Source organism: Oxyura jamaicensis, chromosome 4 (assembly GCF_011077185.1).
Source record: "Oxyura jamaicensis isolate SHBP4307 breed ruddy duck chromosome 4, BPBGC_Ojam_1.0, whole genome shotgun sequence".
NCBI classification, from domain to species: Eukaryota; Metazoa; Chordata; class Aves; order Anseriformes; family Anatidae; genus Oxyura; species Oxyura jamaicensis.
The window spans coordinates 28,509,924-28,562,025 of record NC_048896.1 but is presented as its reverse complement, the minus strand read 5'-3'; the positions used below and the strand labels follow the sequence as shown (position 1 = coordinate 28,562,025).

Here is a 52,102-nt window from a genome sequence, read left to right as displayed (position 1 = left end):
AAAAAAAAAAAAAAAAAAAAAAAAAAAAAAAAAAAAAAAAGAGTAAAGCCCTCTCACATTATTATTCATTATGTCTTTCAAACACGGGCCTTACACAAAATCAAATGGACACAGTTCGTGCTTCTTCCTTTGCTATAGTATCCAGTAGGTATCCAATTAAGATCTCAGGGAGTCGATTAAAAAAATGAAGAACCCATTCTCAGAAAAAAATATCTGAAATAAATACATTTTTTTTCTCCCTCAATTTTTTTTAAAAAAGTGTATGTTTATTAAAGTTATATTTATTATATATATAGGTTTTATGCCAACTGCTTAAAAATATAAAAGCTCAAGATTTTTGGCTTAAAAATACGGAAAAGTTTCTAAAAACAACTTTGACATGAGAATCTAAGAATTTTAAGAAAATAATTTTCAAATGTAAACTTTGAAATATCTCTGTTTATAAATTTGCTTTTTTATGGCCGAGTGTTTTAGGTTACAGTTTTTGTCTATTAGTGTGCTTACAGTTAGATTATTTACTCTTTCTGTCTTCATTTTCTGAGATAATGATGTAGCATCATGAGTTTTCAGATCTACTTAAGATGTTGTATAACTGACCATAATGGGGGATTCTTAAGTTTCTTCAAGTGTAAGGGCACAGGAAGTCTGAATAGGATCTTTATACTGATACAAAAGTGTACTTACCTAAGTGAAGAACATATCTGGGCTCCTATATACCAGTCTTTCACTTTAAAGTTGGAACCCTGTAAAATTAAAGCACTCAGAAGTGGTGACCAGCTAAGATAACTTCTGCTTGCAAGCCTACATGACTAAAACCAGCATTGTCATTATTCTTAATACCAGTAACTTTCAACTGAAATATTCTAAAAATTAATACCCACTTGTGTTCCCTCAGCACTCAAATTGTGTTGAATAACAAGACGTTTAGATTTTTGACCTTAGTATTATGAGTTCATGTTTGTTCTTTTTTTCTGTATTGTAAATATGAATATTTAAAACCAGAAAACATTTCTAATAGTAATTACACTGTCATTATTATGTAGGGAAAATATAAAGGACTGGTGGTATTTTGTAGTTTACTGAGGTAATTTTTACTTTTAAATGTAAATAAAAATGACCAATGTATGGCCAAATCTTTTCTGAAACCATTTTCTATCATGAAGTGGCAATTAATCTTTTTTTTTAATTTCAAAATTAATTAGACCCTTTGTCCAACACCAAGTCGGTCCTTTGGTATTTATAAATGGTTGCCATGCTGTCATATGCACCTCACTTGAGCTCTCTTTTTACTATTGACAGCGTAAAAAAGCCCAGCAATGATTTAGACTGGCTTAGCATCCAGCCCTTGCCAATAATGATGAATAGATGATCCAGTAAAGCTGCAGACAGCTTTCATCATCGTGGCTTCCTGTGTTTTCTTGCTGTTGAAAATATGAATCCTGAAAACTCTTTCTGTCCTAGACAAACTCTGGGCTCCAATGCAGATGATACACAGAAAGCAGTCTGTGGATAAAAATGCTTTTTCCACTGTTTGTATTTGTTTGTATTTTTCTCACGTCTGAGAAAATTCTGTCCCTTTTTTATGGTTTTCCTCTTTCCCAGCACTTATAACTGCCCAATTAAAACAATGTTTTACATTCCCATAACGGCTGTGCAGAAGATCTGCATCCAAATCTGTGTTTCTCAAACACAATTAGCACTTGTATTTAGTATTAAATATTCATAATTCTGACCTGAAACAACTGGTGGCTTTTAACTAGCAGAAAGATTGATAACAATCCTTACTTCAGTAAACTGTTTTCTGTATAGGGATATAGGTGCATCCAGCAAATTCAGTGTCCTGAAAAAATGTAATCCAGTTCTTTTGTTCCTTATTCAGTTATCATTTTATTATAATGAAGATTTTTTTTCATAAAATGGAGAAAAGAAACATAACTTCCTATGAATAATTCTAATATATAAGATTTCATAAGAGAGCTAAATTACTCTGAGTGATACGTAATTGCATGGTTGGATGGCAAAATTGGTTTTGGCCATTCATTTCTAGAACAGTCCTTGCCATCAGAGTTACTTGATTACCATATATTAAAATAGCTACTGTTCAAATGATAATTTCTCAGTCCTGACGTTCATTTTTTTAAATCATAAAATGTAGTAAGTAGCAATAAATCTAGAGAATGTAGTAATCTTCACCAGTTTTTGAAAAAGTACATGAGAGATTTAATTGTCTTTTAAAATCCACCTTACCTGTGCCAATCAGGAACTGTTAAGGGTTTGTGAACCAACTTCTACTCATTCATATTAAAATGTGGTTACTGACATTGCTTTCCATGTGCTGAGAGTTTTTTGGAAAATATACTCTCTCTCATCGTTACCGTACTGTGCTAGGAAGACAGACTGAGGAAGCAGAGTGGGTTAGCAGTCTAAAAAGGCCAGATGCAGATAACTAGGAGTTTCAGCTGGAGAAAGTCTCCTATGCTTTTTATAAACTCACATTATTTAATTTTGGTAGTGGCACTTAAACTATTGATGGAACAGGGGATGATCAAAATGTTTCCTGGGTATATTCTGTGTTCTCATCTCAGCACTGAAAGAAACAAGTCTGTAATTTTGGGATGCAAGCATTAGAGGGCGAGGCAAAATATATCCTTAGTTTCTTTCTGAATTATTTTTGAGACATTTTGATGTTGTGTTTATGAGATTTTACCTATACAGGGAGAGACTGGGGCTTCTGAACACTATGCCAAAAATCTCCCCATGCCAACCAATAGTGAAACTAAATAACCAAATAGTCGGATAATAACAGTTATGTGATGATTATGCCTTCAGGTCTTTACAAAGATGTTTTTTTTTTCAAAGAGACATTGCTAATTTTTTACTGTTTATTTTATTAACTACTTCAGTTAGATATTGTGGGAAAGGAATTCGCAGGTGGCTTTGCGCTGTTTCCCACGTCCTTGTATTAGAGATAATGAGGAGACAAGCTAGAGACAAGTGCATGGAGAAGCTAGACCAATTATAAGTTGTTATCGGTGCGTGCTGTAGTTGCCTATATATACTCTGTGAGAACCTGCAATAAAGGAGGATGATTATACTTGCATCGAGTTTGCATCGTTACTTGGGTCCGTTTCCCTTTCCGACAAGATATTGATGTTGTTTAGCAGTCATGAATGCAGGAGGAAAAACAATGCTAGATAAAGGCACACATACTTGCGCACATACATGTGTGCACCTATACATATATATAAAAATCATGCCATATAACTTAATCACCATGAATGACATAAATATTAAGGAATCTACACTACAGAGAAAAGCCTAAACACAAAAGTGATATGTGTTGAGATGCTCTATTATTTCCATGGTAGTCACTTTACCTGACAAGTGTCCAAACAAGGAAATTATATTTGAAGAAATTGTCACTTTTATATTGCAATTTTTCAAATTGTAATCAATCAAGAACATGCTAGATTACTTATTCACAGCCTATAAATGCAATTTGTAGAAGCTAAATCTTGTCAGCTCATTTCTCATTCTTGACATAGATGTTAAATTTAAGCTCAGCAAGGTAGCTTGGCATTGATGTCAGGACTGAGCATATAGATTGCTGAAAGAAGCCTTCAGAGAAGACTCATATTCTTGTTCTCTGTAACTGGGAAAGATGCTCATTGTACCTTTCCAAGATGCGCACTTGACATTTCAGAAAACATGTAGACTGTAGCATGCATTTTCTTCCAAGCCTACAGTACTATTATTATTTAACATTTCGATCCTGCTATTATGCATGGTTGTTCTTCCTATGGCTCAATTTTAGGGAAGATGCTTTTCAATTACTTTTGAGGTTATGTCACCAGATCTGCTGTTTTGGTTCATGCTCTCTGTGATCTCTTTAAAGTGGTAAATTATGGTTTCTGTTTCAGGACACACATAGCTCTTTGGTTTATTTCCTTTCACCTATTCTTTGTCTAGCAACAACAGAGGTTTAAGCTTTAATTCTTGATAACATTAATGATTCTCTGTAGAACTACTTAGTGTGGTATAGGTCATTTTTGATATATAAATGATATTACAAACCAAATGCATGGTTTTAAAGTCTTTTACATTAGTAAATGGCTGTAGGATATAATTTTGCTCTTGATGTCTTAGAAATAAGCATGAATAGTGTAGGGCTAGGAGGTGTAAACCTGTGAGATTTTAACTGTACTTCTGACACTGATACCCCTTTGCCCCAAGTTAAAGATGCCATTACTACATCTCAGAATCCCCAGTTATGAGGGGATTATTGAAGACATTTAACCTTTTGCAACTACCTTATATTTAGAATCATTAACAATTAATGCTATAAGATGCATCTTAGCTTTGCTCAGGCAGTTTAAGATTGAATTCTTTGGTGTTTTGAAAGGAGGGGAGTGACTTAAGTCTTCCCTTTGGTGTCTAGTCCTTTTTTTGTCAAAATAGGAGGAGCTATTGATGAATGGCATATTTGCTTACTATTTATTTACTTCTTGATATATATATATATATTTATTTTATCGCTTAGTATACATGTGATGAAAAATAATTTGGTGCTGTCATTTGTTAGTTTTGATGGTTATTTCAGTATGGATAGTGAAATCTTTTAGGAAATTATTTAAAATTTGGATTTAAGAGAGTAGAGTCTCAGAATATTATTCTATCCGACTATATTAGACTAATACTAAAGTCGTATTTTGAAGTCTTGTACTATGAGTGTGTTCTTGCTACTTCTAAAATCATCTGCAGACAGCTAAAAGATTGTATGTACATCTGAAGAAAGTAGAATGTATATGTAGCAGTTAAATTTTTGTTTCATTGGTATATAAAGAAATGGGGCAAAATGTTTCAGAAATATACATCCATTCACATTAAAGGCCACTAAAATATTTTAAAAAGGAAATCTCCATTATTTTAAGCATACATGATGTTTGGCAGCCTGTGTGTTGCAGAAAGTTCTGAAAAGAAAGGAAGTGCTTAGGAGAACTAGATTAATTCAAGTCTGGACCAAGTAAAAATGAGGACTACGTTCAGTGATTTAGTCCATGCTTTATTTAATTGTATACCATAAAACATTATGGTTTTAAAATGTTAGTGCTGAAGTACAAGCTAAAGGAAAAACAAATTCTACAAGTGAATCTGGTTTTAGTTAGCTCATTGTACCATATGAATTGATCACAAACATATTGGTGAATGTTGCAACTCATATATGTAGGATGGATATCCAATTTTTGGAAGCATTCTTAGGCATCCCAATGGCTGGAAAATTAGAGAACACCTGAGGAATGCAATGGTTAGAAAGTAGCTTATATGATTCTTGAAAAAACAGTAAAATACTTGAAGCAGAACAGTCAATAATTTGCAATTCTATTGTCATGCTATATCATGGATGTTTTGATATCCACACTTAAAGCAAACCAAAAAAGAAATAGAAAAGATTAGAAAAATATTCTAGACTTCTTCTACAATGACCAACTTTAGCTTATTAAAATTAAATTTAAGAAATAATATCATAATCAACTGTCATTTACATCTGAAATCCATCTTTGTTAGAATGAAATGTCTTTACCCAGGCAAAGACATTGCAGAATCTGTTCCTCGGAAGCTGATGCTGGATACATTCAGAAAAAAAAAAAAAAAAAAAAAAGGCAAATATTAATGCTAATATTATGATTTAATGTTAATAACTGAATAGAATCATTAAAAAAAATAACTAATAGATTCTCAATAAGCAGATAAAATATCATAAAATTAAATATATCTCTGAATATATGTTCTATTTCAGATAGAGTTATTGCCAGATATAAACTGTTCAATGGCCCACCTTATGTAATGCTTTAAAAGAGTTCTTTATAATTCTTTGAAATCTTAGGGAATTACTAATCTTGTTCTACTATCCAAGCCTTGATATTTATTTTCGTATTTTATTTTTACACACTCCAGTATCATAATCCAACACAGAATGAAAATCTGGAGGACACTACCAGGATTATTTTGTACCAGAGTCAATGCCACTGAACATTTGTTTTACCCTTGAAACTCCTAGCTAAAAGTTTGTGTTATTAATTGACAATGGAGATTTTGCAAGTGGACTAAAATGCAATGTTTTTCTTCAAGTTACACCATCAGATATATGCTTATTGAAAGCTAACTTAACCAAACACTTTATTTCTGTGAAAATTATTTTCATTGTAACATGCTGTCATCTAATTGCATAAAAGTAAGAAATCATCACCAATATCCTGTATTTACCAAATTAGAAAGACCTGAAAACCATAATGTATAGATACAGCAGTATTAGGTGTATTAGAAGATCTAACAGGTAAGTAGCTTTTGTTTGTTTGTTTTTGTTTTGTTTAGTATCATCACCTAGAAACATCTATAATGGAGATTCAATTCAATCTACCTTTTCAACCATTTACAGATCCGAAGATACAGACATTATTCTCTACTAACATTTGAACGTTTGTAAGGCAAATCAGGTACTATGTCATAAGATTTTGTGTTTGGTTGGTTTTGTTTGTTAATGTATACAGTAGATATATTTTCTGTAGTTTTCAGTTTATTGTAACTTGCCATAGCAAGTCACTTTGTTTAGAAGTAGGTGTTCTTGTACCATTATGGACGAAATATATTCATTAAACGTTTTGAATTTAAAATACTAAAACCACTTATTTCCAGAAGAGGTCAAAGCTGTGCAGAGCAAACAGGTTTCATGTATGCATGTGTAACTATAGGTTTCCTTCTTTAGACAAGGTATAATAGGTGAGAAGATAGATGTAGACAGAACTGAATGTTCAAGGGTCTGTATAGCTTATGCTTTTTTTTTTTTTTTTTTTTTTTCTCTGTGCCTGTCTGGTTAGCAAATAATATAGCCCTATAAAATCTTTTTTCTCTAAGTGATAAAAGCTTATGATTTATAGTTTTCAAACTGAAATAATATTGTAGATGTACAACAAGAACATGAAACAAGTTCCCAAAAAAGATTTTGTTGCAGGATATAGTTAGACAAACCAAAAATATTTCATCAGAAGCCATGGTTTGAAATATTTTCTAGTCCATATATTTGGGTCAAAATACTGACTCAAATCCTAGGCCCCAGAAACATCACATCTCTATTTCAGAATAGTGATGTTTTTTTTTTTTTTTTTTCTCCTTGAATTTCCTGTTATAAGAAGTTTGAAGGTTCTGTCCTGGGACAGATTAAAAATTATATGTATATATACATATATTATTGTTGTCAAAAATTCATTATATTAAGCCAACATTATTTATGGCAGCAAACATCAGGTTCAGTAGCAATGTTGTAGATTCATTGAGATGAGCTCCTGTATATTTCAGCTAAGTATTTTCATCTATGCTTTATTTTCAGATTTGGAATAGCAACTTCAGGCTATGCCTGCAGTTGCTATACAGAATATTCAAGTAGATAAATTTTGATATATTCTTATTAGCTGTTGTACCAGCCAAACTTCTTTCCTGATGGTAAGAATCAATTTGTGATCAGAAGAACAATAGTTTTCATATTCACAGTATCATTTTGAAAGAAGTCAAAATGGGCTTGTCAGGGCAGGACAGAAAAGCAGGATATGAGAAAACAGAAACAGACATAGCCATCCTTGTCACCAGTGCTTTAGTAGTTAAATAGATCTAGCCTCCCTGAATAACTGAGGTCCTGAATTATTGAAGTATCTCCTTACTTTCCTTCAGGAGAAGATATGAGACTTACTGCAAAAAAGAGATATTAAATTCTAAGTGATATGTCTTAACATCTTTTGTTCAATACATTAATATGATTTAGCAAGTATCTATTCTTCCTACTATAGCACATGACCTTGCTTAAGCTATATAGAAAGAAAATTGCCCAAGTTAACAAACATTCAGATTTTCAAAACCCTCTTATTTCTGTGGTCTTCACGTCTGCCAGGCTTCATCTTTACTGTGGAAAGCCTTTACCAGAGGGTGATTTTGTGCTCCAATTTGTCTTTTAAAATAGCATTTCTCATTCTGTTACTAGTAGAAAAAGCCTCAGGAAGCTGAGTTAAAATTATCCTTTGTGAATAACCCATCCCAGCCCCAAACCAGACTATTAAAGGAACTCAGGCAATTAACAGGCTGATTTCAGTCAAATTTAGTTACTGAACTGCTTTTAAAGATCTTATAAGTCTTTCACATGTTAACAGGAAATATTCTTGAATGGAGCAGCTAGTGAAAATAAGTTTCTTTTAACCACTGTTTCACTCAACTTGGAAATTGACCCGAGAAATGAGTTTGCTAGGATAAAATAAAAACTGCCAGACTTGATTATTCCAAGAAAGGCATCTTCTGCAAACTTCACTTTTGTAAATTCACAGAATGTCAGTTCTATTGTCTTGGTATTGTACTGTTTAAGATTATTTTTAATCTCTCCAACGCATGCTACCAAAGAGAATAAACAAAGAAAACAGTGAAAGCACATATTTCTTAACAATTAATGTGAGCTAAGCTTTTCTTACATCCTGAGGATAGTGTTTGAATATAGAGTTTACAGTTTTGGCCTTGCTCTCATACCTATGGAAAAAAATAAGTGACTTTTGTTGGAAATGAGTAATAAAATATAAAGGAAAAAAAAACCCTAGAAACAGCCTCTGCTGCTTCTTTGACAGCAAGCAATGAACTGAATAAGAAATAACTTCCCATCTCTAAAGCAAGCAAGAGATTTAAAAATACATGAATAATATAGTGAATGTATATGCAACATAGTGAATATGTAGCTATCAATAAATATTACCCCATAGAAAACATCTGAAGCTAATATAACATATTCTAATATTATATATCCCATTAAAGAATGTCAAATTCTTATCCAGTAAAATATAGAGAATTAAACCAAGTATATCAGTGTCCTGTGAATCAAAAATTACATGAAACCATTGAACATAGACACCAGAGTCATAGTTTAATGTATTTTCTCAAATATCGGAACATACTGTAATTAAAATATTTTTATACGTTTTAAATCTCAACAGAGGCAGTTTGTCAGCTGCAGTATATACTTTTGGATCAATTGCTTCAAAAAATTGAAAACAGAAAAAAAGCTACAACAGATGAAATATATCAATAGATGTGACTGCAAAATTTATTGACGTTTTGTATTCATGTAGGACATGTCTGTATTCAATGTCATTACCACAGTATGGACAATTTTCTTACTGGAAAAAATACTGAGTTATTTTGCTCCTTAAAGTAACTTATACTGACACAGATCGTGATTACTACTAGACACGAACAATAGAGGCCAACCACAGAAAAGAATGGACCACAGAAAGGATCACTTCTCTGCACTTTTTCATTCATGTCTATTGCAGACAGCACCTGTTCCTGCAGATGCTGTTCCTTCATCACTTACTGTTCCTGCAGTTCCTTCATCATTTACTATAATGTAGTCAGGAGAGGACTCCCCTGATATTATTGGGCTGTGCTGGTTTAAACATTGTGCAAGTGGTGAATGACTTTCTAAGTCATTGAACAGGATTATAATTCTGAATATCTGAACAGTTAGAACATACTTACATATCATTATACATATTAGTATAGATCAAACGCACCTTAAGCCAAGTGACCTCTCTTCAGCAGCAATCAACAGCCAGTTACGTATGTCTAGAGCAGAGAACAAAAACAGATTAAATGTGAAGTGATACTTTGCAGGAATACTAACCCAGCTTCCAAAGTTCAGGGTATTTCTCAGCAAGAGGTGGTATTTGTATGTTTAATAATCACTAATTTATCTTTTCTCCAGGTATTTGTCCTGTTACTTTTTCAGGCCATGCAAATTTCAATATCCAGAACATCCTGAATATCCCTCCATAGTTAAGTTAGGTATCTACCTTCCCTTAGATTGCTTTGAACTTTCTGCCTGATGGCTTCACTTGTTCTTTTTCCCTCTTTTTTTTTAAGAGGAGAGAGAATGAGCATGTATTCCTTATCAATCTCTACTAGGAAAATACAATCAGTAGAGAAAAATGGTGTAGTAGGTTAAATGCTTGGGTCCAAAATCTTAATTGTAAAAGAACAGTTAGGGAAATCAGATGTAACTTATTTGGGGGCATATACAGAAGCTGAAATATCACAGTTCTCGTTCTTGACAATATAGATATTCCTGTGCAAAGTATAATTGTGAATGCAATTTTCTAAGAATGAGCCTGAAAATGAATTTAATTGAACTCAGGTTAAACTACTTCGACTAAGATAAGATGAATGTTGATTAACAGAATCAAATGCCAACTCAATTAAGGTAATTCAACATTAACAAGCAAGCATTTGTGACGTGTTTATTAATATGAAGTCTCTTGAAACAAGACTGCACATATTAGCTTCAATGATACTGAAGCTCAGGTATGTTCAGGACATTATGTGAATGGGAACTGTGCTTCCTTTCATGTTCATGAACTTAGAATTTAAAATGGAAGTTGTAGTTATAAAGCAACCAGGTTAAATCGCCTAGGCTGGCGTTCTCAAATTTTTAATGTGAAAATGGAATTGCAAATATTGAAGACCATAGGGGCATTCTGCCAAAACATTTTGTTTTTGTTTTATTGGATCTTAAAAACAATGACAACATTTTTTTTTTTTTTAGGATTATTGAATCAAAGAGTTTGTATTAGTTTCTCAGATTGTCAAAACACAGCTCACGCTGTGATAAAAATATAAGCTATCGTTACAATATCATGCAGAAAAAAAAAAAGCACAGCACAGTTGCACTTTACTGTGGAGCCCTAACAAATGAACTACTCAGTGTACTCAGTGGATACATTTGGGTTCTAAAAGGTAAAATAACAAAAAACTAAAAAACTAAAAAACTAAAAAAAAAAAAAAAAAAAAAAGCATAACAGCCTGGGGGGGGGGGGGGGGGGGAGGGGGAAGGGGAGGGGAGGCGGGAGGGGGTGAAATTATAATCTGAATTCTATGGGCTGCAAAAAAATATCTATTTTTTGATTTTTATTATTGTTATTATTTTGCCAGTGTACTGGAGGTATGTGTTAGGCTAATTAATTTGCCTTCTTATTGCTTCAGCTGTCAGCAGTGGAGTTGCATTTAAATACTGAGGAACAGACTAAGGAAGAGTGTTTAAAAGTTATGTCTCTAGCTGATGAAGTAGATTCTCTGGTCAGCAAAGGGAGAAATAAATGAAAATGGAGGACGGGGGCACTCACTGCATATTACTGCTAGAGCAACCAGTGAATCCTCATTCATTATTTTATGGATAAAAGAATCAGTTTGATTCATACATGTTTTTGGGGAAAGGTGACAAAAGTGTCTGTTTGAATAGTATAGAGACTGGATGTTCTTAATCTCAGAAGTTCAAAACAGCTGGTTTGTGAAATCAACAGTTAGTAGCACGAATTTGTAATGAAACTGCCAAGTGGGCATAGCATCATATGACAGGATAATACAGTACCCACCTTATAAAAAATCAACTGCAGGCTGATTAGTCTATTCTCAATTGTGTTCAAGATTATGAATAAATACCTAAAAAAAGTATTTGGGACAAGGTTGTAAATGAATAACTGTTGAAAATACTGCATCAGTTTATCAAAAGTAGATTGTGTCGGACTAACCTTGTACATGCCTTTGATAAAACAACTGATTGATTGTCTAGACAGGGAAATTCAATAGCTTTAATCTAATTTCAGCAAAACATTTGATATAATACCATATGGAGAAAGACAGCAACACAAGATGGTTAAGGATGTTATGTTGGCTAGACAATTGTTGGATTTTCAGAAGGATGGTAGTGAAATTCAAGCATAAGTATTAGCACAAATACTGTTTAATATTTTTCATGGATGCATTGTAATGCTTGGGCAGTGGAAATTTGCTGATGTGATAAAGCTGACAGTACAGAGGAGGACTGAGATAAAATAAGACAGATTTCTTAAGTATTGAGGTAATAGAAACAGAATAAAATTCAGTAGTTCAAAGTTCAAAACATACATTTAGCAACAGTTTGTGTTATACAATGGAGAGGCTATAAGTAGAAATGAAAAAAACGTTTCAGTTCTCTAAGTTAGTCACAGGTTACTTGAAGTCACAGATGTAAATCACTTGTAAAAAAAAAAAAAAATGAAGGGGGGATTATGCAGCCTTTGGAAGGATTGGTCAGTTAGCGTTGTTCTATGAAATACTGGATCATCCATTTTAAAAAGTGAGTAGTCTAAATTTGGTCTAAGTGTAAGGAAGAGATATCTTTACTTTCAAGATCAACATGGAAATGAATAATGTATTTACTAAGAGGAATCTGTAAAAGCTTGGCTAACAGTATTGCTAAACAAAAGCTGGATGGTCTATAAATATATCATAGTGGAAGAAGGACATGATAGTTAAGAGTAGTGAGGGGAAAAACAGCTAAGAAAATATAGATAGCAGAACAGAGGGATACAAACATCCTACTATGTAAGTTAGCCTGGAAAAGTGAATGCAGTTTGTTATCAGAATATGAGGAATGAAAGAAAAATCTTGCCTGGTTTTATAACAGAGTTTAATTGTTTTGGAAATAATTTAGTAGAATTGGTGACTAATTAAAGAAGCTTCTTCGGGACTGTGTTCTTTGAAGAGCCTTTATCTTCCTTAAACATAGATTAAAAAAAAAAAATAATAAAAATCTTTTTTGTAATTTCTGTTTTGGTATAAGCTCAGAATGTTTTTTTTTTTTGCAAGTGTATATGAAAACAGGGAAAATCAAGGTAGGGATCCATGAAATACACTGATCAGGGAAAAAAAAAAAGTGTGCTCTTTCAGGATCAGTCAATATGATTTGAATTACGAAATTTGAGGTCTTCCTACTTCATATTCAACATTTTCAAATGTTGGAATATTGGTAATTATTGCTATCACATATTCTCTATTTAGTGTCAAATGAATTCCAAGTGTTTTACTCATAAATAAAAGAATTAGGAGATTGAGAAGGATATTTTGGCAAGCAGGGGTAAATTTGTAAAGGCTTACTTATGATCAACTTTGAAGTTTGAGGATCTGCATGTAAAGATGGTTATACCTGTGAGGAAGTCTGTGGAGTTTCACACATTAATTTAAGATTTTGCTTAGTGTCAATCATTATAATCTGCATATAGGTCTTAATAAGAATTCTTAGTTAATTACCTTAAAAGCATTTTGTGAGTCATTTGTAACTGACATTTTTTTGAGATTCTTAGATCAAAAGTAGGCTGAAGTCAAACAGACAACTACACTGTACAAAACTGGAAACTAAAGTAGAAAGACAAGCTGTGTCAGACTGTAAAGTTAATTATAATTTATGTTCTTCAATTAATCAAGTCTTTTCACACACTATTGTTTCTGCTAGGTACAAGTAGAATTTCATGAAAGATGAGGGGAAATTTTTGCATTTGGGGATAAGAATATTCTATTTACGACACAAATAAGTGGAAGAGGGCAATTTGAAAGTCTGAGACAACACTGAGCTTGAGCACAAATTTGAATGGTATCTCCTACAAAATTTGTCATCTTTAAACTTCCTTACAAGGGTATATGAAGCTAATTATGTCTTTGAGGTTGATTATATCGATAGTAAAAATTACTGTCTGTTAATGTGTGATCAGTGGTAGAAATTGTCAGAATATTCACAATTCAACAATTCACAAAAGAAAAGCCAAGAATAATACATGGCATTTCTGTCAGTTTTGTGGGTTACATATTTAATCTCCGGTGCATCAATAGGTATACAGCAGTCCATTTCATAAGTTTGGTATAACCATACATTCATATCATATCACAGAACAAAGTGAGAAAAATATATTTATTATGAAAAAAAAAAATAAATCATTATTTCAAGGAGGAGATTCCCTTCTTGTACATAGAAATAAAGCGCAGATTCCCTTGTTTTACATAGTGTAAATTGACATCAAAGCATCAGAGTTGTCAGCTGAGCTTGGGGGAAAGAATAGTCATTTCTTCCATCTGTAAAAAAGAAGGGAAAAAAGCCCAAACTGTTAAAAACTTTAGGACTTCTATGTCTAGCGGATTAGAGATATCAAACTGATAGTAGACTTTCTTACAACCCATCCAAATATTAACAGATTTCTCTCTAGGTATCTAGTGTTGTGTGGGTTTTGTGAATTTCTATTTCATGCTTTCAGCAATGCGAGATTATCTTAATATTGTTCGTAAGTGCTTTCTTCTGCAGTGTGCTCAAAAAGTTGCCAATAGGTAAATGAAAAAAATCATAAAAATGTCCGGAGTCCTTTCTTATGAGTATCAATGTCTATGAATACCAAAGGAAGAATTAACCCATTTCAAAACTACCTTTATTGCACCAAAGTTTTACAAACATAATTTTATAATAATAAGCAACAATTATAAATATCAGTGTTTTAGAAAAACAACAAAGGACACAAACAAACAAAAACATAGAAATTGAACCATATGAACAGATGAGATTCACTTTCTTCATCTGGTTCCCTTATTGGAATATATTACATTAATGTAATTTAATCTGTATGTGTTAATTACCAATGCAAAATAGAGTTCATATAGAGCAGAGTCATTAATTGATCAAATTTTATGCTTTCTCATTGATAATACGCATTAGATGTTTGTAGTTGAGCCATGTTCTCTGTGGTCTAATATTATTTAAAAATTATCTGTTCATGGGAATTATGTAGACCAATCTTCACGTAGAAAAAAAATCCAGGCTTACAAAAAAAATAATAAAAATCAGGAATACTTTAATTTTAGTATACTTTGCTATCTATTTCTTATAAACAACTACAACAACAAAAATGTAGCTTTTCTGAATACCTAGAATCAAAGGAAAGTGGTTTCAGTGTCTGTATGAAGTATTTTGATACAGTTCTATAATTATCTATTGTTTGATAGCATACACAATTTTTTCTTTCATCAAAGGGCAACAGAATAAATCTTATTCTAAAGATTCAACTTCCTTTAGGATTAGCATTTTGTTTAGATGTTGTGGCCTAGAATATTGTTTCTAAGTATAGTTTAAGGAAGGCAAAATATCCCTTGGGAATTTTGTCTATACGAATTTCAGTACAGTATCTGATTGTGCTTTCTCAAATTGCTATAACAAATCTATGCACAGTGAGGGGAAAAATTGTTGTGGTCTGAGCTTTTTAGTCCATCTTAAATTTGCCAAGGGCTTGGGTGTATAAAGGGACTTTTTTTGTTGAACTCCTGTTCAGCAAAAGACCTGAGTGCATGTCAGGGTTAATCCCTATCAATTTATGGGGCAGGAAAATCAGGAATACTTACTCCAGAACAAGGGAATGGTCTTATGAAACGCAACTGCATATCAGAATGTTTCCACCTGTCCAAGTTTTTCAGGAGCCCAGCAGCATCTCCTGGAGTTGCTTATATATTATCCATAAGGCTATTTTTTGTGACACAATGGAAGAGACTAGAAGAAGAAAATGGTTCCTTTTTATGAGGCACAAAAAAGCACCATATGACAAATGATAAAGGTTCTGTTTAAGCAGGCAGGTAGTGTTATATCTACACTACACAGCAGTATAGTATGTCCTACTGACAGAAAACAAACTGAAAGGTCTCACATGAAAAGCAACAAAATATATGAGTTGCAAAGATGGGTAAAATTTCAAAGTGACTAAACCCATCACTGGGCTAACTTCACATTAAGTCTGCTTATCTAGTCTATAATAAAAGGGAATACAAAATACAATAGCATTCTCCAGGTTAAAAAGTAAAGTTAAGTTGAATAAAAGAACACAACATTCCTAACTCCTGACAGGCATGCTGGCAAGGACTAGCATTTCCCCGAATGTCTCTTTAGATACTGAGAACACCAGTATTGTGGCTTCTTGTGCTTCAGAGATGTCTAAACTTAGTGTGACAGAAAACACTTGTAGGCCTTCTCTCAGGCAGAATTTCACTAGAAGGATAGAAAGGTAAGTCAGGTGTGTTGCAGAGAATAATTATGTCTTTTAAATAAATGATAGAGAAGATTGAATAGGCTGTCAATAACATGTTAATCTCCTTCAATTCTGTTGCCAGTAACTGTTCCCTATGGATCATAAGAGAGATTCTGATTTGACTTTTAGATGCCTGACCATCTGTTTCCTAAGCATCTTGTATTAATTGTCTGAGAAGCAGAAATTTGGCAAGCACATACAGTTTAACCTGTCCATTAATTCATGTGAGCTTCATCGTTAATGGTATACTATCAGTAGCCCACAGTTGTCTCTCCCTTTTACAAGTCCAAGGTAATTATGGATTTGTAATATGAAGCCTGTCACACCAAGAAAGCCAGTTGTTCATACTGTCTCATATTTATGTAATCTGTCTGTCAAAACAAAAAGGGACAGAATTAATATATGTAAGGTCTCTCTTGACAAATAATCAAACTAGGTGAAGCCCTCCTCCCTATCCTACAAAATCTTACATGATGGTTATGTTTTTCCATACTTAGGTAGTCTTGTATTCCACATAACTGGCTTTGAAGATGGAAGAAATACAGCTGTTACCATTGTTGCTGTAGCTCAAAGCTGTGGAGTCCTGGACATTGATGTCATATCCTAGACCAGATTGCAACAGCAACAATCAAGAACTAGAGCAGTCCCCTTTGACTGTTTCAGGTGAGTTTCATGCTACAGTTAGATGTGACAATATCAAACTAAAATGAAGTCAATTGTTCTTGTTAGGATTTTTTTTTTTCCTTTTTAACTAAAATAACTCCTCTAAATATTTTTGTGGATCACAAAAGCTTTGTATATCTATTGAAAAAAATCTTTGTTTACTTTTAGAAAGGGGAAAAAACAGTTAACTTTCAAGCTCTGAAATGTCACCACCCACAATTATATTTGGTAAATTTCATGCCATGCATTCATTTTATAATCATCATTAGAACTAAATTAACTCTTCTTCCTGGAGAGAAAGAAGATCTGCAAAGCACTAATGCATGTAGAGAAGTCTGGAAACAGAATTCTTGCTAGCATTATAACCAGATACAGCTAAAATAAAAAGTAAGGAAAAAGATAAATGAATTATGTTTCACAAATGTGACCTGAGAATTGAGGCATAACAGTAGAAGTGTAGATCATGAAAAGGCTTAAGAATGTAGGATTGGTTTAATACTTAAGAAACAGAGGATTGCTTCAATACTTTTCTTGTTAAAAATGAACATGTAAGATTTGAAAGATCATAGCAAAAAAAAAAAAGGGGGGGGTTGGGGGGGGAAATTTCCATGAAGTACATTTGTACATTTAAAAAAAGTAAAATACACTGCAATTGAAAACCAGAGAAAATATAATCACTCTCTCTTTATCATATGTTTGTTTATTAGTAACTGTCTGAAAAATATTTTCTGCAATTTCCTTTGTGTTTTGTTTTGTTTTTAGTTTGAGGACAAACCTTCCTTAAAACACGTGAAAAGGAAACCAATTATTCTAGTTTCATAGATGGTGACATACATATGTTACTTAATGTCATATAAAACGTTTATGAAAAGAGTTCTGGTTTCCCTACTAGTAGTGCTATGCATTAGCAATAAACTTCTCTGTCCTTCTTGTCACCTTCTGTGAGCAAGCTGTTACTGACTGGATTGACCTAACTGTGGTGTGTAACATTCAGTATGAAAATCTCTAATCACTACTAATAATTGATATGAAGACTATTGTGAGTTTTGACCTGACAAAATGTTTAATGATATATACATCTCTTCTCCAGATATATCTAGGAGGTTTAAAATTATATTGCATTTTTCTTCTTACATGTATGAGCTGGCTTTCAGTGAATGATGTACTACTCTCAGCAACTGAGGTTTAGAAAGTGAGCAAGAGAAGAGGACAAACAGTTTTGATATGACTGCAACCTTCATAAAGAGCATTATCCTTTTTGTTTCTGATTTACAAATTCAATTCCCATATAATTTTCAATTACTTGGATTGATGTAGAATGGATTATAATGGAGGCCAAGGAGACAAGGAACATGGAACAAGGGTAGCACATTAGTGTAAAATATGCCTCCCTTCGGCTCCAGAATGCGTGGATGCTTGCAGAAGCAAGGTAGCATTTACTTCTGGTGATTGTCTTCCTAGAGTGAGCTCATATCAGGCATAGTGTAAAATTAGCAAAGAACAAGTGTACTGAAAAATAGAAATCCAAAACTGTGTAGGGTAATGGCAGAAGAATCATGGTAGAAACACACAGTCTACAGGAATGCATCCATATTGATTTTAATGTGGGAAAACTCATATCTCAGTGAAACTACTTACTCATTAGGACTGGAAAATCCTTTGCAAAGGCTAAATGACTCATAGAAACATTTTGCCTGCAGATTAAAAGCACTCCAGAAAAAAAAAAAACAAAAAAAAAAAACTCAAAATGACCCTGCAAACCAGAAATGTAAACAAAGCCCAAACATGTCAGAAATACTAATTTCAGAAAGCACAAACGTTTAATTATAAACTAAGAAAATACAATTCTACAAAGAATAAGAATAACAAAGTTATTCAGTTTGCTTCTGCAGCCATGTGGTTTGAGTTCCATCAAAGGCCAGTGTAACAGTGGGATTAATGTAAAACATGCATGTGTAAGTACTTTTTGAATTGAGATGTTTGTGTGTTGTTTTTTTTTATCTGCCTCCCACCTTACAGTTCTTACTTCATAAGGACAACATAGGCATAATTTTTAAGACATGGCCTATAACCTCCCAGATTTCCATCATTTGAGAGCTGGAAGCCATTCTCAATAGCTGCTAACACTTGATTAATGTCAAGTATAGACAGCCACTCAGCATATCTAGGATGAACGTCCCAAATCCCTTGCAGAATTTGATCCTGATATACAAAAATCATTACAAAAAAAAAAAAAAAGGCAGATAAAAGTACTATAATAGTAACAACAAATAAAATAAAAATGTCCCCTTGCTCCAATATGTGCTAAAAAGAAGATTATTCTCCTTCAGAAAACTACAGCAAGTAATTAGAAAAAAAAAGATATAGTAACTATGGATTTTTCAAGAGTTTTCATGTGCGTTTGTTGTTGTTTTTGTTTTTTGATAAGGGAGCACTGATTTTTCACTTTGTTCATGAAAACTGTGAAGAAAAGTTATCAACTTCCTTGTGTTTTGGTGAAAGTGGAGGAATGTATATATATATATATATATAAAAAAAAACTCAGGAAAATGAAAAGAAGAAACTAGAGGGAAAAGGTATGAAAGTCCATCTTAGATTTTACCTAAGTATGATTCTCTTTCTCTTTCTTACTCTGAGCTTTGATGTTTAGATTAAATGTCTTAATGCTTCTGATTTCTGTCATATGAATCAGCACTAATCTATTTTTATTTTTTCTGAACTTTTTTTTTTCAGGATACTTTCTTTAGTTTCTCACAAATAATAATGTGATAGACAAGTTTGTGTGTGATACTAAATTGGAAGTAAGGTCACATTCTTTCCTCTCTCAGCCAGCTCCAGAGACAAGAAGCCACATGCATCCTTCACTGCACTGAATGTGGCTATATATTATATGTGAATTAAAGACCCTAAGTTTAACTAGTAATCTTAACATTTCAAAACTGCAGGGTCTACTGTGAGCTATCCCAGCAGTCTTTTGGGGAGTGGGGAGGAGGCAGTGCCTTTTTTGTGTGTGAACTTTAGGGAGGGCATTTTTTTTTTTCCCACTTACTGCATTATCTTTGGTCATTGTTGGAGCTGGAAAGGAAAATAACTAATTATTAGAAGGCATTAAACATGGATGTGCAGCTGTTTTGTTGTCCCTCTCAGTGAAAAATTCATACTGAAAGTGGACAGTGTACAAATCCTGATTGTCAGGAAGTGACCTGAGACAGTCTGACTGCAGGTCATATTTTGGCAGGGTTTGATGTTTAGGCTAGGCAGCCTGATAACCTGCACTGAACTTTTGCCTTTGGAAAAGAGATTCTGTTTCAGGATTCCTTTACTTTTTCAATAATTCATGTTACATACATTGCAGTGTCATGTCTTATAGCACAGGTCTGAGGTGCAATTTTGTTGCCATGAAAAGTTGCAGACGAAAGCACTCTCTTTCATGAGTGTGATAAAGACAAAATACTGCAGGGCAGGTTATCAAGGTATTGAAAGGATTAAATGAGGTTAGAGATAGCTTTGGGGTTTTACTTTGTGTAGGAAAAAAAAGTCCTTTTTGAGAAGAAAATGAACTAATAACTTGTATCACCTGAAGGTGAGCACATGCTTTTTTTCAGTCTGTTAAGGTTATTGTAGAAATTTAGTGGGGCAAACAATAAAGGTAGAGAAAAAAATATTATTGATTTAGATGTTAAGGGAAGCATAAGTCTTGAAAATATTTTATATCAAATTTTCAGAAGAAAAAATGTTACTACCAAAAATTTTAAGACATTGGAAATATATTTCATTACTGATGTTTTTATTTTCTGTTTTTAAAATTTCATAAACTTCCTATGTACATTATTGGTTGGCCAGCAAAGCAAATACATTACTTTGTGCTGTTTTTAGTAAACATTTCTCTTTCATTTCTCTTTCAAGTGATTTGCAAATAATCACTGTAAATAATATATATATATATTTTTTTTTGAAAAAAAAAAAAAAGTTATGGAAAGATGTTATTTGTTGTTGGCTTTAGGGTTAATCAGCCCCAGGATTGGGGTTAAAGCAAGAGCTTAAGGAGGAGCCTGCTTTCAGAAAAACTAAATGTAGGTCACATACAAAGGAGCAGAAGTAAAATTCTAGTAATAAAATTCAAACTAAGTTACTCTTTAGATTACCAGTATATTTATTTAATTTTTTATTAACGCATACAGAACATCTACTCACCAAGTTCATGTTTGTCCAAATGGGTATAATGTGAGGTAGGTAGTTTCATATGAATTTGAGGTGTCTTTCTGGGAAGAAATCTTGGATAAGAGTATTGTTGCATGCCATTTTATGAAACAAGCAGAAAGTACTCCAATTGCATTTAGATACTAGTGTTCAGATTTAAGAATGCATTAGGCATAAAAAATGCACCTGGGCATAAAAATGTTGACCCAGAAAGGTGTATGGTCAAATGATCTTGCAAGATATATTTAATATTTTTCCTACCTTTCATCTCCTGTTGCATCAATACGTTTTATTTTTAACCAATCACATTTCTGAAAAATCACAATGTGTTTAATACTCCTCAGAAGTCCAGAAAATTAGCATTCTCCAACTTCAGCACATCAGTGTTGCCTGTCAAAATATGTAAACCTAAATGACTCTTTCTCATTGCCATATATTGTCTTCTTTGCTCTATGCAATATGTGACTATATGGTTCTTTGCATGGGAAAATGCTGTCACTAGTTTCAAAGATGTCTCTGTTGCTACGAGTAAGAAAAGATGATCTGTTTCACAGTTGATAGCAGATTTTTTTACTGAATACCTCCTGATATGTCTTATCTTAATCTGAGCTACAGTGCAGCAGGGGTTATCAACATAATGTTGTCATTCCTTTAATTACAAAAGAACAATTTTATTCGAAAGACTCAGATCTCAATTATGAGTGATGTTTAAGTAAGTTTAGTAGAGTTCTTGCCATTGATCTTTCTTAAGAAAAAATTCTTACACTTGTATGCATATCTTTATAAGTACAACCTCGACTCTTCATTTTTAAATTATTCAAGAAGATATTAAATCAAAATGGAAATTGTTCACAAAATATAAATTCAATTGTGGTGGAGTCAATTGAATGGAACGTAAAGGAAGGCCATCTACACAGGCATAATTAGTTTCAATGAAATTTCATAGATGAACAATCCAATTTACCTAACATAATGTAAAAATGACCAAGTTTCAGTGTAGGTTTACTCCAGATTCCTCTATTCTCTCCTTACCACTTCATTACCATTGCTAGGTACATACTGTCATATGACACTAGGTCATATGCAGGACTCATCACTCCAAAATTTAGTACAAAGAAACTACCTTCACAAGAACAGTCAACACTGACAGAATATTTAGTCACTTAAGAGAAGCAAAATTATCTGAAGATTCATCTTGCATTAAAAAAAAAAAAAAAAAAAAAAAAAAGGAAAGAAAAAAGGAAATTTTGAATGGGAATGAATTAAAGGACTGTAGGAAGCCTGAAATCAGCAGTCCTATCACACTGAAAAGATGCTTTAACCGATAGTGGTCTAACTACAACAAATATATTACTTAAATATTAGCTGTGAAAGTAGTTGAAAATCAGTGAAAAAAAGAAATAAAAGTTAAGAAGCCGTTCTGACTGGAGTGAAAAAACTTTTCCTACAGCAATGGTTCTCAAATAATAGTGTGAGGGCAATTGACAATAAGCAGCCTGATACACAAGAACATCTTTGTGTGCAACAACATGAGTTCTGCTGTTTTCAGTTGCTGTATCATCTAAGGCAGCTAAAAATACTTTTCTACTATCATTTTCTGTTGTAAACAACTTCTGTAATGGATAGCAATGACAACTTAGGAATATCCATGAGAAATTTTTATTTAGCATGTAATATACCTCACTGATAAATATACCAGCTTCTGCTGCTGTTAGTTTTCTTTGTTATATTCTTATATGTCTTGAGAGGCTAAGTTCAGTTTCACGTGTATATTTTGTCATTTGGATTTTGTGAGAAAAATCAACTTTGATTTATTTCTGCTGAATTTTAGTGAACGAGTTGCATTACAATATATCAGTAGAGGTTTTACTTGCAGAAAGAGGAAAAATTAAGTAATCAACATGTATGTATTGTGTTTAGCTCTCTATGCTTCAGGCAATCAAAAATAACATCAAATAGTGTAAGAATTTTCTCTCTTTTCAGTGCTTCTCTTGTCTTCTGATAATTACAAATAACTTTTATACAGGAATTTTTGCTTTTATTCTATCTGAAATATTGGAAGCATGTAGTCTTGCCTGAAAAATGCTGATGGATATAACAGCTATATAGGTATAATAACAATAGATATAAGAAAGTAAGACTTTCTTATAATGTGCTATTCTTTTTATTTTTTTTCTAGCTAATTGCTGCAGTCTAGTAGTCTTTGATATTATCACTAGGCTTGGGATATTTTATTAGTGCAAAATAATAGCTGCTGAAGTGGGGGGCTGAATATGTATTCTAATGCTTTGATTTAAGCATATTATTTAAATGAAGCAAATTATATAATTTATTTTGTTTACCTTAAGATATTGTTTCACAATTAAATTATTTACAATGTCATTTTTGTTTGGCTTTTTTGGTTTTGTTTGTGTTTTGTTTTTGTTTTGACCTTTATTTTTATTGGCTAAACTTGTCAGTGTTCCTCCTTCCCTGGCCAATTAACATCTTCCTTGCACTTATTTAGTGAAAAATTTACATCTTTCAGTAGCAGGTTGTTATTGTCCTAAGCCATTAATTTGTAATTTCTATTTTAACCAAGGTATATGTGCCTTCCTTTTTTTTCTGTTTCAAAAACTACTTTCATATGTTCAGTTAGTCTTGCCATTTTTTTGAGTTCTCTTTGAACTGTTAACTTCTTAGTGAGGCAATTGTAGAGCATGGGATATCTGCCACGCCATATATGAAATTACTGTCATTATATGCAGCTTGATGTTAAAATCTAAGAGATTTATTTGCTGGCTATTTCACTTAAGAAGTTATTTCTAGTTCTATTACAAGTCTTTAAATACATTTTTTCTGTTAAATACCTATTTGCCTTATTTTTATATTGTGGATCAATTCTTATGAATTAATTTAGAATTTGTAGAATTAACGACTAATGGAGTGGGCCTTGTGAAAAAGATAATTTATTCATGTTTCACAAGAAACACAGTGTATTTATTGGTGCATAAGATATTTTAAAATAAAATCAAATATTAGGAAATTACCACAGAATATTTTCAAGGTTTGTGAAATTTCCCTGATGGAATAGTCACATGTTTTTGTTTACACTTACACCACTGGAATTTTGATTTCCTGAGAACAATTCTTAGAGGTTAGAATCAGGTGCTTTATTTTAGTCATTTAGTGTATATTAATAACTTTCTTTTCCTAATTAGCATGCACAATAGAATAGGCAAAAGAATAATAAATATTGATACTATTCATGACCTATTTCTCCCTGTTCCATAGGTATTCAAATATTTATTGAATCATTTAATGAAAGTTTTGAATTACATTACAACTGTCAGTATTTGAGATTTATTTTATTTTTTTACTTTTTTATTTTAAAATAAAAGCCAAGCAATGAGAACTTCAGCACCGGCGTCACTTCAGGTACTACAAGTACTGATCGGTTCCTCTGATTTCATTGTATGTTCTTGATTGAGGGAAGTATTTATACTCTTGATAAGCCTGGCTCACTTGCTTTAAAATATATATATATTATATATATATTTTTTTTCTATGGTGCACTAACAGTTTACACAAATAATAGCATCTGGTTCCATACGTATTTATTCCTTGGAAAATATATTTTCTTACAACTATTCTAAAGGAATAACATCCTTAGGCTAAGCTTCAGGCTGAGGGTTTCTTTGAATAATCATTTTTGAAAAAAAAAAATTATGGATTTTCTATGAGGTTAAGCTCTACTCTTTGGGTGGAACTCTGTAGAATAGTTGAATGTGTACATTTGTGGAATTTAAGGAAGAACTAAAAAGATTTTTTTGTTATCAGTTTTGAAGGAGAATTTTCTTAGTCTGTGAACCAAGGTTATAAAGTCCTTCCTAATGGTCCTATTCTGCGTCAAAAAATCTGAAGGTATTTAAATCAAAGAAAAGTTGAGCTTCTCTCAGGTTTGTGATATCAAGAGAAGGAGTGCCTAATGCCATGGACTGATTGGGAAATCCGAGCATTTCTGAAAAATATGAACTTCAGAATCATTGCATAATCTTGATCTTCTTTCAGTGCTCAGTAGACAAGGCAGCAATTTTATGTCTTTGTTAAAACAACTAAAAATACTTCTGTTCTATTTACAAAGCAGCACCAGAGTGAATGGATGTCGGCTTTGGACCAACCCTCTATTTTCTTAAAACTCTGACATTTTTAATATGATAGGGAAGACCTTTATTTCTGCATCTTCCTGTCCCTCGACATATTCACCCATTTTGTCTTCCCAACACTAGTGTTCACCACTTGACACATTTTCTATAAAAGTTGAGAATATGGTAACTTCTTATTCACCGAAGCTAAACCTCTGTTCCTGTCTACTCTTCTGTAATGAGCTGTTGTACTCAAATACTGTCAAAGGTTATGGCTTTTTTTTTTTTTTTCTTTTTTTCTGTCTAGAAGCAATCTTCATCACTAATAAAAATAGATGACTTGTGTGGCAACAGAGCATAAATTCAGAAATTCATTGTGGTCTCTGAGCCCCAAATCCCAATGGAATCAAAGTAGGCCTGAAGACTGTACCAGATCAGTGAACTAAGGTAGGAAGCATTAGTGTTAAGCAATCATTTAAAATTTTAACACTCAAAGGTTTACATAAAAATAAAGTTTAAAAAAAGGGAAAACCAAAGCATTTTACACTCAGCAGATCTGAGTTTGAATCATTTCACTGCTGTAGTGGATGGGATTTTTTTAAATCAATACAAGAATAAAAGGTATCTTTGTTATTTTATCTGCATTTAGCATCTGTAACTTATCTGCATTTAGCTATTGTTTCTGTATTTTAAAGGACAAAAAATGAATTGAATTGAAAGCAAGAACATGTTTCTGGAAAGAAAAAAATAAAGACGAATGATTCCATGGAGTTAAATGTAGGACCAATCATTAGGGAAGATATTCCATGATGATCACACCACTGGCATTTGGGAATAGAGACATCAGAGGTGTGATCAAATAGATCTATGCCTTCAGGCCTATAAAAGTGTTATGATATTCACATACTCTTAAAAAGACTTTTTATTGTTTTTATAATATTTTTTATTATTTCAGAGGAAATTTATTCTCTGTGCTACAAGATAATGATATTCTTATTTTATATGATTTCACAGAAGCTCTTTGGTTCATCAGCTCTCACATTTCTAAAGCTTATCAGTCAATCAAGTACTCTAAGGTAAGCAGTTTTGTCATATATCATAAGGTCCATTTACCTAAGGGGTCATATTTATGCTGAGATACTCTTCAAGTGTAAGCACGCTTTACATTCAGTGTTTATTTGTTTTCTCATTTTCCATGTTTGTTTTATCTTATGAGAATCTCATAACCCCTCATTTTCTACTCGGATAGTTCTAGGCACTGGTTTTGGCTGGGATGGTTGTGTTTTGATTAAACAATAATTGATACTGGTATCTGTATCAGCAACATTCTTTAGCATTTTGAAGTTTTCTAGTACTATTTACTCCCTAGTGGTAATGGTTAAGAAATAAATGCTCATGTTAGATTATGGCATTTCAGACTGGCAAAATAATGCACACTATTATGCACTGTTTACCACAACACCATGTAGAAAAGGCTTGGGGAGACAGAACATCTGAGTGTTCATAATATATCTGTGTCTGTGTACTTCATGCATACATGTACAGGGGTTTGTATATGGCAGCGAAAACATTTCAGGACCCCATCAGCCACTGAATCATTTTAGTTTGGTATGTAACAGTTTGTTATATATATAAGTTTGGTATTTAAGTTGGTATATAACATCACTGTCATAGAGACTACAAAAGCATAAAACTGGTGGGAAACAATGGCAATCAATATTTAAGGAATAACGTGAGGAAAAAAAAAAGGCGGATTTCAAATCAGTGCAGTCAGCTGTCTTGGTTTTAGGACTTGTGCAATTATTATTCTGTCCTTTAAGGAGAGGTGAGCAACTTTATATGGCCTTTCATATTATTTATTTATTTTATTTAAATCACCTTCTCAATCATTCTCCTGCCTTTCTACTCCATGTTAAGATCTGGAAATATATGTGATTTCCTCTTGATGAATCCTCTCTAGTAGTAGATGAGATTTTCTTAAACTTCCCCAAATCTGTAAAACTGCTCAGAATCTACAAGATTTTCAGGCAATCCACTCAATACATGTTGTCTGAGAGTTCCTATACTTCAGTGTTTGTCCCAGGTGCCTGGTGCTGGTAGTGCTGCTGCCTCTGAAGGAAAGCTAAAGAAAATAATATACATTAAGCCAAACACAGAGGTTTTGCAGCTTCTTTTATGAGAAATGCACAGCTTGTGAGCCACAAAAGAAGCCTACTGTAGATAGAGCTTTCCTCTTGCACAGCTTCCCTTTGTGCTGATCTGTGCTAGTCAAATCCTGTACGCTTGTTTTGGTGGCACCACTTCACCTGGTACACTGAAGCAGGCAGTCTTCCAGGGAGTGGAACTAATGCAACACAGCTGGAAATTTGCTTTGAGCTTGTTCTTATACTATTTTAGGGGTTCTCTCTTCAGCCATTTGACATATATTAACTGGTCATAGGAAAGATATGAGCAGCCTGTTCACACTGCATATCAGTTACCATAGCTGGCAATGTCCTGAGACTCTAACGGCAGGATCTTCTCCAGCACCTTAGGAAAAGTAGGGCCTTAAGTGGAACTAAATGAGATGCTTTTTGTGGAGGCTTGGTGGTGATGAGTGTGCAGGTAGAAGAGCCAGTTTATCCTCTACAATTTGAACAGAAGTGCTGGTACAAACAGACTATGCTGTAAGCAAACTGGACAGTTGCTGTGGGTGCCAGCACTGAAGCATTCTTTCAAGAGCTAACTACAGATAAGCACCTTTGAATGGTGAACATGTTAGGTATAAATGTTAGAAATCAGACAGAAGTATTTAATTTTGCTGGGCAATAGTCCATTTTCCATATTGTATCTTCTCTTAGTTCCAGTAATTATAACTTGCAAAATTATAATTTATTAGTTGTGGAATATAAGTTTTCTTCTTAGATTGTGCAGTTCAAATTTAAGATATACAAACTCGATAAAAATACAATTGCTGAGTGTTAAGAAAAAAAATACATTCCTCAACAGTGCTACTTCTCATCTTTTTCCACAGCTCTCTTTCAAGAATTGCAATGAAGTATCTATTTCCATATGACATGTTAGCATTAGACATATCTTGGAATACTTCAAACTGCCAAGGAAACTATGTATACTTAGAATTTCATTGTTTTTCAATATGAAGGACCATACAGAAAAAGAAGAATCTTATGACTGAAACAGCAATAAAAAATGCTGCTAAGCTTCTTTGAAACAAAAGTAGTAGGGGTTCCTCCGTAGAATAGATTTAAGACAAATTAAAAATCTCTTTTTAAACTCAGATGATTTTTTTCAGTTTGTTCAACTTGCTGATAATAAAGACTCACCTCTATGCTACTCATTTCCTCTATTAAATCCCTGCTTTCATTATTTTTTAATAAAAAGTAGATTCTCATTAGAAACTCAGTTACTTGGAATAACATAAGAAAAGCTCTCAAAACGCATTTTAAAATTAACTAATATCACATTTGTACAACTGATTTATCTGCATGCATTTTTTTTTTTTTTGTATGTGTCCAAGATATAATCTTCTACTTTATAACATCTCTGTGCACCACATTAAGCTCTTGTTTTCTTAGGAAAACCATGGTGGAATTTGAGTTCTACTTTTTTCATCCTTTTATGTTTAAAGCCTTCCCCAGTGTATGCCACCACTCACCTGCTCAGTACTTGTCTTAATGTCTTAATGTCCCTTATCAGAGAGGTTGTTAAATACACTTCTCTCCCTCTCTTTTTCATTTGTGTAACTTACAAATTTGACTCTCATTTACTGTTAGACTAATTAGAAGAAGTTGACAGTTAATGGAATCTCAAATTACAGTTTAGTATTTGAAACTACAGTTTAGTTGCATTTCAAGTATTACTACAGTAGGTTTTCTGAAATGTTTGTTATTGTGGAGATATCTAAAATATTATTATCAAGAAAGTGGAAAAAAGGTAGATCTCAGTATGCGTGATTTATATTGTTACTTTTTTATTTTATTACTGTTGCAGAAGTTTATAGTTTAGGTAAGATTGTTTACTTTTGTTTTTTGAGTTTTGTTAGTAATAATAGAATTAGTTACTTCCTGAATTAGACTTTTACCCTAATTTCTATTAATACAAAATCAGTGTCTGTATTGAAATTAAGGGGACTTTCTTTTAGATCCATCTGCATCTATAATCTAGAGAGTAAACCTTAAAGATTAATCTATAAATTATATCATTTGACTGAGTTGGATAAAGCAAGAAATATACATTTACATCCACTTGTAAATATGGGAGCAGAGATAAAGAAAGTCACTCAGGAAGAAAGCTTTGTTTTAGTAAACATATAGTCATTTGACTGGGAATAAATTATTCTAGGATCAAGAAAACGAGAAAAATAAAAGTATATGACTAAGCATGAAGTTTACTGATTTTTGATTAATAGTTTTTCTGTATTTGCCATGTCTCCACATCAAAAAGTTGTGGTGCAACACACCATCTTTCTGTTTTTTGTACTGCATCTAACAAAACAAAGATGTGATTCCTGCGTTCTCTGATGGCTACTGATACTTCCTACAACTCAAAATAAATAGGAAGTTAATAATATTAATATGAATTCTTTGCAAAAAGAACCAATGGTCAAAGTAGTCTTGTTGAGGGGGAGAAGTAAGCATATGTCAGCATAATCTTTTTAGGTTATACAAAGTGGAAAGTTTTATTTCACAGAGTTATGGAAGATTTTCATTTACACAAAAAATGTACAATGTAGAATACCAAAATACTACCCAGCTATAACAGATAACCACAGAAGACTTGATTTTGAATTTAGAATAGATTTTTCCTGAAAATTTGAAAAGAAATATTGAAGCAAACAGGGAGATAGTTTTCTGCATAAGTCAAAAAAATTATGCTTTTATAAAAGTTACCTCTTCAGAAATAAAAAGTAAAGTATTTTCCAGAACGCTCTCACAAGAAGTGGCATGACATACACAGATTTATTTATTTATTTATTTATTTTGAGAGAGAAGGATAAGGAATTTGGAGTGATACAATATTAAAGCAGTTTGAAATAAAGAACAATTATGTACCACTGTAGTAAGTGACTTCCCGATGATGTGTTTCATTTAGGTCTTTGATGTTAAACCAAAATCTAGATTACTTCTGTTGATGCAGAGAAAGGAGACAGAGGAATAAAATGGTACTGTGTTTGTTGTTGAGGGCAAGGGGATGAAGAAATACAGCAGAAAATGGATGGTTAAAAATGATTCTTACTGTGGGGTAAAGCAACAGATATGAAACAGGTATGATCACTGTTTAGCAACTTCATTGCAAATGGCATGAAGTTATTATAGAGGATGGAAAGGAAAATTATGGAAATCAGTCAACAATAAAGAAAGTGAGGTTAGCAAGCCAGAAAAAATAACATCAAAGGCATAAAAAATATAAGGAAATATCTGTTCAAAAAACTGAAATCCATTAGTAAGTTATTAAAGGGACCAATATTACAGAACCTAATTCAGGAATACTTGCAAAAAGGACTTGCAAGCCAGTGAAATTGCTAACAGTGCTACATCCCCTATAAAGAGTAGAAAAACATTTCAAGTGGTATGTCAGCCAGACCCAAACTAATACGATTGAGAGAGAAACAAATGAAGAGTAAGCTGATTTTTTACTCTGCCTCCTCCTCTTAGGATATGTGAAGGTGAAACTGCCATTTTGCCTGAACTTCTTATCACTTACAGAAATATTCTGCTAATAGCCATCTTTGTCATCATCATTTCCTAAGGGTTCACAGTCCCCCCCCCCACTTTTTAATCCTTTGTGAGCACACTGTCATAACAGTAGTCTTTCTCTGCATCTGTGCATACATAAAAATGTGATACTGATTTAGCCACTGCTGCAGAATATGTGTTTAAAATTCCACTTGGAGAAACTCCCCCAAAAGACCAAAAGGCATAAGGTTCAAATTAACCTAAAATCTATTTTAAAATGTAAAAAAGATCTATTCAAATTTCAAAATAAAGAGAACTCAAAACAGCAACAAAAAGGATAAAAAATAAAATGATTAGGACATTACTCTCCTGCCACCCATTTTGTCCACGTAGACTGGAGCATGAGCTCCAGCCTTCGCACTGGGTATCTCTTGTCAGTTCTCCAGCCAATCCCACTGATACTCCCTTGATGATGCTCAGCAGTTCCTTGGAGACATAAATGGCCTTTTCCCCATCCAGATTTCTCTGCTGGATCCAACCTCTCTTTGGGCTAGTTCAGATACACATAAACACTAAACACATAATTTGGAATGTAGGAGTTGTGAGGAAAAGGTTACAGAATGAAACTGGTCATGGTGAGCAAGTATAGTGGTCTACTGTACGCTGTTGGATATTCCTGTTGGATATTTATTCTTATTTATTTTTATTTATTTTTATTGCTTTAAAATTGTATTAGCTTTGCTAGCAAATCATGGACAAGGCGTGATTTGAAGCATTGAGAGGCTATGTGCTATTAGTAAATTGTAGGTAATTAAATGACACAAATCCATTTTAGCTTCTGGCTAAAGTGAGCCTCATTTTATGGTGGTGCTATTTCTGCATACACTAGAATTAAAATTCTACGCTTTACTGGAAATAATTTCCATGAGATATATCAGACAATTGAGACTAGGCTATTTTTCTAATGATTCTTTAACTCACTACACTTTTACTTTTTTGTCTTGCTCTTACATTTGTATCCTTTTCTCATGCTATTTGGTATGTTTTTATCAAATGCAACAGTGGTAAAATCCTTTCAAAATGTCCTTTATAGTTTTGAGCGCTTATTTCGTACTCTTGCAGTTTCTGTTCTTACAATTTAAAGCAGTTACATAAAAGCAGTCAATAGCAATACCTAATGATATTCTTTATAAGGAATATCTTATGTTTTATTTTTTCTTTTTTTTTTTCTTCCCTTTTTTTCTTCTTTTCCATGTTGGTGTTGTTTTCTGTCTCTAGGGAGTGATTTTTAGAGTGTGGTTGTTCTCTGCTCTTATTCTTAAAAGTGATGGAGAAATTTCAGTGATGTCATACAGTTTATTCCTCTTACTCACCTTCATAGATAAACAGACAAAGGCTCCAGTCTGGTCTACAGCACTACAGACTTTCTACAGAAGTTTTTACACATAGAAAAATCTAGTGTTATTTCCAAATTCTAATATGAAACACTGATCACACCCCAGTGCTAATTAATAATGTTTAAAGAGTTGGACTGTTTACTTGGAGAGAATCAAGTGAATGAAATGGAAATAACTTGGACTAGTTCACTTTCTCTTTCCCATTTTCCACTTCTTTCTGAAACAGCTGTTCCTGGATGTTTGGAGAAATTAATGATATTCAAATTTGACTTACTGGACTAGATTCAGCAAGAAAAGAATGTTGTGTGCTTTCTGTGAATTGGATTCAGACAATGAGAATTGCAGGAAATATATTTTCACCTCTCTAACTGATTTAACATTGTACTTTGTTTTTTTTACCCTGCGTGTGGTTTTGTTCCCTGCTATGAGACAAAAACTAAAATTCAGGGAACAATAAAAATGTTACCACGTAAGCAGGACTACAACTTACACTTCTGCACAATATTAGGCTATTTTATCATACTTAGAAGGTAGATATTTATTATAACCATAATGATATGATTGAGTAGGTCTTAAAATAAAATGGGAAAAAATGAAGATCAAACTCGTTTTGCAAATTATAATGCAAGTTTCTCATGAGATTTTATAAAATGCTGATACTATGCTTTAATTGTTCAATTCTTGAGAAAAATCAGGCAGTGATTTGGAAAACTCTCCCCCTACTGTATAAGCATAATCAGTTTTCTTCTAAGGAGAAGCAATAAGAGCTGTTAAATATGTTGCCAATGCATAATTTTGATTTTTAATAGTGAAAGTATGTTGAGAAATTATGCTTTTCTGCCTCTGTAAGATACATTTATGACATTTGAATGTTGGATATTGCTATTGCTGGAACACAGAGATTTTCAGTTTTCTGTAGTATCATTTGTAACAAGCATCAATATTGTGTTTCTAGCTTATGCTGATTAACAGAGTGTAACCTTTTTTCTTTCTACCGCTAATGTGACTACAAAAAGAAAATTAATGAAAATAAGCACCATATTGAAACGAAAAAAATATTTAACTTTTGCATATTATTTTCCTAATGAAAATTTTGCTTGTCACGTTCTGCATGGAACATTGTTCTCTCTCCCTATGTAAATTTATATGTCTAAGAATTCTTTACTGCAATATTATTTTCTGTAACATAAGATTACACGTACAGAAAATAGAAAAAAATTCTTCACAACTAAAACATTATCTTTCATATTCCCTGACTTTCTCCCTTTATTCAGTCATGCATTTGAGGTGGTGCCTATGCAGCATATTATAGCAACATCAGGTAGTGTAAATGGTACAAACACACAGCAAAAATATTCTAATGAACTACACATGCAGTCCTACTGCCTGTTTTACCTGCTCTTAACTTGAAAATTATGACAAAGTGAAGGATTATTAATGCAGACTTAATGTTAATGAAAAGCATCTCAACATCTAGAAAATATTAAAGTAGATAAATGGATGTAGATATCTGGAGGGAGTGAAAGGACATTTGCCTCTTACAAGCTATGACATGTCTCCTGAACTCTCCCAGGAGGACATTTAAGTAAGTGTGTTCAAGCTGCTGTACATAGGAGGGTAACTTTCTATTAAAGTATCTTCTGATTCTGTTCACTTATAATAAGATGTTTTTTTCTCTCCTCTAGCACACCTTGGATCAGGGACACAGAGGAAAAAGGTGAAGACTGTAACAGTGGGTAAAATGTAATGTCTGGTTCCATGCTGTAATGCTGAGGTAGTTAGCTGTTACTCAGTGGCAACTTGTAATTTCAGTGGCCTCCCCATTTTGTCCCAGGTAGCTCAGGAAGTCTGTGGAACAGCCATATCCAAATCTTCATGTACAGGACCTTAAAAAAAGAGTAGCTTCCTTTATGGCAAGACCACTTCCCTTATCCTCACTTCTGAAAAGGTAATGATACGGTTTGATATAGTGCAAAATACTGGTTATTAGGCAGTTATACAAAAGTAGGATGAATGCTTTCAAGAAGAATGAGAAATTATGGAATATAAGTTATACCACTGCATGTCATTTCAGATCCTGTGTAAGTTAAAGAAAAAAAAAAGCCTCCCATAGAAAACAAACGAGTACATAGAAGCCACAAATTATGATTCTTAATTAGAAAAGGAAAGTCAGCATTTGGAATACTTGACAGCACTTTTGCAATTGAGAGCTTCTTAATCCAAAGACAAGTTCAGCTAGAAACCATGATACACCTTAAACAGCACATAAAAACTGATATGATCTTATCTGCTCCTATAAACCTTGCAGTTATGATTCTATATCAAAACTATTAGTTTGTTTTTATTCAGAGTGACACATCTGCACTTCATTGTATCCTCAGACTTAAATATATTATGCTTTAACTACCATTACACAGGCTCTTTCATCCTATGCCAGACATTTCACTTGAATTTTGTTTTACTGAATGCTTATTTTATGATAGGTTTTATTCTTTGTGGTTTGGTTTGGTTTGATTTGGTTGGTTTCAGTTTTTTTTATTATTATTATTTATTATTATTTTTTTTTGGAGGAACGGGAAGAGGGTGATATTCTTACCTGCATCAAGACTGTTTAATTCCTTTCCTAATGTGAAGATATTTTCCTTTGAAGGAAACACTGGATTTCAACTACAAATATACACTATACTCAAGGAACAAAAGGATATTTCAACTAGGATGATAGAAGAATATTTGTGTTGGTGAACTGCCTTAGGATAAAATATTTGTCTTTTGTTTTAAATCTTCTGTGTGACTACTTAAAAATGTACAAGTTCATTATGATACTACATACAAAGGCATCCCCTTTTTTACACAGAAATTGTAAAATATGTGTGTCAGCTAACACACTCGCATCCATACACACACACACACACACACACACAAACAGCTCACATTCACACATTTAAAATGAATGCTTATATAATCCTTTGGTTTCTTAAACACACAGAAACATATAGAAAGCCTAGAAGAATGACTATTTATTTACTTAAACTGATAATTAAATATTAGCCCCAAACCATATATATAATAAGCAGCACAGGAGCTATTGTTAATAAAACATTGTTACATATGCCTATAATAGTTGGGGAAGATTTAACCTAAGGATACTCATCAATGAAGACTGAAAATGAATATTTTCATTTTAATGACAATTTTTTTAGCATCTTGTAAATGTTTTAGACATCGTTTTAACAGGTACTGCCTCTGGGGAAACTTAAAAAAAAAAAAAAAAAAAAAAAAGAATTTTGATGCATATTTTCTAATTTATCACAAGGACTCTAGCCAGTATTTATGAATTGTATGTATTTGGTTCTTATAGTAGTATAAATACAGTTGGAACAGTTTTTCATTATGATTATTTGTGTTGAAATGCAAAATTACACAAAGAGCTTTCAAATAATAATGTTGACAATCTCTGCCACAGCATTCATATGCTGTACGGCTAAAGTCATTGATGCAAATAATATTTACCAAAAATCAAAGTTGCTATATCCAATCATAACTGTCCAAAAATCCGAGGTACCACTGCATATGAATATGGTATCAAACCTGAGCAATACAACTGATCTTCAAAGATCATTTTTGCTCTGCATAAAATCTTTCTTGATATGCAAAGATTAGATCATGAGCAAAATTTGCTTTAGCAATACACCATACATATATAATTTGAATAGCTTCTGTCTTGAAATGAACTGCAAAGGGATTGTACTGGTCATTCAAATGCATTGAAAAGAAGTGCTGTAACTTTATGTACTTCTCTACTTTCTATCTATACAGTATACTGTGTGAGATAAATGTTCTTGATTTATTCACCACGTTTGTAAACACAGTAAATTTTAAGATTAAGTTGTAAAAAAAAAAAAAAAGTCTAAATTAGTCAAAAGTTTTATAACCTCTCCTATTACTTTGGGTAAGAAATATCACCCCCCCCCCCCCCCCCCGCCCCGCGTCCTTAGTGGAGTACAAAGTTCCTATTATTCTGATATTTTCCTTAAGCTATCAATCAAATGAAAATGGAGATATACTGTAATCTAACTTGCTTTACTCCAGCTGAGGTGGGTTCAAAGGATGCATAGCCAACCAACCAAAGTGAATTTTTTATTTGATAGGTATATATTATAGCTAAAAAGAAACTATAGCAACAATTTTTTGTCCAGGAGATAATGCTAGAAATTTTACTGATTTGCTGTACAAATGCCTCTAACCTAGATAAAATATGCACTAAATGCTGATAAAAGTTATCCATGTGCTTTTTCCTTGAAGGCAACAGGTACGTTGAGTAAGAAAGAAAGAAAGAAAGAGAGAAATTCACCCCTAAAGTGTAGGATAGCAGATTGCAGCAGATTTAGCAGTAGTGCTATTACTATTTCTATTGAAACCAAACTTTTTATATGTGTTTATTTATATATAATTATATGAATGTTTCCAAAAATGTTCAACTTAGTATTTCTCTTTGATTGTACCCACCTAATTTCTTATGTAGACTTGAGATTGGCTGTATTCATGATACTTTTAACATGACTAGAAGAAACGTAGTGAACAAGTCCTTCTTCTAAAGATTTAGTCCTCTTCCAGAAGTAAAAGAATCAGTTAAGGTGAGAATAAGTATCAGTGAATTGGAGTGCTTTTTTTTTTTTTTTTTTTTTTTTTAGTTGTCTTATATTACAATTCAATCTACTTGTTTTTCCAGTCTATGTTACCTATTAGTAAGAGGAATTCTCTGCTTTCCATGCAGATTGGAATGAAGGGATATATTAGAAAACATACCATAGGAGAAATAGAAAAGAGAAAAAGAATAACATATAATATTTAAAAATAATAATGTCTCTCAGCTGTAAAATCATTGCACCTACATGCCCTCTGTACCACCCACATCATAGCATTAAAGCCTTCAATCAGTGATTAAAGTTTTCTGGTTTAAATGATAAATTAAGGTATGAAACAGCATTTTCCTTCAGACTGCTGCTTGGAATTTTTTTTATTGTACTGTTATAAGTAGTTTGCTGAATTTAATAGTTTCTCCCTATGCTAATTCAAATGCTATATTTCTCTTCATGCTGCTACAGTACATTGAACAGCATACATTTTAAATGATTGAAATGAATTTCAGTGTCAAACTTTCATGACGAAGCCAAGGGGAAAATAAAACTAGAAGAAAAATGAGTTTAAAGTAGAATGCAAACAGAATGGGAGAGATGCTAAAGACTTACAAAGGATACAGCTAAACAAAAAATATAATGAAAAATGACTGAACTGGGAACAGGTAATGTTTTCTCAAGCATTCTGCTTAGACACATGTATACATATAAAACACATGCTGTTGAAATAAAATGATTGGTTATAATTTCTTTTTCACCATATGACAGAATACTTAACTTTTAATAAGTTTCTAATTAAAATAATAAAGATTGAAAAATATTCCATATACATTTGTACATTAAAACTATTTTACATTGTTATTTTACTCACATTGCTATTTCAAAGGGAGTTCTGTGAATGAAGTAAGAGTACACTTAGTTGCTTTAAAAGCAGGAGATTTTCTCATTTAAACAATCCAGGAAAAAACAAAACAAAACAACAAAAAAAACTTTATAAGCTGTTTTAAAAGTTATTCGATCAAAATTGTAAACCATTACATTTTCATCTTGATTTATCTAACTGGGAAATTTCTTGTAATCTCAGACAGTATTCATGCACCACAGAAGATCCCATGTCAGTGAAACCTGTTAGTTACAGTCTGGTTTTACTCCTCTATTTGGAGGTTATTGACACCACTACTTGGTTGGAAGAACAAAGTTTATGAACATGCATTATCTGCTTTCATGCAAAGTTGGCTGAATTGATTCAAAACATTTTTAGTGTCTGTTCAGACTAATTCCATTCACCGTTAACTTAGGTATTAACAGAGCATTTCTGCACCTTTGGACAACAGACTATGAATAGGATGTGAAAGACAATCTCTTAAAATGTCACAGCTGTTTTTACCATCTGTTTCATTAAATTTGGTCACCTTCTACAAAGCATGGTAACATCTGAGATAGAAATTTCTAGGCAGAGTACAAATTAATATTTCTATTTATATCATTCTCTGCAGCAGTCTATAAACTAGTTTTTATCAGCCCATACTCAATCTAATTTCACATGGCTCTTCCTTACAAAAAATAATGCTATTTCTGTATTATGTAGTTCTCAAACTTTTAAGTCCTTCCTCAAAATGTCCAGTAAATTGTAGTTGTCAAACTCAATTTTTTTTCTCTCTCTATAATTTCTTTTTGCATTTACATGCCCAATTTATTTGCAGTCCTAGAGAGATGTTACAGTTGTGATAATATGTCATTTAAAATAACAATGTCCCTAAAAATAGTGACATTTTGAAGAAAATAATGTAATTTTTACTTCCATGTAATTGTGATGTTCAAAACTCAGTTCTGAAATCCTGCTATATTCATATTGAGTGTTGTTCAGGTCAGAAGGACTTAATGTAAGACTTCATATATTTGCAGATGTCTGTGAGTTTTAAAGGTAGATTTCATGATTACTTAAGGCTTTTTCAGGCACACGGAAATAAGTAGATAAGTCAGTTATGACATTCTGAATGATGATAAATTAATCACACCTATGGCCATCATCCTGCAGATGTGATTACAGTCAAGTACCATGTAAAGACTGTTAACTTTCCTCTCCACTTCATTGGAGTAGACTGGTCAAAGAAAGAATATTCTAGAAAGGAGATAACATTTCAAATGTTTTGCCTATTTATTAGGTATTAATGTGTGTTGATTTCATTCTAAATAATTTAAACATGGCTACCACTTGAAATAAGACTCAAAAAAAGTAGTAATTCACATTTTGGGAGGCCAAATGAGAATGGTTTATGCAAGAGACAAGTTATCTAAAGCACCTCAGGTCACTGTTCTAGTCAGAAGCAGATTAAGTTAAATGAAATAATAAAATTGATTCTTTTTTTACCAGTCTGACTATTGACTATTACTGTTAAATTCTGCCTTCTGCGTTTAAGAGTCTTTGCCAGGTATTCGGTGTGACAGTTTTAATGTAACCAAGGAAGTCTTCACTTATTTGTGGAAAGCACATAAACTTACCAAAACAAACAAACAAACAAAATCGTAAGTAGCAGCATATGTGAAGGTGATATTGTATTCTGTCTTTCACAAACAGACAAGCAGCTCCAGAAGCTGCAGTACATACTATGTGGCATGTGACAACTTGCCCCATACTTAGAACAGAACTGGAAACTTTTCCATTGTTTTTTGTTTGTTTGTGTTTTTGGTGTTCCCCCCCCGCAAAGTTAAAGAAATAAATCTTTTTGAATCTTTTTGTTGGGAAGGGGGTAACATCAGGGATTTAGATAAGAGATAAGAGTTTCACCACAGTAACTACTGCACCACCACCACAGAAAAGGTCAATTAATATAAACCTGGGGATTAGGATGGAATGGCATAGCATAACTTTTTTTTTTTTTTTTTTCCCCTCAGTGGAGTATAAGTGCCTTCAGTTGCCACAGGTAGATATTTTTCCCTCAAAAAGCATGAATATGGACAAGAGGGTTATGACATGTTTTATTATTTGTCCTCTATCAAAATACAGAGAAGCAGAATATGTTTGTCAGTCTTTGCCCATGTGATGGTATCTGGGTGACTTGATTTGCTCTCTCCTGCATATGTTAATGGGAGTCCTGATGTGTTATTTCTGAGTTCTACAAACTTTGACAACTTTATGAAAGCTTTATATTATAGAGTAGGTTTTGAATGAACTTGGTTTAAGGCTTTTGTTGCCTGGAAGATCAAGACGAAAGTTTAATCCAAGGTGGTAGACTTTTATCCAAGACTGGAATTTTAGCCTTCAGATAAAGAATGTGCTTATCGTGGGTATTTTGAAGAGTTGTCTTGAAAGAATTATGTCATCTTGCACCCTTACTGTACTGTTTCTGCTGTGTCTTGGATTTATTTGTAGTGGTGACAGTTAAGTACACTTTTAAAAATTGATGCAAAGCTTAATCTGCATAATAACAAATTAAAATATATTTTAGCATGGGTACAGTGAACACAAATTAATTAAAAGTTCTTTAATGCTGATAAATGCAAATACAGCTGATGTTTTCTGGTAGACCATTCACTTGAATAGATGATTTATTACAGCAGTTGAATGGACACACTTCAGTCTTAAAAACATCCTACTCATAATGAAGAGTACAGCTGTATCTTAATCAGCATTGCTTTCTGCAGTAGCTGAGCTACTGCTAGTAAATCACCCAGTAGTCAGCAGAACATTTCTATATGTAGACTAAAACATGAGAATCCTGGTTTTTCAATATATTTAAAAGTGACTGTTCTGTAACTGTGATCATTGTAATAAGTTTTACCAGAATTTTACGTGTGTATGCCTGGTTCCATCCTCCTTGCCTTTGTTGCTGGCTTTTTAGTGATTATATTTCCGACAGCTCTGAACCAAGGTTGCTGGTATAAGCATAAAGTGATTTTTGTCTAGCCAATTTTAATTTTTCAAAGTTCTACATAGAAATTCAAGTGTTAAGCGTAACTTTTCTCATGCTTTTAGTAAAATAAAATAAATTACTGATAAAAATTGGTGCTCAGAACAAATATTTTAAGATACATAAGTTTCAGTTTGGCAAGAAGTTTGGAATAGGTCAGAGGTATAGCAGCAGCAATCTGGTGATTGCAATGTTTCATTTCTAACTCTATGCAATCCCTTTTTCTAAGCTCTTGTTTTACTGAAGTGCATCTGACCTATCTCTTCCTTTAAGTGCAGAAAGTAATTCTCTGTAGAAAGCTATACTAGTACATGAAACAGAATGTAAATAAAGTGTTCTCAGTGGCCCTGTGAGGAAAAATAAAATGACTACTAGTTTTCCGTCCTAGATATCAGTAATAATGTTAGTTATGAAACTTAAAGTAAACATTGAGTATTAACAGTGTGTTTTAAAATTTAGGTTTACTGAAATTATAGGATTTTATATGTAAAGTCTCACTACGCACTGTCACTGTACACATAAAAAAAAAGTGAAGGCACAGTTATAAAAATGATTTACAAGGGTTCAGAACTAAAATGAACTATCTTCAATCTGTGTTATATCTTCTCTGGATAGATTAGAAATCTAAGTGAAAAGATAACCTGTCAAATATTTTCTGTTTTCATTTCCAGAAAAAAAAATTAAAATAAATAAAATAAATAATAATAATAATAATAATAATAAAACACTCCCCTTCCCTAGATTCTAACAGTTGTGAGGAAAGAAAAGACTATTTTGAGGAATATTTTTTCCCTATCTTTCTATTTATTCCATTTATGCTATGGCATACTGAAATTCTTTCTGTGTTCCAGATCTATATAGAGACAGCAGCAATGGCTGATTTTTTATTTTATTATTATTTTAGTTGTTTTAACAACTATTTAACTCAGGAGGATAGACAATGCTGTAGGATTATCCCTGCGGTGACCAAGGAAACCTTCAGTGCAATGTTGTACTGCAAACCTTCAGTGAGGTTACATTCTTGTAGCCTCACAAGATGGATTGCATGATGCAGGTGGGAGAATTTTTACAAGTATTTTAAGCATTTAAGTATTTTACAGTATTTTACAAGTATTTTAAGTATTTAAGCTCTAAGTGTTTAAGTGTTAAGTGTTTAAATGTTATGTATATACTTCTGTGGAATAATATGGATTTCAGTATCACTACCTGACATATATTTATGCATTTCAAAGGATAGATGTAGCTTACTGAAAAGTTATTTATTGGTACCATGTGGCATTCCTCCAAATGATGGCCTAATTAAGCATAATTAATTTTCATTTAAATTTAAAAAATAATGAAAATAATTGTCAACAAAAAGAACTTAAGGACTGAAAATACAGAAATACAGCTCAATATATATAGTTTTTTTTTTTTTTTTTTTTTTTTTTAAGGTTTGTTCCCTTTCTTTCTTTTATAAGTTGTTTTCAGCACATCAGTTAAGTTGTGTGATGACACTGTAAGGAAATAAAGTTGAGGCATGACTTTTTCCAGGGTATTCCCGTGTTCATTTCAAAGCTGTTATTTTAATACCTCTTGCAGTTTGATTTGAAGACTTTTCTCCTCTAGATCTCTCAATCTCCAGAGATCCATTATTTATATAGTAGATATCTAGGTATCTGTTAGAGATCTAGAAGTTAAACAGAATTTATGTGCCATAAACTTTGTGATTCAGTAAAACAATCTAGTAAGATATTCTTCAGCTTAACCAGATAAAGCAAATTAAGAGTAAATCTCCTTTAAAAGCAGGCTATCTCCACAACATCTCTATGATATAAGAGTAAAAGAAAATGTATTTGAAGTTATAACTGAAAATAAGTGTAGAAATTTTTGAGGAATAATTGCTTTTGAAATATTTAGGCATGTCCTCTACAAATATACTAGAAAATCAGGTAAGTAAAGTAAAAAAGTACACAAAGTCCTACGCTAATTTATTACTGTATTGAATGTTGTATCTATGTATTGGAATTGAGTGTATGTTGTATACTGCTTTTCTATTGCGCTCGATGGTTAATCAGAGCAAGAAGGGGAATTTGATGCAGAATAACTGCTTGCTTTTTACGTATAATCCAATTGCTGTTTCTTCCATAAGCTACTACTAAATATGACCTACTATACTGAATTTGTGTGGATCATTATGAGATACAGTGCTTCTGTTGTTAACTGAAGGTTATATAAACTCACAAAATTACACAAAATACCTTATTTCTGTTTCTCTGATGAAGTCCTAATAAGATAAAGAGCAACAATCTGAAAACATGAACACCTAAGTTAATAACTATGACAACAAACACCTAAAAGTAATAAAAATAATATATTTTAATAATTATCTATCATATATTTTTGTTGCCATAATTTTATATCAGTGAAATTACTAGAAGGGTTAAAACTGTGATTGCCATTATTGATTTAATTTGCTAATAAACAATATTCTAAGTAATGAAAGAAAGAGGAAACCTAGAAGTCTATTTCTAAAACAAGTGTATGTGGAAAAAAAGTTTGTGAAGGTTAATGCACTTAATATCAAAAATACACTAGACCGGTGTAATTTAAAAAAAAAAAATCAGAAATATATTTAGGTACAGTTCACAAATGAATATCTAAACATATACATTCAATGTTTCTAGAAAGTACATAACATTGAAAACCTAAAATGAAGAAACAAAAATGCAAATTTCATTCTGAATCTTTTTTTTTTTTTTTTTTTTTTTTTTCCCTCCTTATGTAGAGCAAGCTGCAGGGGAATACTCTATTTTACCTCTGTTTTACACATATGAGGCTTGCTTAGGGAGATCAACTGTCTTACAACTCAAGAATAGTGCATAGCAACATCTGTTATATATGTCTAGGTCTATTAGGTGATTCTGCCATGCTACCAAATAACAAATCTGCATTATGATACATGGCACATATATTAAAATACATGTAGTACACTTTGGGAATGGCTTTTTCTAAATGTTTGCATAATAACTATTTAACGTAGCTAAACATATTATTTAATATGCATCTTTTGTTTAGCCTGTGGATGGATTATAATGAGATGACTATTTCTGAGTAATTAATTACAATAATATTTTGAAAGGAGTACTGGGGCACTATGTTTCATTTGTTTCCTATTCTCCATGTTTCTGTCAGCTACTAAGTGGGTTGTTTTTCCAAATATATCTTGCCATTCCTGAGCTGAAGCTCACTGGAATGTAATTTAGACATATAAAGTCAAGGAAGGGAAGACAGCCTAGCTGGTAAAAGGGATGGAAGGCATGTCCTATAAAGAGAGGCTGAGGACACTTGAGTTGTCTAGTTTGGAGAAAAGGAGGCCAAGAGGTGACTTCGCTGTTCTCTGCAACTTCCTGTGGAGGGGACGTGCGGAGAGAGGTGCCAGTCCTTGGTCCCAATGACAGGAAGGATGGGAACAGCATGAAGATGCTCCATGGGAGAGTCAGACTGGACACCAGGAAACATTCCTCACTGTGAGTTGTGTTCAAACACTGCAACCGGTTTCCTAGAGAGGTGGTTGATGCCCCATGCCTGTTTGTGTTCAAGAGGCATTTGGATGAGACCCTCAATATAGCATGCATTAATAATTTATTAGACTTAAAGTGATAAGGCAATTGAACTACATGATCTTTGTAGGTCCCTTCCAACTGAACTATTCTATTCTACCTCCTCTTTAACAAGAGATGCTGTAGAAAGCCTATGTTTACAGAGGGGAAAAAGTAAAAAGGCTTTCTTAGGAAAGATAACACAGCTTCACGTTCTCAGACAGAAATGGAAAGAAGGAAGGCTAGCTGATAGCTACTTATGATTAATATGTTTGGATAAGGATTTTAGGAGAATTAGCTGGGATACAGACTACTCCAGCATAGAGTGATTTACAAAGAGCCAGGCACAAAGCCTAGAATGGTTTGGAAGAAAGGGAAAGCTGTGGACAAGCTAAGGATGGACTGGAAGAATAAATGAAAATACTGTGCCAAAGGAGATAAACATCTTTGAGATGAAAAGGAACCTTTTATTATTATTATTATTATTATTATTATTATGTGCAACATCTGATGCCATATAATTTCATTCTTTCAGCACAAAAACAAAAAAGCGAACCTCTGTTTTGATGGGGGCAATGTTACACAAAATCTGTAGATGAAGAATGGCCAAGGAGAAACAAAAGAATTCCGTTTCAGTTCTAAACATCATTATTGATGAGGGAAATTTATTTAGTTTGGCCAAACTCTTTTGGATAGTCTCTACACTATCTCTCTTTGGATAAACTCTTTTGGACCACATAGTCTCTACACTATCTTCCTTGACAGGAGAGACTGTCTCCTGAAGTAGAGACTGAAGCAGTATCCAGAGGATTTAGTTAGCCTTCTCTATCACAGAATGATTAAATGATCAGATCATGTTATTCTTTCTGGACCAAGAGGGTGCTGCAGTGAAAAATAAATGCTGTGGGGGAAAATAAAATAAAATAAAAAAATCTTATGACTTATGATGTATGGCCCAGATATGTGAGATCCAAAGCAAAGTAATATATATATATATTTTTTCTGTAGTCATAATTTTAACACATTGCTTGTATTAAAGTTTGCTTAAAATACTCCAATTCCACAGAACCATCTTTCACCTAATTTTAGTAGTCATTAGATACATCCTCTGCAAGGAAACTGAAAGTCTTCTATGTGAAAAGGTTTAAGTTTATGAATTAAAAACAAACTAACAAAAAAAAAAAAAGAGAAAAGAGAAAAGAAATGTTTGAAGTTACAAAACCAATAAATAGTCATTAATATGAACTCAAATAAGCAGACTGATATACTTCAGTAAGTTGGAGAGGACTGGTAATTTGAAAGACCAAGAGATGTGGTCATGCAAGCAACAGAGAAGTAAATTTTAAAGGTGTATTGGAAAAGGTTAAGTGTGTTAAGAAATGTGAAACCTGAATACATTCTGAAAGAAAGAGAGAAAAAGTGTCCAGAGAGAAATGAAATGGAAGTCAAAGTACTGACAGTTGATGAGAAATTATGGACTTCTACCTACTACTGTGTTTTTACAAAGAAAGATTTAGTCCTCAATTGCAGCCACAGCTGGTAGAATGTGACTTACATTGTGACATTATAATTAAGCTTTGCAGTCTAAAAACCTGCTCTGGATATGATACATATATAAAAAAAATAATCCAAGTAAATTTGTCTTTTTTTTTTAAAATAATTTCAGTTCAGTCACTTATGGAGTTCTGCAGGGCTCCAGTTTAGGGCTGTTTCTCTAATGTTTTCCTAAATTACTTGGATGCAGGACTCAAACATATACTAAGTTTGTGGACAACACTAAATTAGGAGAAGCTGTTGACTCCAGCCAGGGCAGAGATGCTATGCAGAGAGAGCTTGACAAATTAGAGGGCTGCCACTTTATAAGAAGGATATAAAGTGTGTCCAAAGAAGAGCTAAGAAAATGGTGAAGGGTCTAGAGGGGAAGACACATGAGGAGTGGCTGAAGTCCTTTGGTCTGAGGGGAAGACTGAGGGGAGGCCTCATGGCAGCCTGCAGCTTCCTCATGAGGGGAGCAGAGGGGCAGGCACTGAGCTCTGCTCTCTGGGGATAGCAACAGGAATTGAGGTCCAGCTGTGACGGGAGAAATCATATTCCACTATGATGGAATTTTTGTTCTGGTTCTGAGAGAAGCAAGAGTTGGGAGTTACCTGATTCTCAGTGTTTTTTGGGAAGTCAAAAAAAAAAAGTTTCAGAGGAAGGCCTTCCTGTATCATTGGAAGGCACTGTTCTGTAATGTTTGAAAATTGACAAAGAAATTAAATAAATTCAAGAATATTATAGAAGATATTTTTCTAAGGTGGAAACAAAATGTGTTTGAAAGCAGATAAACTATTTGGAGTCAGCTATTCTCTCAATATGCTAATTGTTGGTGTCTATGAAGAAAATTCAATTACATTATTATTGTCATGCTTACTTTGTGTTACATTTTACTGTCTTCAGATTGCACTATTTTCTGCATTTTTAATAATATTGCCAAAGTTAGAATAGCACACTTTATCCCAGAACTCCAAGAGTCATATAATTATGAATGCTCATTGTTTGCCCCTTAGATTTTAAAAAGGACACATTTTTGCATCGCCCCCATCATTGCCTATTGCAATTAGAAAAATGATGCAGAGCCCCCACTTTGATTTTCTCCATCTGGCATGTGTAGGCTTCAACAAGGGACTTGCTTACTGACAGTGTGCCTGGTAAGACCACCTTATCTGTCATAGTTATTCCCTGATTGAGCCTGTCTGATCACCACATAAAAGATTTTCTCTAGAGTGGTGACCTTCACTCTCAGATTTTCTTCTGCCTGACAGCTGGAGTTTGGCTGTGTACTTAGTTGAGGAATTGATTGTAATTGGAAGTGGAAAATGCTCAGGAGACTTCACTGCTGACCTTGGACCTACCTGTAATGCATGTTTCCAAAGCTGAGCACTCTGGTGGTATGATTAGAGCATCATATAGACATTATCAATAAAACCATATTGATATTGTGCATAACGGGGACAGTGGATACGAAAGAGGAGCATTTTGAAAGGATGCTGAAGATTAGATTACACAGATGAAACTGGATAAGGGTGAGAAAAACAAAGAGGAAAATTAAATACACTGTAAGCTTAGATATACCTTACTTACAGATTTGTCATAAAGACAAAGTATTGAAAGCATAGTGGAAAAAAGAGAGACATTCTACAGGGAAAATGTGGTAGTTCTAAGGCTCTCTTCTTAAACTTACCAACAAGACGCTTGTTTGCTAGTCATTATAATTAGAACAGTCATAGTGAAATATTTATACAATAAGAAATAGAAAACCATAGGATAACCGTGCTGATTAAAGCAGCATTCTCTGTATTTACCTTCAAAAGTAAAGGAGGACAAAACAGAACAAATGCTCTACATGGGAGATCCTGTGGTTCACAGTCTTCTACCCACTGTTGTTCTGAAGTCCCCCAAAAGCCATGATGTTGGAATAAATTTAGCTAAAATGAATGGGAGCTACCTCACTTAACTACTTGCCTACTTGCTTTAGGTAGCTTCCTGTTGTAAATATGAAGAGCTGACCTAAGCCCCAGACAATCTTGCTGTATGTTATTACATATATATGCATAAAAAAACACATTTTAATAGTAAAAATTACCAATCGCATCACGGTGCTTTTTCTTTGTTCTATCTTTACAATGTATTACTAAAACATAATCTGCTAGATGAGTCCCTAGTAATGTTTCTTGAGACAGAATCTGTTTGAATGTACTAATGTCAATCCTGTTAAAAAAAAAAAATATGCCCTTCTGACACTGTAAATGTGTTCATATCACAGAATCACAGAACTGTAGGGTTTGGAAGGGACCTCGAAAGATCATCGGGTCCAACCCCCCTGCAAAGCAGGTTCCTCAGAGCAGGCTGCCCAGGTAGGCGTCCAGACAGGCCTTGAATATTTCCAGAGAAGGAGACTCCACAACCTCTCTAGGCAGCCTGTTCCGGTGCTCCGTCACTCTCACTGTGAAGTTCTTTCGCATGTCGGTGCAGAACTTCCTGTGTTCTATCTTGCGGCCATTGCCCCTTGTCCTATCCCCACAAACCACTGAGAAGAGGTTAGCTACATCCTTCTGTCTCCCACACCTCAGATATTTATAGACATTGATAAGATCCCCTTTCAGTCTTCTTTTCTCCAGGCTGAACAGACCCAGGTCTCTCATAGGAAAGATGCTCCAGGCTCCGGATCATCTTTGTGGCCCTCCACTGGACTCTTTCCAGGAGATCCCTGTCTTTTTTGTACTGGGGAGCCCGGAAGTGGACACAGTACTCCAGGTGAGGCCTGACCAGGGCAGAGTAGAGGGGGAGGATCACTTCCCTTGACCTGCTGGCCATGCTCCTTTTAATGCACGCCAGGATCCCATTAGCCCTCTTGGCCACCAGGGCACATTGCTGGCTCATGGTCAACCTGTCATCCACCAGGACCCCCAGGTCCTTCTCCACAGAGCTCCTCTCCAGCAGGTCGTCCCCCAGCCTGTACTGATACTTCCGGTTGTTCCTTCCCAGGTGCAGGATTCTACACTTGCTCTTATTAAACCACATCTGGTTTCTTCCTGCCCATCTCTCCAGCTGGTTCAGGTCTCACAGCCTTCTGGTGTGTCAGCCACTCCTCCCAGCTTTGTGTCATCAGTGTACTTGCTGAGGGCAGAAACTATTCCCTCATCAAGGTTGTTGATGAAGATGTTGAACAAGACCAGACCCAGCACCGACCCCTGGGGAACACTGCTAGTCACAGGTCTCCAGCCAGACTCTGCTCCGCTGATCACCACCCTCTGAGCTCAGCCAGTCAGCCAGTTCTCAACCCACCTTGCTGTCCACTCATCTATCCCACATTTTCTCAGCTTTGCTAGCAGGATGTCATGGGAGACAGTATCAAAAGCCTTGCTAAAGTCACGGTAGATGACATCGACCGCTCTCCCCCCATCTACCCAGCTGGTGATGCCATCATAGAAGGCAACGAGGTTGGTCGAGCACGACTTCCCTTTGGTGAATCCATGCTGACTACTCCTCATAACATTCTTCTCTTCCAATTGCTTGGAGATGGCATCTAGAACAAGCTGCTCCAACACCTTTCTAGGAACAGAGGTGAGACTGACTGACCTGTAGATATGGATAACACAAAGTAACACTAGTTTTTCCTAAGGTACAGTCATAGCTTTTATAATTCAGGATGAAGGTTTAAAAAAACTTGCATTCTTACAAAGTCTTTCCATAGTTCTATTCCTATGACTGGAATGACATTTTAAAACTATTTCCTACTTTTTTTTCCACATTTGACGTCTGAAGCTGTAGTAACTACCACCAGGCTGCATGCAATGAACTGAGGCTTTGACACTTCACCAACACACATACCAGAAAAAGAATTATATTAATTTCTTAACCTACTTAGTTAAAATATTGTAAGTCCTATAATGAACAGGAGTTTAATCATGCATATGAATAAAAATACTTAATAACTATTAGATAAATACTATTTTATCTTCTTCTAATCCTTAAAGGGCATAAGAAAGCTTGAAATCAAATTCTGTATTCTTCTTTAAAGAAACCATATATTTTGCTTTAACTTTTTCTAAAGGAGATTGAACTTAATACAATAATGCAGTATGGACGACTCATCTGACAACAGTTCTGCAGGAGTACTGTTGAGTGGTCTCAGCAATAGTTCATAGGTTATACACCAAAGAAGGGGAAGAACAAAGGATGCTGTCTGTCCTAAAGAGTTAATAATATAAAGATTCACAGAAAAAGAATCACTGACTAAAACAGACATATGGAGGGGAACAAAAAAGCAACAGGACCGCACTGATAAAAACAAAACCAAGCGGTTTTTGAAAAGACTGCAACCTCTGTGTTGTCATAGGTAAGAATTTCAGACACTTTTTCTAGAGTCTTCTCCCTACTGTCATATGAAACTGTTTAGATGAGTAATTGAAAATGAACACAAAGCAGACATGAGTTGAAACAAGACGAATGTCTTCAGAATTTGATAGGTTGTATACTGATAATATTTTATAACATGCCTCTAGATCAAGTCCTTCTAGTTGTAAGTGTGCATTTTAAAATCATCAGGATAGACAAGTGTGTTTCTGGAGAGGAAATCAACTAATACAGACAATAGCTGAGCAAGAACTGATTAAAATGATGACTGTGCAAGTACTTCTCTCCTGTAGCATCAAGCAGACAAACACACAGGAGCTTTGGCGTGGCACATCTGAAATTGCCGTAAGTTTCTCCCTTGATATGTTAACTGAAAATATATATTATAATGTTTAAGCTGTAGAAATGCAATGACAGTAAAGTAAAAAAAAACAATAAATATGCCTCTAACAGCTGATTAATAAAAAAAAAAAAAAAAAAAAAAAAAAAGCCTTAATGTAATAACTCTCAGGTACTGAGTACATCTGTTCTCAGTGTCAAACCTTCCAAAAGATCAAAAGTCTGTGTTGACTCTATGGAATCATTCTAGAACATTATCACTATATAAAATGAAAATTCTTTGCTTAGAGAGGCAGTATTTTATTACGATGGTGCAATATAGTGCAATATTCATTTTCTGATGAGTCTAAGTGAAGTCTAATAAATCTATCAAAGGTTTTTCAATTCGTACTGCTTGTTTTTTTTTTTTTTTTTTTTTTCAGACATCAGGAAGGACACATGTATGTTAGAGTTGGGTAAGTTTGTTTTTTTGTTTGTTTGCAGCTTGTGCCTTTTTTTTTTTTTTTTTTAACTGTATTACTTCCTGTATACTATGACACTTCATTTCTGGATCTGCTTATAAAGTTTTTAAGCTGTTTTACTTTAAAGCAACATATTTCAAGCATTAGTAACATTTAGAATGGAGAAGCTGAATGCCTCCCTCTCAGCAAAATCTCAGGAAGGAGATAAAAGGAAAACAGCTCCAAGTCAACCCAGGGGAGGGAGAATTATGGCACAGATTTCTCCCGTCTGCTAATTTTGGTGCATTTCCATATTTATTTCCATTTCTGTCTTGTGCAGATTATGAAAGCTTTAGATTTTGATTTTACTCAGCATTTCAGAACTTTAGTGAATATAAGCCAAAATGCCTCAAGTCAGAGACATAATTAGGAATTGCTCTTTCAGCCAAAGAAAATCTTAAAAGGCTGCCCTCTTATTGACAGTCTTAAGCATCTGTTCAGAAAATACTATAATCTGAACAACCTATTCATTAGTGTGGGTACATTAAGATCTTCAACTTCCTCATAATTTCTGTTCAAAACTACTAAATCAATGTTCCAATTATTTCAGTAGCATAGACATCATAAGCTTATTGTTCTTGAGGCTGCGCATAAACTACATCAATCCTCTCTACAAATTTGTCAAACAGCTAAGTCATCTGGTAGGAGCTCAAGTTGTGTTGGCTGCAAATGTCAAGCAGCCACTTTGGTGCTGAAGCTTTATTTAGGCTGATCCTAAGCAGAAAGTTAAAAGTAATTTCATTTTTGTAATTTTTATACCTAAATTAGTAGTAGTAGTAGTAGTGGTAAATTCTTTGTAAATTCTCTGCTACGGCTTCCTGATTTGCTGAAAACTATGTTGAAGTTTCTGTGAAGACTTCTAGGTACTCTGTCGTACAACTTCAAAAACTAATCTCAGTCCAGTGTGTATCACCCCTGCTTCAGCTCTAAACATCTTCTAAGGAAAAAGAACAAGTGATTGTCTGCCATTGTGAAAACTAGTCATGGCAGATCAGTTGCTTTGTGATAGAAAACAATCATGTTCCGATGATATCCGTAGCTTATTCTGAATTTGACTATTGCAAAGTTCACTTCTATTGTGTATTATCTCTTGGATAATATGAGATCAGTCCTGGAGCTCTCTAAAGGAGTTTCCAATACAAGAGGGATTAACAAGAAACAAGAAAGAACTTGATATATAGCATATAGGGCTTGACCCTTTTTTTTTTTTTTTTTTTTTTTTTA

The 52,102-nt window shown here is 33.5% G+C and overlaps 1 long non-coding RNA gene across 1 annotated transcript; it reads left to right on the top strand.

The window, feature by feature from the left end:
• The first annotated feature begins 7,384 nt into the window (after positions 1–7,384).
• Positions 7,385–34,526, top strand: LOC118166883. Its single transcript, XR_004750779.1, has 3 exons — positions 7,385–7,497; positions 16,451–16,616; positions 33,698–34,526. It is a non-coding gene; the product is annotated as an uncharacterized LOC118166883 (long non-coding RNA).
• The last annotated feature ends 17,576 nt before the right edge of the window (positions 34,527–52,102 follow it).